We start from the raw sequence: 72,089 nt of genomic DNA, 5'->3' as shown, positions 1-72,089 counted from the left end.
GCGGCAGGCTGGATCTAGTTTCCTGACCAGGGATGGAACCCAGGCCCCCTGCTTTGGGAGTGAGTACAGAGTCTTAACCACTGGACCACCAGGGAAGTCCCTAGCACAGCTGTTTCTTTATCTTTTTTTTACTCTACGTAATGGCTGTAAGAAAGGTAATTTGAAAATAGTGTTAACCCAAGTAGATTCAAAAGGTGTGGCTTTTCCAAAAATGATACCTTCAGTATTGCAAAATATAATTCTTAGGGTTCAAAAAACTTACCTTATAGTTGAGGTTGGAATTTTAGTTTAATTCTTATACTTGTAAAGTACAAGTATTTCCTTGTTTCTCTCACTCTGAAGTCTTGCTATTGGCTTAATTTTTAACTTTATGATGCATATTTCCAGGTCTGCTGTAAACAGCTGAGCAAAAACTCAGGAAGGTAACAAATAGTTCATCTGTTTTACAGACATGAACCCTGGCAGAGGGAAAGAGGAAAAAGGGCTCTCAGCTGGATTCTTCTGCAGGCTTTTACTGTCCTTGAGGCATTTTCCCTGCCCAAATATGAAGGAAAATTGTTTTCCAGTCTTAAGTTGAATGCCAAAATTATTCTTGGAATTGCTCCCTTAATCTGTCAGTTTCTCTTTTTCCCATGGAGGTGTGATCAGAGTGGCCAAATCTTCCCAGTCAGAATCTGAGTTAGAACTTGATTGTCCCCACAGACAACTGGTTTGGAAAAACTCCCTGCAAGGTGATTTCAATTAGTGACCAGAAATATCAGAGAGCTGGTACTAGGATCTGAAGTTCTAACCTTACATGTGACTTCAGTCTTTCTACAGAGCTAGTGGCTAACAGAGATACAAAGGAATTAATCACCTCCAGGGATTTCTTAGGAAAGTAAAGACTGAGGAATCAAATTCCAAAGCTCCTTAGTGTTGGTCTCTAGCCCATTTCCCAAGTTCTTCATTTTCATTCTTTTTCCCACTCTGCTCTAGTCAAGAGTGTGGGCTTTGGTGGTGGATACACCTCAGCTCACATCCAAGCTTTGTCCTTTGCTGGCTTGGGACCACAGGTGAGCTAGTTAGCCTCCCAGAGACCAAGGGTCCTCACCGATAAAACTGGGATCACACTACCTTCCTTGCAGTGTTGATGTGAGGATTAAAGGAAGTCAAGTGTATGGGCACAGTGCCTAGCTCAGTCCTGAAAAATTAGCCTCAGTAAATGTTAGTTTTTTCCTATCATCACCTTTCTACCCCTCTCACCAATGGATTAAAACTCATTCTTCTGGAGCTCATAGTCTTAACCAGTATTAAATTATTAGAAAAGAAACATTATTGGGAACTCCACTTTGCTGTACAGTAGAAACTAACACAACATTGTAAAACAACTATATCCTAATAATAAAAAAAAAAAAAGAAAGAAAAGAAAAACATTATGGTAAGACAATCTGAGTGAAAACTCCAGGCTTTATCTGGGCCTAACTTAGAATTTAGAAATTTTTTAGATATCCATTCTTTTCTAGGTGGTAAGTTTCAAACCCTCAGAAATGCATTTTGCAGTATTGACAGCCACACTGTTAGAAAATCCACACCTTTGGGGACAACTCTGGCAGGTTTTGTAATCAAGTCAAACTGTAGTTTATATGTAAACATTTCACAATCTTGTAAAGCAATTTAGATACAAATGGAATTTTTACAAAAATCAAATTCAAGTTTCTCTTTTCTTTCCTCTCCCCAGAGAATATAGAAGGCAGATCTTAAGAATAGGGAATGGTTTTATCATAGATGGAGACTTTGGAAATTCTCTGAAATAAATGGTTTCCAGATTTTATAAACACAAATATACAGTAGTGAATGATTTTACTCTGAACTCTTTATTTATAGATATCTAACAGAGACCAACTTATTTAACCACAGTGGCAAAGATCAGCTAGCTGTTTACCAAACCCTCTTCCTTCTCCACCTAGATACACACCTGAACTATATTTCCAAACGTCCCTTGCTCTTAGGTATGCCAAGTGGTATGTGGTCAAAAGTGATATGTAGCACCTCCAGGCCTGGCCCATTAAAACTTCCATGTGTTATCCTCTATGCCCTTGAACCCTCCCAGGTGATGGGAAGGGAGATGACTCCCAGGGCAACCTTGAGAACCACATTTTGGAATGTGGAAGGAGCCACATATGGAAGGAGACTGAGTCCCTGAATCGATACTTGGAGGAAAACTGCCCAACCAGGAACATCTGCATTAGACTATTTTGTGAGTGAGAAATAAGTTCTTTGTGTCAAGCTACTGAGATTTTGGGAGGTTTATCTCTTATAGCAGCTAGTATTACCAATACAGTCTGAAACACAAAATACCATCTCAAAGTCCTCAAATGTCTTTATACCAGTCCCTTTTTTATGTAGTGTTGAGCTAGGGACCAACATTAAGGAGCTTTGGAATTTGATTCCTTCCATCTCTCCTTTCCTGCCTCCCTCCCTCCTTCCCATCCCACCCTCCCTTCCTTCCTCCCTTCCCTAGTACTAATTGAGCAACTAGTACATTCCTTCCAGGCACTATTCTAGGCACTGGGGATTTGGGTGAACAAAGCAGATAAACCTTTGCCCTTGAGAAGCTCACATTATAATGGGTGAAACAGGCAATAAATAAGTAAGTAATATGGTTTCAAGTGTTGAAAATTGCTTAGAAGAAAACTAAGAAAGAATTAAAATAAAAAAAAAAAGTGAGAGTGACAAGGAAGATCTTTTAGACAAGGTGGTTAGGAAAGGGCTTTCTGAGGAGGTAGCATTTGACCAGAGACCTAAATAATACAAAGAAACCAGTCATACAAAGATCTAAAAGGACAAAGAACTGAATCATTTCTGTAAAAGCAGTGATCTGTAGGAGAAAAACAAACATAATAATACAAAAGGAAAAACTGAAATGACATAACTTAGTCAAAGATGAGTCAAAGAGAGGTGAAACTCAAACTCCAGATTTATGTATTCCTAACCTAACTTTGCCTTAGGCCAAGAAACTTAGCAGTGTCAGTAAACTCTTTCATTCTTGGCTGACTAGTTCCATATCTCCCAGTCTTCAATATGATGTTTGTCCATGTATTCAGGCAACTCAAAAAATACAGTAATATGTCAGGCTCCATCCTTAGATATTTATAAACACTGGGAACTCCAGCAGGTTATTTAACTTCTCCAGTTCTTAATTCCCTCTTCTTTTAAAATGGAAAGAGTCCTAGTAACTAAGTTACTTCATAGGTTTGTTCTGATGTTAGATGAGGTTGTACACATAAAATGCTAGCACAACATAGGTACTAAAGAAATGTTTTTATTAATTTTAACTTAACCTGCTGCATGTCTATCAAATACTTGAGTCCATATTCTTAAAGCACCGAGATATTTCTGCTTTCTTTAGGGTCATACTCCAATTCAATCCTGATCTGAAGGGAAAGGATAGTCTTCCCCAGAGCCTTTGTCAGTGGAGGCAGCCAACAGTTGGCTCTGCAGGAGCCAAATTAAAAAAAAAAAAGACAAATAGCCAGAAGAATACAAAAAAAAAGTGTCAAACTCAATAAATTTTTACAGAATGGACACACGCATGTAGCCAACTTGTTGTGAAAAAACAGAACATTGCTAGCATTTCAGAAACCCTCTATGCTCTATGCAGGAACCTTTATCTTAGGGATGCTTATTCACAAGCAGCTGATCTGAGATACCCATCTGGCTGTCTGAGGCAAGATCACCACCAGCCACTGTCTTATACAACCCCATTGGGCACCATTCATATAGAATTGTGAGTTGTAATCTGTAGGTTGGGAAATCAATTTGTGGATCATGGCTGGCATCTTTTAAAATGTTATTGAAGTATAACCTAAAAGCAGAAAAGTGAACACATCAAAAAGTGTCGAATTCCATGAACCCCAATATTCATTGCAGCACTATTTACAATAGCCAGGTCATGGAAGCAACCTAAATGCCCATCGACAGACGAATGGATAAAGAAGTTGTGGTACGTATATACAATGGAATATTACTCAACCATAAAAAGGAATGAAATTGGGTAATTTGTAGAGATTGGATGGATCTAGAGACTGTCATACAGAGTGAAGTAAGTCAGAAAGAGAAAAACAGATATCATATATTAACATATGTGGAACCTAGAAAAATGGTACAGATGAACTGGTTTGCAGGGCAGAAATAGAGACACAGATGTAGAGAATAAATGTATGGACACCAAGGGTGGAAAGTGGTGGTGGGGGGGTGGTGGTGTGATGAATTGGGAGATTGGGATTGACATGTATACACTGATGTGTATAAAATGGATAACTAGGGCTTCCCTGGTGGCGCAGTGGTTGAGAGTCCGCCTGCCGATGCAGGGGACACGGGTTCATGCCCGAGTCTGGGAGGATCCCTCATGCCGCGTAGTGGCTGGGCCTGTGAGCCATGGCCGCTGAGCCTGCGCGTCCAGAGCCTGTGCTCTGCGACGGGAGAGGCCACAAGAGTGAGAGGCCCGCGTAATGCAAAAAACAAACAAACAAACAAAACAAAAAATGGATAACTAATAAGAACCTGCTGTATAAAAAAATAAAATAAAATTCAAAAATTCAAAAACAAATCTTATGATAAACCGTAATGGAAAAGAATATGAAAAAGAATATATTTATGTGTATAACTGAATCACTGCTCTACAGCAGAAATTAACACATTATAAGTCAACTATACTTCAATAAAAAAAAAAAAAAGACAAATAGCCAGAAGAATACAAAACCAAGAAAGTGTCAAACTCAATAAATTTTTATAGAATGGACACACCCGTGTAGCCAACTGGACGTGAAAAAACAGAACATTGCTAGTATTTCAGAAACCCTCTTCACATGCCCTGCCAGTCACTGCCTCCCTCCAAAGCTAACCACTGGGCTGATTTCTAGCACTAAACATATGTTTTGTCTTCTTGGAATTTCATATAAATAAAACCTTATGGTATATATTCTCTTTATTTGGCTACTTTTACTCAGCATTGTATTTGTGAAACTCATCCATGTTGTTGTGTGTATCAGTAGTTCTCATTGCCATAGAGTAGTCCATTATAAGAAAATACTGCAAGTATCTGTTCTATTAATGAACATTTGCGTTGTTTTCAGTTTGGGACCATTACAGATAGTGGTGTAAAAGAAGGACCATCTTATCATGTTTGCAGATTCTATGAATCAGGAATTTGGAAAGGGCACTCTGAGGATGGCTTATCTCTGCTCCAGTGAGGTCTGGGGCCTCGGCTGTAAAGGCTCAATGGTTGGGGGTGAGTTGACGGTGGCACCAGCACACATCTGGCACCTGGGCTAAGAGGACTCTAAGACTGAGTACTGTCAACTGGGTCACCTATGTGTGGACTCTCCTCGTAGTTTGGCTTCCACACAGCATGGTGGCCTCAGAGCAGCTGGACTTCTTACACGATGGCTCAGAATTCCAAGCATGACCGTACCCAGGAACAAGGAGGAAGCTGTGGCTTTTTCTAATGTAGGGGAGGAAAAACTGTTTTGCCTTTACCCACCTTAGGTTCATTGGCTGGAACCCTGTAAATTAGGCTAACAAAAAACAGATTAAGAGAGAAAAACAAAAGTTTATTATCACGTGCACATACACATGAGAACACTCCGTGAAGAGCAACTTAAAGGGCAGTTGGAACTTGGGTTATATAGCGTCTTAACAAAAGAACAATAAATTTTTAGAGAAGTGACAAGAGAAATGAAAAGGACTTCAGGTTTTTAGGACAGCAAATTGTGGGAACATAAATATATGGGGGAACTAATGGGAGATAAGGGCTGGACTGATAGGTCTACCATTGTCTCTGGTGATTATTAACTTCTGTTCTTCCTGGTAGAGAGGAGAGAGAGGACATCATTACAAATTTATGTCCTGGGCTTCCCTGGTGACACAGTGGTTAAGAATCAGCCTGCTAATGCAGGGGACACGGGTTCGAGCCCTGGTCCAGGAAGATCCCACATGCCACAGAGCAACTAAGCCTGTGCACCACAACTACTGAGCCTGTGCTCTAGAGCCCGCAAGCCACAGCTACTGAAGCCCGCACACCTAGAGCCCATGCTCTGCAGCAAGAGAAGCCACCACAATGAGAAGCCCACGCACCACAACTAGAGAAAGCCCGTGCGCAGCAACAAAGACCCAATTCAGCCAAAAATAAATAAATTTATAAAATAGACAAAAACAAAAACAAATTTGTGTCCTATGAAAGTAAAAGGCAGAGAGCTTTTCTTATATTTGCTTTTTTCTCAATTACTTTCAGCTCAAAGAATCCTAACGTCCAGTGGCACATTGTTAGGTGGCATATTCTTCTACCCTCCATTCACTTAACTTTACAAGTCACATGGTATCACCTATACACCACTCTATTGTTCCAGATGAGTCACAAGCCTGCCTAGGTTCAAAGGGAGGAGGCAGAGACCCTACCTCTCCTAGGGAAGAGTCTCCAGGTCACATATAGGAATGCATATGCAACAGGAGAGATTTTTACAGCTGTCTTTGGAAAATAAGATCTGCCTCAGCTGCTATGAGCATTCTGGGATATTTTTCGTAACCATATGTACATTTCTGTTGGGTATGTACCTTGGAGCTTAATTGCTGAGTCAAAGTGTATATGTATACTAAGCTTTAGTAGATAATGCTAGTTGTTTTTGGCTTGTGCCAATTTATACTCCCATAATGTATGAAAATTCCAGTTGCTCCATCTTTGCTAACAATTGGCATTGTTTTTGGTTTTTTTAAATAAATTTATTTACTTATTTTTATTTTTGGCTGCATTGGGTCTTTGTTACTGTGTGCGGGCTTTCTCTAGTTGCGGAGAGCAGGGGCTACTCTTTGTTGTGGCACGCGGGCTTCAGCAGTTGTGGCATGTGGGCTCAGTAGTTGTGTCTCGCGGGCTCTGGAGCGCAGGCTCAGTAGTTGTGGTGCACAGGCTTAGTTGCTCCGCAGCGTGTGGGATCTTCTCGGACCAGGGCTAGAACCCGTGTCCCCTGCATTGGCAGATGGATTCTCAACCACTGCGCCACCAGGGAAGCCCAATTAGCATTGTTTTTCTCAGTTTAGCCATTTGGTTGGGTATACAGTGGTATTTTGCATTGTGGTTTAAATTTGCATTTCTCTGATAACTAATGAAGTTGAGGTACTTTTCATATGTTTATTGGCTATTTGAATATCTTCTTTTGCGAAATGCCTGTTCAGAGGTCCAGTATGTTTTTTAATAGAATAGAATAGAAAATATCAGAATATATCACACATAGCAAGAGTAGATATATTTTCCTGAAACATAGTTTTAGTTTCATATATTGTAGTAGATGCTGTAGTGTTCTCCCCAGATTTTTCCATCTGTGATTAAACACACACTCCCCAGTTCCCAGGAATGTTGCCTGCTGCTGACTAACTGCTTAGAATTGCGTCCTTCCCCAGAAATTTCCCTTGGTCTGAGGAAGCTGAGTTACCCAGGGTTAAGGTCCCTCCCCAAGAAAAGCCCACACCCAATGACTGGTCAATTTGGGAGGTAGGTACAGAGGTCCAGCCTTCCTAGATGTATTCTGGCTTGCCTGGGGATTTTGAAACTGAAAGTCCTGTGTCCTGGGAGACCTCCCAATACTGGACAAACTAGAATGGGTGGTCACCCTACTCTTGCCACAATTTGGGACACCACTGACAAGCCAACTTCAGAACTCTGTGTAATCAGCTGAAGCTTCACTTAGGTTGCAGGAGCATCACAGTTCAATTTCTCCCTCTGCCCGATCCTGTGTCCCTTGTTCTTTCACAGGTACTGCTTCTAGAGCACTCCCCAATAAACAAGCTGCATGCAATTCTCGATCCAGAATCTGCTTCCCAGGGAACCCAAAGTACTATATACATGTAGTGTTTCCTAATGATAAAATGCCTTTTCTTGCTGGCTCAAAAAGGTAATGGAAGCCACTGATAGAGTAGATATTACTGTTTTGCCCACCCAGTACTCCTCTCTTCTCTTCCTTTTTTGACAGCATCCTGCTTCTTTGGGGGAAGTAGTACACCTCTCACTCAAGTCGGGTTCTTGTAGGCACATCCAATTTAAGTACCCCCATCCTCTGCCAACTCTCAACCACCATCACAGGAGTGGGTCTGTGACTTCATCCAGGCCAATCAGAATCCCTTCCCAGAATTTTTCTATTCAGCATTAGAGAAAAAGTCCTTTCCTGGGTCAGCCTCCGCACCACAATACTGAACCAGAGGCTGTATAGACCACATAAAGAGAGAAGAGCAGGAGGAACACGGAGAAAGGGATTCCTGTGACATTACAGTTTGGTTCCAAGGCAGCCCTGAGACACATTTGCACCTCTACCCTTCCCTGACTCTCCTCCACTTTGGCTTGTGCCATTTGCAGCCAAAAGCATCCTGATTAGTGCACAGGCTTTCAAGAAGGGCAGACTGTGATAATTCATCGGGCAAATAATCAATAGCTGTGCTGCTGCTTCTATCTAATGTTTTTTCTGTCTTCTATTTATCTGTCTTCCTTATTTTGTCTTCTTTTCTCTACTTAAATCAAACCCCTCCTTCAAGATTTGTTTGAATGCCCCCTGCCCAATGAAGTCAAACTTTCCTGACACTCCCAATTTACATGAATGCAGCCCACAAACATTATTGAGCTCTTGCTACTCTTCTACCTTAAGCACCGTCGTGCTAGCACTGAGGCCCAAAGACAGACCAGAGCATAGCTCAGGCCTCCAGGTGCTTTAGTATCATAGTGGGGGAAGCTGACTCATAAACAGATAGTTACCATATGAGGTGGCAAGTGCAATGACAGTTATTAGAGAGCCCCTAGGAAGGGAAGTACATGGCAGCTAGCCTCCAGGATGGTCCCCAATGATCCCTGCCTCCTCTTATTCATACTCTGTGTAGTCCTCTCCCACACTGTATCAGGGTTTATCTCTATAACCAATAGAATACCATGGAAGTAATTGTGCGTGACTTCCAAGGCTAGGTCAAAAGTTGACAAACGTTTTTGTAAAAGGTAGTAAATGTAGTAAATATTTTAAGCTTTACAAGCTATAGGGTTTCTATTGTAACTACTCACCTCTGTCACTTTAACGTGAAAGCAACCAATAAGTAAATGATGACTGCAGCTGTGATCTAATAAAACTTTATTTCCAAAAATGTAGCAGGGTGGCTTTATCCATCACTTGTAGTTTGCCAACTCCTGGTCTAGGTCATAAAACACATTGCAGCTTTTGACTTGCTCTCTTGGATCACTTGCTCTGGGGGAAGTCAATTGCCATGTCATAAGGACCTTTGAGTAGGTCAGGAACCAGTGCATCTGCCAACAGCCAGTACCAAGTGGGCCACTCATATGAGTGGGCCATCTTCTAAGTGGATCCTCCAGCTCCATCAAGCCTTCAGATGAGGTTACAGCCCCAGCTGACATTTGACCACAACTTCATGAGACACCCCAAGCCAGAAGCACCCAGGTAGAGCTCTACCAAATTCCTGAAATTGTCTGAGCTAGTTTGTATTTATTGTTGTTTTAAGGCACCAAGTTTTGACTTCGTGCAGAAATACCAAAGATTTGTCCTCCTACTGACTCCTGAGATAACTGTTAAGAAACAGTAGGCTGGGCTTCCCTGGTGGCGCAGTGGTTAAGCATCTGCCTGCCAATGCAGGGGACATGGGTTCGAGCCCTGGTCTGGGAAGATCCCACATGCTGCCGAGCAAATAAACCCGTGCGCCACAATTACTGAACCTGAGCTCTAGAGCCCGCGAGCCACAACTACTGAGCCGGTGTGCCTAGAGCCCATGCTCCGCAACAAAGAGAAGCCACTGCAATGAGAAGCCTGCGCACCACACAAAGAGTATCCCCCGCTTGCCGCAACTAGAGAAAGCCCATGCTCAGCAACGAAGACCCAATGCAGCCAAAAAATAAGAATAATTTTATTAAAAAGAAAAAAAAAAAGAAACAGTAGGCTGTTGGCACAACATTGTAAATCAACTATACTTCAATGAAAAGAAAAGAAAAGGAACAGGCTGGCTGTAGCCTTTAGTTAAGTCTTTTATTTGAATTACAAATACATAAATACACACTCATGGTAAAAGATTCAAATAATACAGAAGTACAGAGACCAAACAAGTAAAGCCTTCTGTATCAACTCCCAACTGTGAATGAAGAATTTCACCTGTCATATCAGTAAACAAAGGATGTTGGGGCCATCAAGCCATCAGCCACTTCAGCCATCCCCCCCTGTGGACCCTGAGGGAATTCAGGATGGAGAAAAGCAGGATCTAGGCCCTAGATAGCTAAGGTTCATATCAAAGGAATGATTTCAGTGAGCCCAGACTCTTGCACCCTCCCATACACAGAAAAGCACCATATTCATTAACTTGAGTTGTCAGGTTTTCTTTAATTAACAGTAATCTTTTGATGTTCCAACTACCTGGGGTTTTTTGTTTGGTTGGTCGGTTGGGTTTTGTTTTTTTGCAGAAACTCCTATATATCCTGGCTCCTCCCTTACCTCTTCAGAACAGTCCCTCTGAGCTATCTGACAGGCTGTCTCCTGGCCTTAAGTCCTCAGCAAGTTTACCGAATAAAACATAATTCTCAACTTTTTGGTTGCGCATTTTTTTCATTTGACACTACCCTCCTCAGCCCCACATCCACTGCCCTTAGAGGAGGTATTGGCATTTTTGTGTATAATCTTTCAGCCTGTTTTCTGTAGCATGGCTGCCTAATGGCTTATTCCCTTCTTATTTCCTCAGCACCTTGTGCATTTCTCAAGAGTTTATTTCATTCTATTTTGTCTTAATGATTTGTTGTTTTCTTCAGGGACAGCTTCATGGTTGTGTGACCAGTGCAATCACATGGGGCCCCGCAATTAGAAGAGCCTAAGCTTGATTTTATGCTCTGTTGTCACTAATTTGAAATTCTTAAAAATATTGTAACAAGGGGCCGCATATTTTCCTTTCGTATGTGCCTGGTTTTCAGATTTATCTTCCCCAAGATTACAAAGACAGGGGCCCAGGGCAGCAATATTGTCATGGACATCTTTGAATTCCTCACAGCACCTTGAGAATACCCACAGTAAATATTTGTTAATATGAAGGGAAATTTTCTTATCTCGGAAGGGCTTTTTTTTTTTTTTTGCTTTTTGTTTTGTTTTGTGCAGCCATACACAGATATCTTTAATGATGATCAACAAGCACAGAATAATCCAAAGTTCTTATTATTGTGGTGGAGTCCCATTTTCTCTCTGATTTTTGCATGCTACTCTGAACTTCATTTGTTCCAGGCAAAGAACAAAGAAGAATGCTGTTCTCTGTTTCTCATTTAGAGAGATCTATAAACACATTCTCAAGAAGAAAGAACTTCAGCCCCTTGCAGCCTATAAGTTCCATGTTTCCACAATATCTGTACTCAAAGAAGGATTGTGAGTCAGGCATAATGAAGTTCATGTTTGCAGGCAAGCAGACAGCAGGAACGAGTGAATATGTAATGGAGCTTAGAACTAAGATATTCAAATTTTTTCATCTGTCCATACATCAGTCAGTGATTCTTCCGGTCATTTCACGTGTTGGATGTTCCTTGAATGTCAGTCATTGGGAAGATTTACCATAATTTCCTGAAAAAAATAAAAGTTAGATTTCAGGTTGTTCTGGTTAACTTTTTAGAATAGCTTATATAAAATCAAACTCTCTACTTTTCCAAATTTATATTTGGAGATCATTCAGGTCTTTCTCTAATCCATGTCCCCTACATGCGAAAATAATATTTTTCTCCAATTTTTATTACTTAAATATTTTATGCTTTTGAGAGTGTATTTTTTTTTTGGCTGCATTGGGTCTTCATTGCTGCACTTGGGCTTTCTCTAGCTGCGGCGAGCAGGGGCTACTCTTCATTGTGGTGCATGGGCTTTACATTGTGGTGGCTTCTCTTGTTGAGGAGCACAGGTTCTACGTGTGCAGACTTCAGTAGTTGCAGCACGCAGGCTCAGTAGTTGCAGCATGCAGGCCTTAGAGCACGTAGGCTTCAGTAGTTCTGGCGGGGAGGCTCAGTAGTTGTGGCGCACGGGCTTAGTTGCTCCGAGGCATGTGGGATCTTCCTGGACCAGGTATCGAATCTGTGTCCCCTGCATTGGCAGGCAGATTCTTAACCACCATGCCATCAGGCAAGTCCCAAGAGTATATCTTCTATATTATTTTATTTATTTCTTTGGCCACACAGCATGGCCTGCAGGATCTTAGTTCCATGGCCAGGGATTGAACCCATGCCCCTGCAGTGGAAACGCAGAGTCCTAACCACTGGACGGCAGGGAATTCCCCTATTTTATTTTATTTATTTATTTTATTATTATTTTTTTTAATACATTCTTTATTGGAGTATAACTGCTTCACAATACCGTGTTAGTTTCTGTTGCACAACAAAGTGAATCAGCCATATGCATACACATGTCTCCATATCCCCTCCCTATCCCACCCCTCTAGGTCATCACAGAGCACCAAGCACCCTGTGCTATGCTGTTTCCCACCAGACAACTATTTTACATTCAGTAATGTACATATGTCGATGCTATTCTCACGTCGCCCTCCCACCCCATGTCTTCAAGTCCATTCTCTATGTCTACCTCTTTATTCCTGTCCTGCAACTAGGTTCATCAGTACCTTATTTTTTTTTTAGCTTCCATATATATGTGGTAGCATACAGTATTTGTTTTTCTCTTTCTGACTTACTTCACTCTGTATGACAGACTCTAGGTCCATCCACCTCACTACAAATAACTCAACTTTGTTTCTTTTTATGGCTGAGTAATATTCCATTGTATATATGTGCCACATCTTCTTTATCCATTCATCTGCCAGTGGACATTTAGGTTGCTTCCATGTCCTGGCTATTGTAAATAGAGCTGCAATGAACATTTTGGTACATGACTCTTTTTGAATTATGGTTTTCTCAGGGTATGTGCCCAGTAGTGGGATTGCTGTGTCACATGGTAGTACTATTTTTAGTTTTTTAAGGAACCTCCATACTGTTTTCCATAGTGTTGTATCAATTTACATTCCCACCAACAATGTAGGAGGGTTCGCTTTTCACCACACCCTCTCTAGCATTTATTGCTTCTAGCTTTTTTGATAATGACAATTCTGACCAGTGTGAGGTGATATCTCATTGTAGTTTTTTTTTTTAATTAATTAATTTATTTTTTATTTTTAGTTTTTTTGTGGTACACGGGCCTCTCACTGTTATGGCCTCTCTCGTTGCAGAGCACAGGCTCAGCGGCCATGGCTCACAGGGCCAGCCACTCTGCAGCATGTGGGATCTTCTCAGACTGGGACATGAACCCATGTCCCCTGCATCGGCAGGCGGACTCTCAACCACTGCGCCACCAGGGAAGCCCCTCATTGGAGTTTTGATTTGAATTTCTCTAATAATTAGTGATGTTGAGCATCTTTTCATGTGCCTCTTGGCCATGTGTATGTCTTCCTTTGTGAAATGTCTATTTAGGTCTTCCACCCATTTTTTAACTGGATTGTTTGTTTTTTTTATATTGAGCTCCATTAGCTGTTTGTATATTTTGGAGATTAATCCTTTGTCTGTTGTTTCATTTGCAAATATTTTCTCCCATTCTGAGGGTTGTCTTTTTGTCTTGTTTATGGTTTCCATTGCTGTGCAAAAGCTTTTAAGTTTAATTAAGTCCCATTTGTTTATTTTTGTTTTTATTTCCAGTTACTCAAGGTCAAAAAAGATCTTGCTGTGGTTTATGTCAAAGAGTGTTTTTCCTATAAAAGTTTTATAGTGTTTCATCTTACATTTAAGTCTTTAATCCATTTGGAGTTTATTTTTGTGTATGGTGTTAGGGAGTGTTCTAATTTCCTTCTTTTACATGTAGCTGTCCAGTTTTCCCAGAACCACTTATGGAAGAGGGTGTCTTTTCTCTATTGTATGTTCCTGCCTCCTTTGTCATAAATTAGGTGCCCATATATGTGTGGTTTATCTCTGGGCATTCTAACCCATACCATTGATCTACATTTCTGTTTTTGTGCCAGTAACATACTGTCTTGATTACTGTAGCTTTGTGGTATAGTTTGAAGTTGGGGAGCCTGATTCCTCCAGCTCCGTTTTTCTTTCTCAAGATTGCTTTGGCTATTCGGGGTCTTTTGTGTTTCCATACGAATTGTAAGATTTTTTTCTTCTAATTCTGTGAAGATTGTCATTGGTAGTTTGATAGGGCTTGCACTGAATCTGTAGGTTGCTTTGGGTAGTATAGTCATTTTCACAATATTGATTCCTCCAGTCCAAGAACATGGTATATTTCTCCATCTGTTTATGTCATCTTTGATTTCTTTCATCAGTGTTTTATAGTTTTCTGAGTAAAAGTCTTTCGCCTCCTTAGGCAGGTTTATTCCTGGGTATTTTAGTCTTTGTGTTGCAGTGGTAAATGGGAGTGTTTCCTTAATTTCTGTTTCTGAATTTTCATTGTTAGTGTATAGGAATGCCAGAGATTTCTGTGCATTAATTTTGTATCCTGCAACCTTACCAAATTCATTGATTAGTTCTAGTAGTTTTCTGGTGGCATCTTTAGGATTTTCTATGTACAGTATCATGTCATTGGCAAATAGTGACAGTTTTACTTCTTCTTTCCCAATTTCTATTCCTTTTATTTCTTTTTCTTCTCTGACTGCTGTGGCTAGGACTTCCCAAACTATGCTGAATAAGAGTGGCGAGAGTGGACATACTTGTCTTGTTCCTGATCCTAGTGTAAATGCTTTCACTTTTTCACCACTGAGTATGATGCTTGCTGTGGGTTTGTCATATATGGCCTTTATTATGTTGAGGTAGTTTCCCTCTGTGCCCATTTTCTGGAGAGTTTTTCTCATAAATCGGTGTTGAATTTTGTCAAAAGCTTTTTCTGCATCTATTGAGATGATCACATGGTTTTTATTCCTTAATTTGTTAATGTGGTGTATCACATTGATTAATTTGCATATATTGAAGAATCCTTGCATCCCTGAGATAAATCCCACTTGATCATGGTGTATGATCCTTTTAATGTGCTGTTGGATTCTGTTTGCTAGTATTTTGTTGAGGATTTTTGCATCTATGTTCATCAGTGATATTGGTCTATAATTTTCTTTTTTTGTGATATCATTTTCTGGTTTTGGTATCAGGGTGATGGTGGCCTCGTAGAATGAATTTGAGATTGTTTCTCCCTCAGCAATTTTTTGGAAGAGTTTGAGAAGGATTGGTGTTAGCTCTTCTCTAAATGTTTGATAGAATTCGCCTGTGAAACCATCTGGTCCTGGACTTTTGTTTGTTGGAAAATTTTTAATTATGGTTTCAATTTCAGTGCTTTTGGTTGGTCTGTTTATATTTTCTAATTCTTCCTGGTTCAGTCTTGAAAAATCATACCTTTCCAAGAATTTGTCTATTTCTTTGTGGTGGTCCATTTTATTGGCATATAGTTGTTTGTAATAGTCTCTTATAATCCTCTGTATTTCGGCAGTGTCAGTTGTGATTTCTCCTTTTTAATTTCTAATTTTATTGATTTGAGTCCTCTTCCTTTTTTTCTTGATGAGTCTGGCTAAGGGTCTATCAATTTTGTTTATCTTCTCAAATAACTAGCTTTTAGTTTTATTGATCTTTGCTGTTCTTTTCTGCATTTCTATTTCATTTATTTCTGCTCTGATCTTTATGATTTCTTTCCTTCTACTGACTTTGGGTTTTCTTTGTTCTTCTTTTTCTCCTTGTTTTAAGTGTAGCGTTAGATTGTTTATTTGAGATTTTTCTTGTTTCTTGAAGTGAGATTGAATTCCTATAAACTTCCCTCTTAGAACTGCTTTTGCCTCATCCCATAGGTTTTCGATCGTCTGTGTTTTCATTGTCATTTGTTTCTATGTATTTTTTAATTTCTTCTTTGATATCTTCAGTGAACTCTTGGTTATTTAGTAGTGCACTCTTTAGCCTCCATTTATTTGTGATTTTTACAGGTTTTTTTTTCTGTAATTGATTTCAAATCTCATAGCTTTGTGGTCAGAAAAAATGCTTGATATGATTTCAATTTTCTTAAATTTTCCAAGGCTTGATTTGTGACCCAAGATGTGATCTATTCTGAAGAATGTTCCATGTGCACTTGAGAAGAAAGTGTATTCTGCCACTTTTGGGTGGGATGTTCTATAAATATCAATTAGATCTATCTGCTCTATTGTGTAATTTAAAGCTTGTGTTTCTTTATTTTCTGTTTGGATGATCTGTCCATTGGTGTAAGTGGGGTGTTAAAGTCCCCTGCCATTATTGTGTTACTGTCGATTTTTCCTTTCATGGTTGTTAACATTTGCCTTATGTATTGAGGTGCTCCTGTGTTGGGTGCATAAACATTTATAATTGTTATATCTTCTTCTTGGATTGATCCTTTGATCATTATGTAGTGTCCCTCCTTATCTCTTGTAACAGTCTTTATTTTAAAGTTTATTTTATCTGATATGAGTATTGCTACTCCAGCTTTCTTTTGCTTTCCCTTTGCATGGAATATCTTTTTCCATCCCTTCACTTTCAGTCTATATGTGTCCCTAGGTCTGAAGTGGGTCTCTTGTAGACAGCATATATATGGGTCTTGTTTTTGTATCCATTCAGCCAGTCTGTGTCTTTTGGTTGGGGTATTTAATCCATTTACATTCAAGGTTATTATTGATACGTATGTTCCTATTACCATTTTCTTTTTTAAAAAAAAACAAATTTATTTATTTATTTTTGGTGGTGTTTGGTCTTCGTTGTTGAGTCTTCATTGCTGCACATGGGCTTTCTCTAGTTGTGGTGAGTGGGGGTTTCTCTTTGTTGTGGTGCACGGGCTTCTCATTGCTGTAGCTTCTCTTGTTTTGGAGCTCAGGCTCCAGGCATGTGGGCTTCAGTAGTTGTGGCACATGGGCTCAGTAGTTGTGGCTCACAGGCTTAGTTGCTCTGTGCCATGTGGGATTTTCCCAGACCAGGGCTTGAACCTGTGTCCCGTGCATTGGCAGGCAGATTCTTAACCACTGTGCCACCAGGGATGTCCCCATTTTCTTAATTGTTTTGGGTTTGTTTTTGTGTGTCTTTTTCTTCTCTTGTATTTCCCACTTAGAGAAGTTTCTTTAGCATTTGTTGTAAAGCTTGTTTGGTGGTGCTGCATTCCCTTTGCTTCTTTTTGTCTGAAAAGCTTTTGACTTCTCCACCAAATCTGAATGAAATCCTTGCTGGTTAGAGTAATCTTGGTTGCAGGTTTTTCTCTTTCATCACTTTAAGTATATCCTGCCACTCCCTTCTGGCCTGCAGAGTTTCCACTGACAAATCAGCTGATAACCTTATGGAGATTCCTTTGTATGTTATTTTTTGTTTTTCCCTTGCAGCTTTTAATATTTTTTCTTTGAATGTAATTTTTGTTAGTTTGATTAATATGTGTCTTGGTGTATTTTTCCTAGGGTTTATCCTATTTGGGACTCTCTGTGCTTCCTGAACTTGGGTGACTATTTCCATTCCCATGTTAGGGAAGTTTTCCCCTATAATCTCTTTGAATATTTTCTCAGACCCTTTCTTTTTCTCTTCTTCTTCTGGGACCCCTATAATTCGAATGTTGGTGTGTTTATTGTTGTCCCAGAGGTCTCTGAGGTCGTCTTCAATTCTTTTCATTCTTTATTCTTTATTCCGCTCCTTGGCAATTATTTCCACCATTTTGTCCTCCAGCTCACTTATTCGTTCTTCTGTCTCAGTTATTCTGTTATTGATTCCTTCTAGTGTATTTTTCGTTTTGGTTACTGTGTTGTTCATCTCTGTTTGTTTGTACTTTAGTTCTTCTAGATCTTTGTTAAACATTTCTTGTATTTTCTCCATCCGTGCTTCCATTCTATTTCCGAGATTCTGGATCATCCTTACTCTGAATTCTTTTTCAGGTAGATTGCCTATTTCCTCTTCATTTATTTGGTTTTGTAGGTTTTTACCTTGCTCCTTCATCTGTGATCTATTTTTTTGCTGTCTCATTTTTTGTTTTTTTATGAGCAGGATTGTGTTCCTGTCTTACTGGTTGTTTGGCCTGAGGCTTCCAACACTGGAGTTTTAGGCTGTTGGGTAGAGCTGGGTCTTGGTGCTGAGATCAGGAAATCTGTGACACCTCACTCCAATGAATATTTTCTGGGGTCTGAGGTTCTCTGTTAGTCCAGTGGTTTGGACTCAGAGCTCCCATCTCAGGAGTTTCCACCCAACCCCGGGCTCACAAATCAAGATCCCGCAGGCCGCACGGGGTGGCAAAAAAACAAACAAACAAAAACAATAACAAAGTAAAAAATAAAATTATACTAGGAAACTAACAGATATGTTAGAAATAATGTAAAAATAAAAATGAATCAACAACTGGAAGGTACATCAGTACCAGAATAGTAAAAAAGAGGAGGAGGGAAAATAAAAAACAAAACGGGGGGGGACTTGGCTGTGGAGAGCGGGGCCTAAGCATGGGCGAGGTTTGGACAGTGGGCAGGGCCAGTGCTCAGGACCCACAGGGCTGGAAAAGGCTCTGGGGCTCTGCAGGGTGGGGCTTAGGCTCAAGGATCAGACGGGGCCCAGGCGTGCCTCCACCCCAGGTCTCAGAGGGCAGGGGACCTCACCTGGTAGCCCAGCAGGTTTCCTGGGCTCGAGTGGGTGGGACAAATTCCCTCCTCTCCTCTCCTGCTCCTCTGGCCTGGGGTCTGGGAGGGCCCCTCCCACTTGCCTCTCCAGATCTCCCCAGCCTCCCTCCTATGCCTCCAGGACCAATGTTCGGGGGGAAGGGGAAGGGGGAGCCTTGGAGGGCAGGGTACTGGCCTGGGAGCTCAGCAGGCTCCCCACGCCCAGGTGGGCGGGGCAATCGCCCTCCACTCCTCTCCTGCTCCTCCCTGAGGGCCCCTCCCACCTGCCTCTCCTGATCTCCCCCGGCCTCCCTCCTATGCCCCCAAGGACCCACGCAGTCTGGAGGGGGCTTGGAGGGCAGGGGATCGGCCTGGGAGCTCTGTAGGCTCCCTGGGCCCCTAGAGGGTGGGGCAATTGCCCTCCGCTCCTCCCCGAGGGTCCCTCCAGCCTGCCTCTCCTGATCTCCCCAGCCTCCCTCTTATGCTCCCAGGGCCGACGCAGCCTGGATGGGGCTTTGGATGGGGGGTACCGGCTTGAGAGCTCAGCAGGCTCCCCAGCCCGAGTGAGCCAGGTGATCGCCTGCTGCTCCTTTCCTGCTCTTCCCGGAGAGTCCCTCCCACCTGCCTCTCCTGATCTCCTCCACCTCAGGAGCGCCAATCCTGTCTGGCCTCCACTTCTCCTCCCCGCTCTGTCTCCCTACATCCTACCGGTTCACTCTGGGGTTCCTCCTATCTTCTTGGGGGTCAGAGTCCCACACTAGCGTCCGGCAGGCGCCCTAGTTGTGGGGAGAGCTAACTCTGCATCTCTGCACACCGCTATCTTGACTCCTCCTTTATTTTTTTAATTTATTATTTTTTTGGCTGCGTTGGGTTTTTGTTGCTGTGCACGGGTTTTCTCTAGTTGCGGCAGAGTGGGGGTTACACTTACTTGTGGTGCACGGGCTTCTCGTTGCAGTGGCTGCTCTTGTTGAGGAGGACAGGCTCTAGGTGTGGGCTTCAGTAGTTGTGGCTCATGGGCTCTAGCGCATAGGCTCAGTAGTTGTGGTGCAGGGGCTTAGTTGCTCCACGGCATGTGGTATCTTCCCAGACCAGGGATCGAACCTGTGTCCCCTGCATTGGCAGGTGGATTCTTAACCACTGTGCCACCAGGGAAGCCCCTCCCCTATGTTATTTATTTTTATTTATATTTATTTATATATTTTTGCGGTACGTGGGCCTTTCACCGCTGTGGCCTCTCCCGTTGCGGAGCACAGGCTCCGGACGCGCAGGCTCAGTGGCCATGGCTCACGGGTCCAGCCGCTCCGCAGCATGCGGGATCCTCCCGGACCAGGGCACGAGCCCGTGTCCCCTGCATCGGCAGGTGGACTCTCAACCACTGCGCCACCAGGGAAGCCCCCCTATGTTATTTTAAAATGGAGTAATCCACAAGTTCAGAAAAGTAAAATAATAAAAATTTAAATAAAGTAGTTATATCTTAACTTTTTTAAAATTAATTTTTATTAATTTTTATTGGAGTATAGTTGCTTTACAGTGTTGTGTATACCTTAACATTTAAAGTGAATTTTTTGTTATTCATTCAATCATTAATTTAACAAATATCTATGAAGTTCCTACTATTTGCCAGGCAGTGTTTCAGACCTGGGGAGCAGCCGACAAGTTCTCTGCTTGCATTATGGTGAGAGAACATGACAGTCAAGAGAAATAGGGAGAGGATGGATAAGCAACATAATAGAATGTTTCATTTTAGCTAGTGATATGTAGTATGAAGAAAAAATACAAATTTGGATATTTATTGATTTGAAAAGATCTTTAGAGTACAGTTGACCCTTGAACAACACAGGTTTAAACAACACGTGTCCACTTATGTGTGGATTTTTCAGTGAACATGTACTACAGTACTGCCCAATTCGTGGTTAGTTGACTCTATGGATATGGAAACGTAGAGACAGAGAGCTGCCTTTAAGTTATGCACGGATTTTGACTGCACAGAGGGTCGGCATCACTAACCTGAGAATTGTTCAAGGATCAACTGTATACTATTAAATGAAAAATGGGAGTTGCAAAATAATGAGGTATAGGGATCTCAGTTTTAGGCATATGTAGGTGTCCTACCAGAAGAAGTTGAGAAGTATATACACTAATATATAAGTATATAAGATACTGGAAAAAAAAAAGAGAGACCGTTTGGATTAGGGATCTATTTCCCAATATTAGGAACAAAGAAAATAGGAGGAGCTGAGTTCTCTGGGACCTTCAAAACATCTATCAGATTTTATGGCCACCTAGGGAGAAATTTTTCCTAATGGTCTGGAGCCATACTGACAAAAATAATTGACAGGGTGATAATTAATTTAAGATCTCTTGTTTGCATTAATGTGTTCCCCTGCCCACTTCTATGGTCAATTTTTTTTTTTTTTTTTAGCAGTGCTGTGCAGCTTGTGGGATCTTAGTTCTCCCACCAGGGATTGAACCCGTGCCCCTGCAGTGGAAGCACAGAGCCCTAGCCACTGGACCACCAGGGAATTCCCTACGGTCAAATTTTCATATTACCTGAAGAAATGCTTTGCAGGTAGTAGGTGCTTCATAGCTATTTGCTGCAAATTGGCAGGAAGGAATGTATGAACTTACTATGGAATGAAAAACAGATGTCACTATTTTGGAAATGTAATCAAACAGCTTTTGAGGTACCAGGAAGGAGCATATTTGCAAATCAGGAAATACTCAACCCCAGGAAGCGTGTGCTAGTATGCTTTTGGTCAAAACATCTTCATAGAAAGCCCCGGGTCACATTTTTACTTTGGTGACTATTAAAATTTTTAATCTGTCCAGGGAATTTATTTCCAAAATGACATTCTGAGTGACCGCTTCCATTCACAGCAAGCTGGGTTTCGTGATAATTGCCTTTGATGTCTGTTCTGTGGCCTTCCTCCTTCTCCTAAACCGTGTAGCTGTCAATTACGGTGGGATGCTGCGCATAACAATGGAGACTATTGCCTCAGTAAAGGCAGTATCCATGGTGCCAGAGGCTGCAAAGGGAACTTCCAAGGGTTTGCTTACACTGAAATATATGATTTTCCTTTCTAAAACCTATGCCCATCGTCACATGGTTTTGGGTAGCAGTTTCATCTCAACTCTTCACAAGCTGTGGGCAAAGTGATTCTTAATATTGCAAGGCTGCATATGGAGAATTCAGAGGGCAGGTAGAGAAAAAAGATCATCCCTAGGGTGTTAACAGTGCTCCAGGGGCTGTTTTTCATAAACCATTTCCGCCTTCCACAACCAGCAACTTTCTTGAAGGATTAAGATGTTTTACCACTGCCAGAGAAAGGAACTAACATTTACTGAGTAATGATTATGGGCTGTTGGCTGTATGGATCAGTTTTAATTCTACCTTATTTAAGAGGTATTATCAATCCACTTTACAAATGAGAAAAATGAGGCTCCTTTAGGGTGTATACCCAGATTTCTTGACTCTAAAAATCATGTTCATTCTACTTACAAGGAGCTTTGAGAGAGTAGGGGATGGGAGTCAAGATTACTGGGTTGTTTGGGGCAGTATGCTCAGTAAATGGCACCAGGACAGTGCTTCACAAGGATGAGCATAAAGTAGTCTAATCCAACATATTAGTTTAATTATATTGGAATAAAACACTCACCTTGAATGCATTCTGATTTGGGGGAAATAACTGAAATTTTAAGACAATTGAAAGTGCCTCTTTATGAATTTTTAAACAGTTTAATAGGTGTCCTGATTCCCAGCCCGTCACACCTCTACAATTAGTCAAGGATCAAGGACTCCTTTTTCAGATCCTAATGCTCCAGGTTTCCACTCTTGGCCATTTCCCAGTAAGATAAAGGAAGATGCCAGTCATACTGGGATAAAGTTGTACTTTGGGCTCCCGCTGACTTCCATAATTCATCACTTTTCAAATATGCCCATGTTAGTGTAAGCTATGCTCATCATCATGAACTTCTCAATGTCTTTCTGAGCCTACCACTAACATTATTTAAAATTGACAAAATGTTTCCTAGACATGAAATTAAAATGTACTCACAGGTTTCCCTGGTGGCACAGTGGTTAAGAATGCACCTGCCAATGCAGGGGACATGGGTTCGAGCCCTGGTCCGGGAAGATCCCACATGCTGTGGAGCAGCTAAGCCCGTGCACCACAACTACAGAGTTTGCACTCTAGAGTTGTGATCCGCAACTACTGAGCCCCTGTGCCACAATTACTGAAGCCTGTGCACCTAGAGCCTGTGCTCTGCAACAAGAGAAGCCACCGCAATGAGAAGCCCTCGCACTGCAACGAAGGGTAGCCCCTGCTTGCTGCAAATAGAGAAAGCCTGCGCACAGCAACAGAAGACCCAATTTAGCCAATAAATAAATAAATAAATAAAATCTATAAAAAAAGAAAAAAAAATGTACTTGCAAACCTGACAAATAGAGTTGCAGGTAGAAGTGGATACAAAGAATTCCTTGAAACCCAGAACTTCATAGAAAGGAAATTTAAAAGTTTTCAAACTCTTGGGACTTCCCTGGCCGTCCAGTGGTTAAGACTCCCGCATTTCCACTGCAGGGGGCGTGGGTTCAATCCCTGGTCGGGGAACTAAGATCCCCATACTGCACGGCCAAAAAACCAAAACCAAACAAACAAAATTATCAAACTCTTGATTGTGTGGAATAGGACAAGAACAAATTGTCATAGAGAATGCTAGGTTGTCTACAAGCAGTGAAAGATGAGTTCTTTAGAAATAGAAAACGTTTTTAAAAGTAGATACCATTGATTCTGGAAGGAAAAAAAGAAGATATGGCAAGAGAAGCCATTTCAAATCTTCTACTTGAATCGTGTTCTTGGAGATGACTTTTTCCCAGGGCTGAGTCTAAAATAAAGAATGTGTCTTTTCCATTGTCATTATTTAAGTCCTACTTATCAATATGAAAGTCCAGCTCTCTGAAAAAAGTTGAATACTTTAAAAGGAGCTTCAGCTCTTTAGCAAGTCAGTGGTATGAGTATATCACATGTCACAAATTCTGTTTTGAACTTAAAATGTGATTTTGAAAAAATCTGATTTTGGAAAACATTTCAATGGTAGATTTAGTTTTAATTTGCCCTGCTTTAAGAGATTTTGCACAGAAAAATTCTCCTGAAGTTTTCCTAAGTTCCTTTTACCTCTTTTATAACAGTGCCTCTTAAATTTTAATGTGCATGGACAGCTTGTCAAAATGCAATTTCTGATTCAGTAGGTGTGGGTTGAGTTTCAGATTTCACATTTTTAACAAGCTCTCAGGTGATAACAGTGTTGCTGGCCCATGAAATACATTCTGTGTGAGACTTTAGATCACAGAATTCTTAAAACTTGGTGGGACCAGTTCTCAAAAGCAGGGACTAAATGGAAGACTTTTCATAAGGGGACATTTAAGAATGAAGAGAATATGAATAGAAACTATCTTAAACCAGGACTCAGTGAGGGCTTTACTGTGGAGAAACAATGATAGGTTTTAAACAAGGAGGAACTTGGTTAGATTGGTTTACTATCACTCCTTTCTTGTTAAGTAGGAGTCTATGTTAACAACACACAAGCCCCCACTGGGGAAAGTAGCCAGAAAACTGCAAAAAGGCCCTAGCAAAGTTTTTCTTTCTCCCTCCCTCACGGCAGTTATATGCAAGTTGAGAAATTTCATCAAGCATAGGATAATAAACTTTGCTCAAGATACATATGATCTCAAAGTTACAAACTCCCAGGGCTTTACAGTTTTGTAAAATACAAGAAAAATTATTTAAGGAAGCTTTCTGGATTCCATAACAAACTGCAACATCTTTTCTCTGATTCTTTTTAAGCCTTGATATCTTTGCAGTATATTCTCATAGGGTCATCATGAGCAAAACCATATAGTCCTTGGGAATTCCCTGGTTGTCCAGTGGTTAGGACTCTGTGCTTCCACTTCAGGGGTCACAGGTTTGATCCCAGTTCAGAAAACTAAGATCCTGCAAGCCCAATGCCTGCTTTCATCATGACACTTAATACCTTGTGTTTATAAATCTCTTTATATAAATCTCCCTACTTAAACTGTCTCCTTGGAAAGATAATAATAAAGGTAACCTTTATTCATCACTTACTATGTGAAGGCATATTCTAAATACTTTTTATCATTACAACAGGCTAATGAAGTAGATGCTGTTATCCACGCCCACTTATAGATGAAGAAACTGAGACAGAGTTGTAGTAATTGCCAAAGTCATTGAGCTAGTTAGTGAAAGGGCTGAGATTTGAGCCCAGGCAGTCAGGGTCTAGAACCCACATTCCACTTCAGTAGAAGCTTCCTCAAGTATTGCTCTCAAGAATTCTATAACATAGCACAGTGTGGTGTGTACCAGGCATCTAATCTTGTTGGATTTCACTTTGGTGAGATCATCAGGATCCTGCTAGGAACGTAATTAATGTTTGTAGAGTCTAAATCTCTTCCAGAAGTCTCAGGTACATCTGTAGTATAAGTTTTCTACTTGTACTGTCTCCACATCTTCAGCTTCCATTTACCCTTTAACCCATTCAAATCCAGCCAGGCATCTGTCCTCATCATTCCACACTAAGCGACCTTTTTAAAGTCCTGGCTGTCTTCCATGTTGCCATATTTAATACATGCATTCTACTCCTTATCTGACACAGCCTCTCAGCAGCATTTGACCCAGCCCTCTATTTTCTCTGACACTAGACTGTTTTGTTCTCTGATGTCTCTGTTCCCTCTCCAGTCTCCTTTGCTACCTCTTCATCCTCTGTGGGTCTCTAAGTATTGGAGTTCAAATTTGATATTGTATCACGTCAACTACTCTGTGTCAGTCTTTATTCCTTCTCTCATTCTTTTCCCCACTCCTTCATCCCTCTCTGTTTATCCTCATGACTGTAAATACCTTATTTAAAAAAAACATATTAGTTTTATTTATTTATTTTTGGCTGCGTTGGGTCTTTGTTGCTGTGCGCAGGCTTTCTCTAGTTGCGGTGAGCGGGGCTACTCTTCATTGAGGTGCGCAGGCTTCCGTTGCAGTGGCTTCTCTTGTCACAGAGCATGGGCTCTAGGCGCCCGGGTTTCAGGAGTTGTGGCTTCTGGGCTCTGGAACACAGGCTCAGTAGTTGTGGTGCATGGGCTTAGTTGTTCCACAGCATGTGGGATCTCCCTAGAGCAGAGCTCCAACCCGTGTCCCCTGCATTGGCAGGTGGATTCTTAACCATCTGCGCCACCACGGAAACCCTGTAAATACCTTCTTGATGATGCAAATGACTCTCAAACTTACATTGTCAGCTCAGGCCTCTTCCCTGAACTCTAAGCTTAGAACTTCCTTCACATCTCCACTGGCGTGTTTCATGGGCATCTTAAACCTCGCATGTTCAAAACTAAACCTGATTGTATAGTATAAGCAGAAAAAATAAGCACCATAAGCTGTGGAGACTGGGCAAATCTTGTGCCAAAGAAAAGTTCTTTTCTCACATGACATTGACTACAAAGAGGAAACCAAGGGGTAAGGAAAATGATGTTTATTAGCTACTTGCCCAAATTTAAAATATGACTCCCAGAGGTGTGTGTGTGTGTGTGTGTGTGTGTGAGAGAGAGAGAGAGAGAGAGAGAGAGAGGGAGAGAGAGAGAGATTTGTTTAACTTATCAGCAAGGGAACTGGCAGACAATAAAGCTGTTTCAAAGACCATTTGAAGAATACAGATTTGTAAAGTCAGCCAGGAAAGACATGCTAAATAAATTTGCTAGATGAGAGACACAACTAGTTAATGTCCTACAGGGCACTAAAATTGTAGCCATTTGGAGGTATTGTTTCAGCTGGAGAGGAATCGTTTGCCCCTCTATCAGGCAAAAGTCTTCACATTAACATGTAATTTCCCAGAGCCTGGGCCTAATCAAAATGAAATAGCATGACAAAAATTGGCCATTTCCCTAGAGAATTAAATCATCCTTGGGTGGGCCTGTTAAGATAGACCTTAAGTGTGACATTGGAATGATACACAACCTTCTTTTTGCCTTATTTCCATGTTTTGGATAATTTTTCTTAACAAGTATCAGAATCTTTACACACTTTTTTCTTTCTTTTTTTTTTTTTTTTGCGGTACGCGGGCCGCTCACTGTTGTGGCCTCTCCCGTCGCGGAGCACAGGCTCCGGACGCGCAGGCTCAGTGGCCATGGCTCACGGGCCCAGCCGCTCCGCGGCATGTGGGATCTTCCCGGACCGGGGCACGAACCCGTGTCCCCTGCATCGGCAGGCGGACTCTCAACCACTGCGCCACCAGGGAAGCCCAACACACACTTTTTTCTTGAGCACACAGTTTATAATAAGTGGACAGAACTGGGATTTTTATTCCAAAGCTCATATTTCTTCTACCATATACCATTGACACATACCTTTTATTTAGGTTGCTTTATTTATCTTATGACAGGAGGTCCTGGTAAGGAATGCGGAACTAACAAGGAGAATTTGGGAAAGGTCAAAAGGAGACAGGAGACGCCAGTCCATATGTCCTACCAACCTCCCAGAACCCTTCTGGCTGGAATCCATCTTGGCTGAGCGATATGCGCGCCACCAAGAAGGATCCTGAGTCAGAGTGATTGGCCAGAGACAACCGGGAAACTAACCCCAATACCATAAAACCCAAGACTGCGAGCCACGTGGCAGAGCAGTTCTCCTAGCTTCCCTTACCCTGCTGCTCTCCGCCCAGGTGCCCCTTCCCGATAAAGTCTCTTGCTTCGTCAGCACATGTGTCTCCTCGGACAATTCATTTCTGAGTATTAAACAATAACCCACTCCTGGGCCCTAGAAGGGGTCCCCCTTCCTGCAACAAAACGACAAAAATAATACAATTTAGTAATGAGTTCGATGAACTGTATTCAAGGGAAAACCATCCCTGGATTGGGGAGTACACTGCCTCACAGACAGTGGAGCACTTTTCCCAAGGAATTTTGGGCTACAGTGAGTTTTACAGAGCGTAGAAGAGGCAACAGGAAACAAAGCAAGATTGCCTAGGAGGTCAGCGATTTCTTTATAAGTCTAGAGGGTCCTATTTTCCAGGGCAAGGTGAGCTAGCTAAAGCTCAGCTAGAGGACTGTGATCTCTGTGTGTTAGGTTTCCTTGAGAGTGTGGCGTTTCCTGGAAGTGCAGGCTGACTCAGGTTTAGATTTGTGACCTGGGCCGGGCTGCTGGGGCGGCCTCCATTTTCTGGGTCCCCATACATGAATTATCTTTATCCATACTTTCTATACAGGGGATATTGTGAGAACAAAGTGAGTCTGTGTTGGTCCCACATTCCCTAATCACTGAACGTCATTTCTTCTTAACTGTTCCTTGACGTTGAGTAATCAATGTCACCACAGCTGTCTGCATAAACCACCAAGAGTGACCACATAGTTGTCTCTCTTTGAGTTATATTACATGTTAAAAATAAACTTGAAGAAGTTCCGGGTTTGTTTTAAGCTGGGGACTGTTACTCATTTAATAGCTTCCGAATATAGAAAGCAAAGATAACAGTTTATATTCACTAAAACAATTATATGGAAGGTGAGTGAGTGGTGAGGTAATTCGATTGACTTTCAGTCTGAAACCTCTGGATCTTGGAGGGTGGTGGTTGACAGTTAAAGGAATTAGCTTTAGCTTTCAGTTTCTTTTCCGAAGAGGCTGGTGTGGCAGGCCTTCCTTAGGATTGTGATCAAGGAACTCTTCAAATAGCACCCTCTATTTTATCTTCTACCCTGTCTTTCTGTACCCTGTAGATTCCTTGGTACCCACAAAACATTCAGTTAGTCATCTCCTTACTTTCTCTCCTTTTACAAATTATTTTTTCATCCCAATCTTAGATTGGTGAGGGAAGATTCAAAAGAGTAAAACCTGACACACTGTAAGTACCGAAAAATTGTTAAGTGAATGAAGCAATTTATAAGCAAATTTGAACCCTATAATTTGAATATAACATTATAAGCTGCATAATATAGAAATGCATATTGTTGAAAGTACCCTCTCATAAGCCCATTTCACAAAATAATCCTGGTTAATATTTTTACCACTAGTTTTACTAAAAACACTGAACTGAGCATTCTTATTTATCTCCTTGCACCGTAGGAGGTTATGTTGGGTGAAAAGGTTTCTCGCTCTGTGTGTGTGTGTGTGTGTTTATTCTGGTAGTGCCAACTTATTCGCCAAAAAGTTGTAACAATTTTGACTTCCCTAAACAAAGTGTTGTAAAATGTTCCATGATGAATTTATTTTACTTGAAAAATTCTTATTTTCTAAATTATAAAAGTACACACAACCTTTAGGAAGAGTTGAATAATTTGGGAGCATAGAAAGTAGAAAATTAAAGTATTTCCCACCCTCTATCCAATTTTTGAAATTATTTTACAGTGAGATGACAATATGGTCAAGTCAATTATAGTTTTTTTTTCTTCTTTTTCCTCCAGCACATGTAAACAACTTATGTCACTCCTAAGGAATTCTGGGAAAGAGCAGCCTAGACCTCTGAGGTCTCAGGCACTCTTGCATTTTGAAAAGCAAAACCCTACCTTACATCCTACCAATCATCTTCAAATGCACCCACATCAAATATATATAATACAAAAGAGTAATAATTTAACATTTTTTCTCTGAAAATTACTTGACTATAAGTAACTTATTTATCAGCTATGATTTTTCAATAATTATTCAGCATACTCAGGGTTTCTTGGAAAGTAAGAAAATCTAGCCTATAAATTTTTTAAAAGATATAATGACATTTAATAAATGCTAAATTTATGCATTAAGTTGACATAATGTATTTATAGTCTTTTCATTCAACCATTGTCAATTTGTCTTAGAATTCATTTTTCAAAGCTTGGAGCATAAACCTTTGTAGCGTTGGCTGATCTGGCTTAGAATTGAAGAGAAATTTATTCTCTCACAGTTCTTGAGGCTGGAAGTCCAAAACCAAGGTGTCAGCAGAGCCATGCTGCCTCTGAATGGCCTCTAGGGGAGGATCCATTCCACGCCTCTCCTAAATTCTGGTGGTTGCCAGCTTCCTTGGCTTGTGGCCACATCACTCCAATTTCTGCTTCAGTCTTCACATTGCCTTCTCTGTTTTCCCCTCTGTGTGTGCTTTATAGAGACACCTGTCATTGGATTTAGGACACAACCAGATAATCCAGAATGATCTCCTCATTTCAAGATCCTTCATTTAAGTACATCTGCAAAGGCCTTAAGACAGCACTATGCAAGGCATGTGTGGCTGGAGCCCAGTGAGTGAGGGTAAGAAAAGGAAGAGATATAGTAAGAGACGTTAGGGGGAGAGTAGGAGGAGGAGATGCAAAAATGAGAATACTAGTTGTTAAATGACATAATTGTCTCTTGAAATCAAAGTATGGATGATATATGTTATTAGCTATTAAGTGACTTTGAGAGTATGGACTTAATGTCAGGAGAGATAATCTTCACATCTATTCTGAGCCAAAAAAACCAAGTGAACTTATGCTTGTCCTAAACCTGGATGATGAACCTCTATCTGCCAGATTCAGTATCTCAATGCTCTGTGGACTGTGTTAGGTAAACAGTGCCAGTTTTCCCCCCTTTGTTTTCCTCTTTTCTAGGTTACATGCAGACTGGCTTCTTATGGAAACAGTCTATCTTCTGATAGAATCTATCTATCTTCCACAACACAGGAATTTAGATTTCATTTTTGTCCAAATCAGTATACTGAATTCGGATAAGGTTTCATGGTGTGACAACCACAGCTGTGATTGGATTGTAGTGGTCTGGTTTTGTTTTCCAAAGAGACTTCATCACTGCTTATTTAAGACTTCCTTGGAGCAAGCCAAGCCCATGCTTAAAATGGTATCTGTTCTAGACTGATGCCATGCACTTTATCTTCAGTCCTGATTTGCTCCAACCCCAGGTGCTTTGCCATTCTGGTTTACTTGAGTTTCCTGCATCCCTTCTCCTGCCTCTTCATCTTTCAGCAGAGGACCAGGCTCCCCTCCTCTCGGATGACACATTAAGAATGACCTTAAGGGGACTTCCCTGGTGGCACAGTGGTTAAGAATCCGCCTGCCAGTGCAGGGGACATGGGTTCGAGCCCTGGTCTGGGAAGATCCCACATGCCTCAGAGCAATGAAGCCCGCGCGCCACAACTACTGAGCCTGTGCTCTAAAGCCTGCGAGCCACAACTACTGAAGCCTGCGAGCCACAACTACTGAAGCCCGTGCGCCTAGAGCCCATGCGCCGCAACAAGAGAAGCCACCGCAATGAGAAGCCCGTGCACTGCAGCGAAGAGTAGCCCCCGCTTGCCGCAACTAGAGAAAGCCCGTGCACAGCAACAAAGACCCAATGCAGCCAAAAAATAAATGTAAAAAATAAAAATAAATAAATTTATTTAAAAAAAAAGACCTTAAGGTAACGGATCTCTAGACTTTGGAGTTTTTGCTTATAAACTGCCCATGAGTTGCTTACTTTCCTGAAATAAATACTCCTCCGAAGCTTTGCCTAGCTAGAAGCCATTTCTCCTCCAAACTCTAAAAACTCTTACTGTTTGTGCTTTTACTAAAGCAGGGTATGTTTTATTTCCCAAACTAGATCGTAAGTTTGGTGAAGGTCAAAACCTATTTTATACTTCTTTACTTGCCCTCCACCCCCATACCACTTTTCACCTTAAACAGAGAAGATGCTTGATAAATATCTGTTGAATAAAGCAGCTTTAAGGATAAGAAGTGACTTTATAGTATAAATTAGTAGAGACTCTATCAGGAGGAAAATCAACATCCTTGGATACAATATTTTGTGAAAAGATTTGGAACACTTACCAAAATAATGCAAATAACTAAAACACCCCAATAAATCAAGTCTCCATTGTTTATAGTTACATTTTTTCAAGTTAGGTTTATTGAGGTATAATTTGCATTTAGCAAAATTTACCCTTTTAAGTTGTTCATGTCTATGAATTTTGAGTAATTTTTACAGTTAGGTATCCATTACTACAGCCAAGATATAGATCATTTACATCACCCCCCCAAATTGCCTTGTGCCCTTTTATAGTCAATCCATTTCCCTCACCACCAGCTCCTGGCAATTACTAATCTCATTTGTATCTCTAGAACCTTTCCCAGAATGCTGTATAAATGAAATCATAAGGTAAGTAGCCTTTTGTATCTGGCTTCTTTCACTTAGCATAATGCTTTTGAGATTCATCTGTGTAGTTGCCTCTATTAATAGCTAGCTCCCTTTTATTGATATTTAAAGGGTCAGTAATACCCACTCACTGTGGCATATAAAAATTACTTTTAGCAGAAGGCATTTGAGTTCCTGAAATTACTTATCTTCCTAAAAACAGAACTAACATGAACTCAAATCCCCTCCACTAGAGGCCATCCCTGGGATCCACCAGGGATGATTGACTCTTATCAAGAGCTGTGAGAAGTCTCCACACCACATGTAAACAGACATTGTCACAAAACTATCCTATCTCCCATCTGTTCTCCTGAGGCCCATTTATCTTTCCAGAAATTCATTTGTTTTCCCATGAGTTCCCTTTCTCCCTCCCTTTCCCTTATTGAGAACTCATTTGTTTCCCCATAATTGTCTTTCTCTCCCTCCCCTTCCCCTATTAAGATGGTATATAAGCCCCAAATTCTAACTACCCCTTCAGTCACCCTTTTCTCTGCACCCTCTACTACCTTAACAAAAATACGGTGATTGAATGTTATCTTTTGCTAATCTGTCTTTTATCAGTTGAATTTGAAAGATCCCAATCACTAAAGAGAGTACAGGAAAAGTTGTAATTCCCTGAGACTTTATTCCATTGTGTGAGTGTATTAAAGTTGTTTTATCCATTCACCAGTTGGACTTTTGGGCTGTTCCCAGTTTTTGGACACTTCCCTACCAGGTCTTTGCATAGCATGAAATTTCAGTTCTGTTCTGAAATGGGATATCTAGATTATATGCTATATATCTCTATAGGAAACTTCAAGATTGTTTTCCAAAATGGTTGTATTGCAGGAAAGAAAGTGGGGCAAGAGAGGATGGTCATGTTACAGGTTGCAGGCGAGTCCCTGGGATGGCCAACAAGTGTGGGTTCTTGGCTTTGTGCAGGAAAGAATTCAAGAGCAAGCCATAGTAAAGAGAAAGAAGGTTATTCAGGGAGATACATACCCCACAGACAGAGTGTCGGCCATCTCAGAAGGGGAGAGCGGCTCCAGGGTATGAGGTTGTCAGTTTTTATAGGAGTGTAATCTCATAGGCTAGGTAATCTCATAGGCTAATGAGTGGGAGGGGTTTCCAGCTATTTGGGGGAAGGGGTGGGGATTTCCAGGAATTGGGCCACCGCCCACGTTATGACCTTTTCTAGTAGGCCTTGGAACCGTCATAGTGCCTGTGGTTGTGTCATTTAGCATGCTGATGTGTTACAGTGAGCATATACTGAGGCTCAAGGTCTAGTGGAAGTCGACTTGTCTGCCATCTTGGACCTAGCTGGTTCTAACCAGTTTCTGTCGTGTCCTCAGGGTATGTCATTCTTTTAAAGGTTGTGCCCTGTCCCCTTCCTGTCTCATTTGTAACAGTTTGCATTGTCATCATTAATATATGAAGTTCCAGTTGCTTAGCATCCTCGTCAGCACTTTATATTGCCCGCTGTTTTACTTTCAGCCATTCTGGAAGGTTAAGTGATAATTTGAAGACAAATAAGGAAAACATACAGGTTCACTCATCAAAGAAACATTTATTGATAAAACCAGTTAACTTTGGCTGGGTTGCTACACTTTGTCAGACGTTTGATTTTCTTGACTGTCAGGAATAAGATCATGTGGAGAACGTATAACACATTTCTTTATCTCAAGGTCCTCATGGTCATGTCAGAAAGACATGGGAAAGAAAGTATGTGCACAAGTACATTTCCCATGGCACTTTGGGAGCACAGACTAGAAGCATTTTGCCTGTTTCTCAATGGAAGAGAAAGGCTGAGAGAAGTTTTTTGAGTCAAGTATTTTGAGTCAAGTCCCCTTTCCCCTAAACTGATGATGAGCTTTGTACATTAAAATGTCAATCCTGGGTCTTCAGTATTTTAAAAGCAATAGAAGACAATAAGGCCTCTCCTAGCCAGAAGATAATTAATTTTAACATAAAAATATACTTAAAAGTTAAGAAAATGTGGTCTGAAGAGACTTCTTACCTCAAATACCCTGTCTGTACAGCCATTGAACAAAGTAGCTCAACAGGCCCAGAGGAGTTTTCAGAAAGGAGTGCTGCTGGGGTCAGGAAAGAACAGAGGAACAGAGGAGTTTGCATAGCATGAAATTTCAGTTCTGTTCTGAAATGGGATATCTAGATTATATGCTATATATCTCTATAGGAAACTTCAAGATTGTTTTCCAAAATGGTTGTATTGCAGGAAAGAAAGTGGGGCAACATAACAGAGGAGTTTGAGAGAGGTAGAAAGATCAGCAGACTGGTTGGAAATCTGTGTCCCTGGATCCGAGTTCCAGCGGTGCTCTAACTAGTTGTGCAAACTTGGACAAGCCAAATGCTTGCAGGCCTGTTTCTTTTCATCTGCAAAACAACTTGGACCTCTAAGGCCTCTTTCAGTTGTGACATTTTCTGGTCTGCTTACCATATGGAGGAAGAATCCTAGGAAGAAGGATAATAGGGAAGGCAAGAGCAAATAGATGGAATGCAGGGGAGGGGCAGGGCTGTGCAGGGAGAGGGTTATGGCTTGTATTTAAACAGGGGCAAATGGAGGGACCCTTGAGGCCCAAACGGACTCTTAAATTTCACCAAGGAAAATCCAAGGAAAGACTGGTGTGTGGAACTAGGAGTGTGCTAGCAGTACAATATGCAGAAAAGCAGGAAGGGAGATTTTCGACAGGAAGGCAGCGCACAGGGACCGGTGATCTGAGAGCATTTACTTGTCCATTCAACAAATAGCTATTGAAAAGGAAATATTTTAAGGGCCATTCAAAGAGGCAGGCCAGCATTTAGCATGAGGGAAGTCTGTGATGGGTATTGAGCTGGGGGTACCAATGGGGATATGAAGGGCCCCATTTTGAGAGACTGTGACACCAAGCTAGGATCCTGTAAACTTAACGAACACTTGTTGAGTAACTACCATGTTACAGGCACTGGAGATAAAGACTAATTTCTCTGCCCTTCTGCACCTTGGTTCTAGTAAGGAAAGATAAACAATAAAATGGTAAGTAAAATAAATAAATTAAATACATGGCATGTTTGTTAGTGATAAATGCTAATAAGAAAAACAAAGCAGGGAAGGACAGTAGGATTGGGTGTAAAGGGAATGGGGCTGTAATTCTAAAGAGTGCGACCACTGAGAAGATAACATCGGACCCAGGAGGGGAGGGAGTGAGCGGGATGGACAGAGAGGTACTGGATAGTCTTTCAGAAAAAGAACAGCAAGTTGGGAGAGTAGCCAGGGTTCAACAAGGCCAGTGAGGTGAAGGGAAGAGGAACGAGGGGAGAGTAGTTCAAAATGTGGTCTGGGCTCCATGAGGAGGCAGGAAGGATCCCGGCTCATTCTGGAGCTCCCTTGCTCACCTCCTTCCCGTCCCTCAGCATTTAGGGAACACCTCTGTGGCTCAAGCTGCAGATACTGTCATGGATAAGACACTGTGTTCCAGTTACCAGAACCAGAACAGAAGGTCGGGGCCCAATTGGCAGCGAGGGGAGATGAAGCTGCCATCAACAGCACTAGATCAGGCCGTAAATCCCTGTCTTCAGACACCATCATTCTTGAAGCCGGTGTGGCTCAAGACCTACTGGTGGGTCTCCCCACGGAGGGCAAAAGAAGCTACAGAGAAGAAACTAGGGTATATTGAACTAAAAAATATATATATAATTTTTCTAGAAAACACCTGCAGGAGATTCAAAATTTAACAGAATAAAAAGCACCTCAGATTTCTAAGCTGCTGAGAATTTTAGACATCACTAGTGCAACCTCTTCATTTTTTGGACAAAACTCAAGAGATGTTATTTCTTTTTTTTTTTTTAAATTTTATAGAAGTATAGGTGATTTACAATGTTGTGTTTAATTTCTGCTGTACAGCAAAGTGACTCATTTATACGTATACTCTTTTTCATATTCTTTTCCATTATGATTTATCACAGGATATTGAATATAGTTGCCTGTGCTATACAGTAGGACCTTGTCATTTATCCATTCTAAGAGAAGTGATTTCTCAAAGCAACAGAGGAAAGGAGAAACAGTTCTCTAGCCTACATGGCCAGTACAGTGTCTAATTTATCACCATTTTTTAAACTTCACCAAAAGTTTCAGAATAAGGTTGTAGAGAGCACAAAGCAATATTCTCAATTATGTTGTAAGTTCACTGTGACCTAAATGAGAAATAGAAATTGTACTGACTTAGAGGACAAAAATTTCAGAGCCAGAGTTCAATCCCTATATGATCAGTTATATCAGGAGGAGATTCCTGGAGGGACAAGCATTGACAGGTACTATTGGAAATGTAGGGAAAATGGGAGAAAGGCACCATACATAAGTCCCTAACAGACCAAAGCCAGCTCTGGCTGGTGACAGCAAGAATAGACCTGAAACCCAACAACATCAGGATGCAGATGTTGTACCCTTATTTTTAAATAGCACTAACTTTATGTAATATGTAACATTTAAAGCAGATTGTTGTAATTCAGTGTAACATTAACATAAGTTCAGTCAAGATAAGCTTTTTTCTAAAGGAAAAAATGAAACATGGTAAGGAATAAAAAGTACATGGAAGCTCAAAAACAATATTAAACCGAACTTGTGAAATAAGTCTCTAGAGAAAAATATTACTAAGAGCATATGATAATTAATTTTTTTTGTGTGTGTGTGGTACGCGAGCCTCTCACTGTTGTGGCCTCTCCCGTTGCGGAGCACAGGCTCCGGACGCGCAGGCTCAGCGGCCATAGCTCACGGGCCGAGCCGCCCCGCGGCATGTGGGGTCTTCCCGGACCGGGGCACGAACCCGTGTCCCCTGCATCGGCAGGCGGACTCTCAACCACTGCGCCACCAGGGAAGCCCTAAATTTTTTTAAATGATGAATTAAATATATGGGAAAAAATCCATATTCTCAAAATAAGAAAACCAGAATTCATTGACATTTTAAAGTCTTTATTTTGCAGAAGATCTTAAATTTTGCTTGAAGCAAAGTAAAATACAACCTCTTGAAAAACAATTAAGAATTCAAGTTTATAACACTAGTTTCCCCCAAGGAGAGTTCCTATTGATTTGTAACCTGGCCTTGAATTTGACCTGTGGCCTTCATGTAAGGATAATTTGGGTCACTCTGAATATGCCATCTCTTGAACAAGGGCCTCTACTAATTTTAAATGAATGCAGCTGCCGATTTGCCATTCATTTATTTGCATCACAATATGTGGGAATAAATTTGCAATTAATAAAACATTTCCAGTAACAGTCAGACTGAGGAAATGAAGAACATTTATCTAGTAAGTTTAAAAAGATGTTTCAAAAACAAAAGATGTTACATTTTTGCCTTTTTGGACATGAAAAAAGGAAAGAAAGTATATATCTTTGAGGTATTGATTGAGGCCAGAATTGTTCCCTGGGGTACAGCATCTAAAAAAGCCTTGCAACCTCAAATTAGATTTTAGTTTAAAAAAAAAAGAATACATTTTTAAAAAAAGAATAAATGTTGAAAATTTTGTACCAGTTCTACAAAAGTTTTTTTCTTCCTTTTTTCCCTCCTTCTTTCCTGTTTCCTTCCTTCCTCTCTTTCATTTTTCTTTCTCTTTTCTTTTTTCCTTCCTTTCTGCATTTCTTTTTCTCTTTGGTTCAATGAAAATGAATAGTTCTCAAGTTTGATTTATGGAGAGGGCTTGCATTTGATATTAAGAATCAAAACCTTTGGTAAACACATTGGGGCCTTCATACCATCTTGCATCTGACACTGCAAAATTAATAATATATTGTCTAGATTTAGGGAAGCAGTTCTACTGAGGAGTAGACCAGGGGAGTAAGGAGTTTGGAAGCTCTCGAAAAAGCTAGACAAATGAAGGAACTTGAAAAGAGAAGGAACTGGGGGAGCTCCAGAAAGAGTTAGGGAAGCCTCAGTGGATGGGTTTTGAGGCTTGCTGTTTTCACCGTGTGAAATATTCCTTCCTCTATTTTCCACCTGTTGAAATTCTAATTCTCCAGGACCAGACTGGATAATCACCTACGGTGAGAAGTTTCTAGATCCTCTTGGTTAGAAACTATGTTCCTACTCTGAAGCCTCCTAGTACTTGCTGCTACCTTTATAGCATATTACTATGTACCAGGTAACATGCATGGTTGCCCCACTTTATAAACGTGGAAGCAGGTTACTATGGGACACTTGCTCACGAAGCAGCCGCCATGTGTTTAACACCCTTTTTACCCTCTATAATCTGAGGGTAATTGCTACACTGAAATAGTGCTTCGAAGGTTCAGCAATGGCCTGCTATTTTCTGTGTCTAGGGACTTGTCCCCTCAGTCCTCATTCGTGAATTTTGGGTCCACGATCTTCCCGAAACATTTTCTTCTTACAACTCACTGATTGAGGTTTTTTTTCTTACATATATACATATATATGCCTTCCAAATTTTAAACAGTAAGAAAAAAACCTCAATCAGTTCATATATATATATAGTTTTTTTGTTTTTTTCTAAAGAAGCTTAAAACGAAGCTTAATTGGTTAAGGGTGGCTATGGATGGAGACTTGAAGAGATTCTGAAAGGTATTTTTGAGCGCTTTAGACTTGAAAGGGCGGGTGACAATCCTTCTAAAGAGAATGGTCAAAGTCTGTAGATTTTTCTTTTAACAGCGCCTTTCTCGTGCATACACTCCAGGGCTGGGGGATAACTTTTCTGTTGTTAGTTTATGAAGGAAATCAAGAATGGGAGCGGAGCGCTCTTCTCTTTAGACCTAAGGGTCAGAGTTGGGGGTCTGGGGAGATTACGGACCTCCACCTCTTGGCGCGCCCCCAGCACAGCCGGGGCCCAGGGCAACCTCCTTCGTCCAGGGGCGGGGCGCGCCAGGCGGCCACGCGCGGGGGCGGTGGAGGGGGCGTGTCCCGCGGGCGCGCGCGGGAGGCGGAGGGGGCGTGTCCCGGGAGTGGCGGCGGCGGCGGCGGCGCGGGCCGGGTGCGCGTTGCAGCCTTCTGTGCTGGAATGTGCGGCTCCCGAGAGCTCACGGCGCAGGAGCAGAGCAAGCGCCGCCGAGGTCCGGGGCCCCAGGCGGCGGCGGCGGCGGCGGCGGCCGGGACGGCAGGGCGAGAGCCGGAGGCCTGAACACTCTCTGCAGCCCCACTCCTGGGTCTTCGCGGGCCTCGACTGCCCCAGCGTCTAACTTTTCCGCCCTCTCCCTCCCCTCCCCCGAAACTCCAGCAACAAAGAAAAGTAGTCCGAGAAGGAGCGGCGACGCGGGTCGTCGCCCCTCCTCGCCCAGGAAGGACGGTAAGCGTGGCGCGGTCTGGGAGACGGTCGGGTGGGGGCGGCGGGCCGGCCGGGCGGTCGTGGCGGCGGTGGCCGCGGGAGGGGGAGGGCGCGGAAGGACGCGGAGCGAGGCGCTGTCCAGGGCTGATTTGCAGATACTGTGGCTCCGGCGGTGGCGGCCGCGTCGGGCGGGGACTGGCGGCTGAACGGGATCGGGTTACACCGTCGCGGTCCGGGGGCTGGGCCGGGGGCGTTGGTGGGGAGCGGCGCGGCGCCGGGACCCCCTCCCCAGTTGAGGCCGGGCCGCCGCCTCCGCGCGGGCCCGGGCGTCCCTGGGAGTCTTGTCCTGAGGCCAGGAGCGGAGCTGCTTGGGGCCCTAGTTCTGAAACTTCCTCTCGTGCTCCTGCTCCAGGTCCCGCCGCAGCTCCTTGCCTGCCGGCGGTCCTCCCGCCCCCTCCCTCTGCGGCCTCTCCCTTTCGCCGGAAGGCGCCGTTGAGTGCGGCCGGGAGGGTTGAGTCAGCCTGGGGCTCGGGTGGTTCTGCCAATGGGGCTGGACAGCGATTTCTGCGATCGGGTAGCCCCGCCGCCGGGGCCCTCTGCGTGGGGCCACCTATCCGCCGCCGTCGGCGGGGCCGGGGCGCGCGTCCCGCGGGTCGCCGTGGGGGAGTGAACCCGCAAACTTCCGGGGCGCGGGGGGCCCCCTCCGGCGCTCGGGGCCCGGCGCCTCGGGAGGGCGCTCGCGGCGGCTCCTCGGCCCCCTGCGGAGGGCGAGTCTGGGGCCGGCGAGCAGCCGGGACGGCGGCGACGCGGTAACTTTCCTCCCTCTTCCCGGACTCGGGCGCGCGGGCCAGGAGGGGGCAGCCTGGTCTGGGGAAGACTTGACCTGGCCCAGCGGCACCCCGAGTTTGCCCGTCTTGGAGTCTTTAGTGTTGGGGAGCCCGGGGAAAGGTTCAGGACGAGTGTGGCGGCAACTGGTGTGTCAGTGGTGCAGTGAGCGGGCCGAGCTGAGAGGAAGCGAGAGCTCCCGAGTTTGCAAAGAGCTGCTTTGTGTTTGGTACGTATTTTGAGAAAATGGCCGAATGCCTATTTGAGTTAGGAATGCCGCCGCCGAGGCAGGCGCTGGTGGCAGCAGCACGTAGGAATTCGCGTAGCACGTTGGGCTTTCGGACTGTGCTTGGACAGTCTTCCCGACCAACGTTAAAACCCCTTTGGGGATGGTAGTTAGAGTTTGGGAAGAATTAGAAATTACCGAGTAGTCTGGGCTGTTATGTTAAACCCTTGGACAGCGTTTGCTTTGTGTGATGGCATTTGATTCCAACTGTTGTTGGTACCTGTGACTCAACCGGTTTGTGTTTATGCACTTGGGTGAGACAGGATTACTTTTTGTATTTTGGGTTTAACATTTTTTTTAGCCTTTGCCACCTATTTTGCAGGAGAACACCTAATTTGTGAATAACACCTTTTAGATTGGAAAGTAAAGTGTGAAGACGGTTTATAAAAAGACCAACAAGTTTTCAAGGTGATCTTGTAATGGCTCCGGTAGGCAAGTGAGCCAAGTCAAGCGCAGTGCAAGAAAGTTGCTGATTGCGGAGATGACTTGATCGGCTATTTTATATGGGGATTTGAAAGTTTCTTTACTTTGATTTGTGATCTCTTAAGTACACCAAACTTCTCTTTTCACAGGAGAAAAGGTCCGTAATTTTTTTTTACTTTTTAACAGGTCGTCATCACAAAAAAAAAAAAAAAAAAGAGAAAGGGAAGAAACTAAGTGGTACTTTTATAATATAGTTGATCCTTGAACAATACATGATTGAACTCTGCGGGTCTACTTATACGTGGCTGTTTTTCAAGAAATATATTGTAATTTTTTGGAGATTTGCAATATTTTGAAAAAATTAACAGATGAACCATGTAGCCTATTAATATAAAAAAATAGGAAATAGATGTTATTAATATGTAAAATATATGTAGATACTAGTCTCTTATCATTTGCTGCCATAAAATAACAAAAATCTAATAAAAGGTTAAAATTTATCAAGACTTAACGCACACAAACTCATAACCAACCACACATGAGTGCCATTCACAGAAATGCAAACATAAAGATTCATTATTAAATCATAATTGCTTAAAATTAACTGTAGTACATACTGTACTAATGTAGTAATTTTGTGGCCACCTCTTGTTAATTTTGGTGAGCTCAAGTGTTGCAAGTATCTGCTTAAAATGCCAGGTGAGGTAATCATCTCCATGTGAGCAGTCTCTCCAGTAAATTGTGTGGCAGTAAAAAGTCACCACTCACGGTTCTCGCATATTTTTCATCCTGTTCAGTGCAATACCAGAAACCTTGAATAACATCATGGACCCCATAGTGCCACTTGTGATGCTGGAAGTGCTCCCCAGAAGCAGAGTAGAGTCAAGACCTTACAAGAAAAAGTTGAATTGTTTGATGTGTACTGGGGTAGATTGATATCCGCACTTGAGGTTGCCCGCCATTTCAAGATAAATGAATTGACCCTAAGGACCAATGGTTAAAAAAGAAAAAAAAGGAAATTTGTGAGGTCATCACTGCATCTACGCCAGCAGGCCTGAAAACCTTGCATGTTTTGGGAAATACCTTTTTATCTCAAATTAAAAATTTAGTTTTTACGTTGGTGCAGGATTGCTATAAGTAAGGCATACCTATGGACTCTAAATATGATTTGAGAAAAAGCAAAGTCATTATATGATGACTTAAAGCAAAAGGAAGGTAAAAGATCTAAAGCTGGAGAATTTTATGCCAGCAAAGGTTGTTTTGATAATTTTAGGAAGAGATTTAGCTTAAAACATGTCAAGATAACAGAAGCAGTGTCTGCCAATCAAGACGCAGCAGACAAGTTCCCAATCCACTGGTGGATCAGTGCATGGGGCCCAAGTTCGATCCCTGGTCAGGGAACTAGATCCCACATGAATGCCGCAACTAAGAGTTTGTATGCCACAACTAAGGAGCTGGAGAGCTGAAACTAAGACCTGGTGCAACCAAACAAATATTAAAAGAAAGTCGTTGATCACAACATTGTAAATCAACTATACTTCAGTTAAAAAAAAACAAACCTGTTCAGGCTGCTATTCTTTTTCCTCAATGACTTTTTTTAAATTGAAGTATAGTTGATTTACAATGTTGTATTAATTTCTGCTGTACAGCAAAGTGATTGTTATACATATATATAAATTCCTTTTTTTAATATTCTTTTTTATGGTTTATCGTAGGATATTGAATGTAGTTCTTTGTGCTATACAGTAGGACTTTGTTTATCCATTCTATATATAATAGCTTACATCTGCTAACCCCAACTTCCTACTCTATCCCTCTCCCAACCCCCCCTCCCCCTTGGCAACCACAAGTCTCAAGGTTTTTAGTGCAGACATAAGTGCCCTATAGTGGAAAAAATTGAGAGGACATTTATTAGGAAGAGGAATGAGCACCAGGATTTAAGACAGGAGGGGATAGGCTAACTCTTCTGTTTTGTGCAAATGCAGTGGGGTTTAGGATCAGGACTGCCCTTATAAAGCTGCTAACCCCCGAGCCTTGAGGGGAAAGGATAAACACCAGCCACCAGTCTTTTTTTTTAAATTTATTTATTTTATATATATTTTGACTGCGTTGGGTCTTCGTTGCTGCGTGTGGGCTATCTAGTTACAGTGAGTGGGGGCTACTCTTCGTTGCGGTGTGCGGGCTCTAGATCGCAGGCTCAGTAGTTGTGGCGCACGGGCTTAGTTGCTCTGCGGCATGTGGGATCTTCCCGGACCAGGGATTGAACCCGTGTCCCCTGTATTGGCAGGTGGATTCTTAACCACTGTGCCACCAGGGAAGTCCCCAGCTGCCAGTCTTTTGGTTGTACAACAAGAAGGCCTGGACAATGAGAACCCTTTTTCTGCATTGATTCCATTGATACTTTGTCTCTGAAGTCAGGAAATACATTGCCAGTAAGGGACTGCCTTTTAAAGTAGTTTTGATTTGGACAATACCCCTGGCCACCCAGAACCCCATGAGTTCAACATTAATGATGTTGAAGTGGTCTGCTTTCCCCCAGACAGAACTGTCTCTAATTCAGCCTCTAGATTAGGGAGTCTTTAAAGCTCATTACACGTGGTAGTCTATGGAAAGATTGGAAAGATTGTCAGTGCTGTGGAAGGGGAACCCTGATAGAACATCATGAAAGTCTGGAAGGATTACATGATTGAAGTTGGCTGTTGTTATAGGAAAAGCTGTGAAGACTATCAAGCCCCAAACAGTAAATTCCTGCTGGAGAAAACTGTGTCCAGCTGTTGTGCATGACTTACAGGATTTACAACAGAGCCAATCAAGGAAATCATGAGATTCTGGATATGGCAAAAAGAAAAAGAAAAAAGGTGGAGGGTGAAGGGTGTCAAGATAGGGACCTTGGAGAAATTCAAGAGCTAATAAACACATCAGAGGAATTAAGATGACTTGATGGAGATGAGTGCTTTGGAACCAGCGCCAGGTGATGAGGAATAAGATGCAGAAGAAGCAGTGTCAGAAACAAATTGACAATCTGACCGAAGGGTTCTGATTATTCAAGACTGTTTTTGACTCCTTTCACAGCATGGACCTTCTGTGATACAGGCACTAAAACTAAAGCAAAGCGTGGAAGGATTGGTACCACATGGAAACATTTTGGGAGAAATAAAAAAAGCAAAAAAGTCAGACAGAAAAATTAGGATGTATTTCCATCAAGTTACATGAGTGTGCCTGGCTCTCCTGCCTTACCCTTCATCTCCTTCACTTCTTCCACCCCTTAGACAGCAAGGCCAACCCCTCCTCTTCCTCCCCTCAACCTACTACTCAGTGTGAATGACAACTATTAGGATGAAGACCTTTGTGATGATCCACTTCCACTTAATGAATAGTAAATAATCGTCATACTGTACAGTTAATGAACTAATCTGTTGTGTGTTAGTGTCTTGTGAAAATCTAGTAACTTTATGGCAAGAACCCTGAGACGTTTATTGTGTCATCATCTTTATCGCCTACGGGTTCATTGTGTAGAACATGGTGTGCAAAACCTGTATTGACGTGGATAGCCTATCCTTACATTGGTATAAGGTGACTGATATTTAATATAAAATTAATTATGTGTTAGTTTTCCTACTGTTTTGTAACTTTGCTTTCAAAAATTATAGTACCAAACAGTATGCCTTTCTCTCTCCTACTTGGTCAAATTATGTATCAGCCTGTCATCTCAGGTAAGTGGCTTTTTAAAGAAAATGTGACACTTCCAATGCTGTATGATGAATATGACTGTAATACTATATGCCATAAATTTTAATAAAGATTCGTTTGCATGTACACTAGACTACCGGGATGCAATCGTGTTGATGGTATTAGGTTACCATAAAGCAATCATATTGCTGCTTCTTTGTTGTCAATGCATAAATGTTATACCTGTAAATAAGTATGAATTTCTTTTTCATATTTTCATTTTTGGTGTCTAGTGTTAGTAATGTTTAGCATCAACAGTATTTTGTATCGTATAAGACAAGATGGATGTCTTATACACATGTTGTACACAAACTTATGGTATCAATAAATACAGTACTTTAAATATATTTTCACTTATGATTTTCTTTTTTTTAGTGCTGAAAATTTTTAATATTTCTGTCATTTCACAAAACATCTTTTTTTTTTTTTTTCCAATTTATATTTTGGCCACGCTGCACAGCATGTGGGATCTCAGTTCCTCGAGCAGGGATTGAACCCACGCACCTCCGCACCCCACCATTGGAAGCGTGGAGTCCTAACCGCTGGACTGCCAGGGAAGTCCCCATTTCACAAAACATCTTTTGTTGACATACTACAAATGATACCATCCAATAATGTCCCAATACTTTCTTCCTGTGAAGATAGTTCATATATCTTTTTGACTTCTGTAATATGTGTTATTTCTGGGAGATTTTTCAGAGAAACTTTTGACCTTCTATCAGAGATATTAGGTCTTCTTGATTTATTTGTTTTTCTCCCTCTTCAGTATAAGCAGTTAGAATTGATGTGTCATTTGCCGAGGTACCAAATTTTTTCAAGGCCTCTGAAGTATTGTTATTTGGGGAAAGATTGAAAATAATTTCAGTAGATAGAGCTTTTGTCTTCATTTTTCCCAGTTTGTAGAGGTGAACTGCTTTGTTTGCTGCCACAAGTATCTGAAATGGATCGACAGTCATTGTAGGGTTTATTAACAAGCCATCAATGTCGCCTTCCATGGCCTTTATTCTCAAGCATTTTTTACATCATTAAATAACAGAAGGGTCACCCTGTGTTTGGTAAATAGGTCCAGCTGATGTGTTAACTGCATTTCATAGATAAGCAGGATTCAGCGGGCCCAGAACCCCAGGACTAGCTCCCTATTCTGCAGGCTACTTTGTCACAACTTCGGTGAGTCAACAGGCTTATCAGGATGATGTATCACTGCTAGGCTGTCAACCCTCAAAGGGAGAGACTGAGCTGATTATTGCCAGGCTGCATCCCAGGGCCAGGCCTCGGAAGGTGTTGGATAAATGAAGGTGTCAAGAATCACAGGCATCACCTGGAAAATCATGGTCATGGGTGCTGGGGTTGAGTCTCCTGTTCCCGCTCAGCCCAGCCCGGCCTGGCCCCTCTTTTGATTTTCTTTTTTTTTTTTTTTTTTTTTTTTTTTGCGGTATGTGGGCCTCTCACCATTGTGGCCCCTCGTGCAGCGGAGCTGTGCAGGCCCAGCGGCCATGGCTCACAGGCCCAGCCACTCCGGGGCACGAACCCGCGTCCCCTGCATCGGCAGGCGGACTCTCAACCACTGCGCCACCAGGGAAGCCCCTGATTTTCTTAATAACATTTTCTTTTCTCAGCTCACTTAATTGTAAGAATACAGTATGTAAGAATACAGTATATATAATACATGTAACATGCACAGTATGTGTTAATCTACTCTTTATGTTATCGGTAAACTTCTGGTCAACAGTAGGCTGTTGGTAGTTAAGTTTTTGTGGAGTCAAAAGTTATACTCAGGTTTAAGACTACACCAGGGAGTTAGTGCCCCTAGCCCCTTGTTCAAGGGTCAACTGTAGTTTATTCTTTTGGAGGTAGTTGAGTTCATATGAGATTTAATCCACTGGCCAATTATTCCAGGCTTCTGCTTTCCAGACTATACTTAATAAGTAAGTGCACAGTTGGCTTTTGAATTTTTCCCCTTTCTGATTCAGACCAGTAAGCTGTTGAAGCAGGAGATGGGAGGACAGCATGTTTGGAATTTATGTATGGAATTCATGTATGGAATATAAAATATAATTTTAATTAACACTAAAAATGAAGGTTACTTATATTTTTCTACCAGAGAAATTAAAAGTGCTTGAGGGAAGGCACACTAGTGGTAAACCTAGTTGATGGATGAGTTGTGTCAAACGCTTGATAGAATTTTTTGTAGGGGGTCATAGAAATATTTTTGATGACTGCAGTAAAGAGAATTTGGAATTACAAAAATATTGTAAAGGCTTATTTTCAGTAGTTAATGAGGCTGATTGAGTTTAAAGATTATATGGGAAAATGTATTTTTTTTAAGTTACGGAGAATTACAGTGATGTTATGGTTTTAGACCAGTAAAAGTTGTGTTTAAAGTGGTGCTTTCGTGTTATTTGTTTTGTTTTGAATGCAGAACACCGTTATGGCCACCCAGGTAATGGGGCAGTCTTCCGGAGGAGGAGGTCTGTTCACCGGCAGTGGCACCATGGGCATGGCCTTGCCTAACGACATGTATGACTTGCCTGATCTCTCCAGAGCTGAACTGGCTGCGCCTCAGCTCATCATGTTGGCAAATGTGGCCTTAACGGGGGAAGTAAACGGCGGCTGCTGTGATTACCTGGTTGGCGAAGAAAGACAGATGGCAGAATTGATGCCTGTTGGGGATAACAACTTTTCAGATAGTGATGGAGAAGGACTTGAGGAGTCTCCTGAGGTCAAAGGCGAGCCCAGTGCGCTGGAAAACATGGAACTGGAGAGTTTGGAACTCAGTGTTGTGCAACCGCGGCCTGTGTTTGAGGTGTCAGCTGCCTCAGAACCGTACAGCGCAAATAAAGATCTTCCTCGGGAAACACCTGTAGCAGAGGACAAATGCAAGAACTTGAAGACCAAGCCCTTTCGCTGTAAACCATGCCAGTATGAAGCAGAATCTGAAGAACAGTTTGTGCATCACATCCGAGTTCATAGTGCCAAGAAATTTTTTGTGGAGGAAAGTGCAGAGAAGCAAGCCAAAGCCAGGGAATGCGGCTCTTCCACTGGGGAAGAGGGAGATTTCTCCAAGGGCCCCATTCGCTGTGACCGCTGCGGCTACAATACCAATCGCTATGATCACTATACTGCTCACCTGAAACACCACACCCGAGCCGGGGACAATGAGCGAGTCTACAAGTGCATCATTTGCACGTACACCACAGTAAGCGAATATCACTGGAGGAAACACTTGAGAAACCATTTTCCAAGGAAAGTATACACATGTGGAAAATGCAACTATTTTTCAGACAGAAAAAACAATTATGTTCAGCATGTTCGAACTCATACAGGTAAGAGGACCTTTCTTGTTTATAAGTGTACACTACCCCCCAAATGAAACACTTTAAAAATGAAAACTTTCAAACATCTCAGAAGTAAAGAGGATGCCCCACTGCACCCATGGGTCCCCATCAGCTATACTGAAGAGTTATTAATATTCTGTCATATTTGGCAATTCAATTTTTTAAATAACAGCTTTATTGAGATGTACTCCAATGTAATGTAATGTAAGACATTTTTAGATGTAAGACATTTTTAGATGTAAGACATTTTTAGATTCTAAAAATGTAAGACATTTTTAGAATTAAAAGAAAATGGAAAGAACTGGAAAAATTTCAGTTTTGTATATTTCCAATTTTTTATGTATACTTTATGTATACTTTTTTTTTTTAAGTAGGATCTCTACTTTTTGCCATTTAATTTTTTTTTCTTACAGTGGTTTATTTTCACTTAATTACAGTCCAGGTGACTAATTTTAGTAGCTGTATTTTATATATTTCATCATTCATTACTTTTTCTCCACATTAAAGTTGATATTTCCACAATAAGGTTATGACTTACATAGCTAACATTGGTTGTACATATCTCATTTCACATTTTAGTGTTAGACTTATTTGGACTTAATACATTTTAAAAAAAAATTATTTATTTACCTTATTTTTGGCTGTGTTGGGTCTTAGTTGCAGCATGTGGGATCTTTCGTTGCCACGCGTGGGCTTCTCTCTAGTTGTGGTGCAGGGGTCCAGAGCACGTGGGCTCTGCATTTGTGGTACACGGGCTCATTAGTTGGTGGAGCTCAGGCTCAGTTGCCCAGTGGTATGTGGGATCTTAGTTCCCGGACCAGGGATCGAACCCATGTCCCCTGCATTGGAAGGTGGATTCTTAACCACTGGACCACCAGGTAAGTCCCTGTCTTAATACTTTTTAAAAGCTTTTCCCCCCAGTATTACCTAATTTGTGGTTTTTTAAAAGAAAAAAATTTCAAAACAGGTTGTTGGTGTATAAACAGAAGGATAGTATTTTGATTATGTAAATTCTGAGAGTATCAGTGGTATTAAATGCATGGTTCTGAAGTTGTATTTATGGAAAAATTCAGCTAGTGCTGAAGAGCAGAGATAAGAAATGATCATCAACAGGAATCGCTTGTTTCTTATTTCTCACTTAGGTAGCCTGCTTTTCAAGTTCACTTAGTGGGTCTCTTATGTTCCTGTATTGAGGGCTCAGTGTTAGGTGCTTTCTTCTACTCTCTGCTAATCTTCAGAACAATTTACTAAGGAAAACAGGGTAAGTGTTTACTGAAAGCCTAAAGTGATGTGCTCAGGGTCACATACAACTAAGATTCAAAGTTCCAAATCTCATTTCTACAGGTAGTTATAATGGTAGGGGACTGAGGATTTTCATTTGAGTCTTCAGTCAAAAGATTTTTCAGTTTGTAGTCTCGATATTTAACCAGTTCACAAATTCTACTTTTTTTAAAATCAATTTTTATTGGAGTACACAAATTCTACTTTAAAAGATGACATTAAAAAAAAAAAGATGACAGTTTTGCCTATATGTATGACTGAAAAATTACTAGTGTTTCTAGGGTATTTATGCCTTTTTTGGTGAGTTGCACAGATAGAAGCAATCTATTTTGTTATGAAGAATTTTAAAGTAAATTGTCCTTAGTGGATTCTTCATGTTAATCTGTAAGGGTATTAAATTTTTCTTCCATTAACTTATTTATGTATTCACTGGCTGCATTGGGTCTTTGTTGCTGCACGTGGGCTTTCTCTAGTTGCGGTGAGTGGGGGCTACTCTGTGTTGCAGTGTGCAGGCTTCTCATTGCGATGGCTTCTCTTCTGGAGCACGGTCTCTAGGCACCTGGGCTTCACTAGTTGCAGCATGTGGGCTCAGTAGTTGTGGCATGCAGGCTCTAGGGTACATGGGCTTCAGTAGTTGTGGCATGTGGGCTGTAGAGTGCAGGCTCAGTAATTGTGGCACAGGGGCGTAGTTAGTTGCTCTGCGGCACGTGAGATCTTCCCAGACCAGGGATAGAACCCATGTCCCCTGCATTGGCAGGCGGATTCTTAACCACTGTGCCACCAGGGAAGTCCGTATGTATCTTCCTTACAGAAATACATTCAACATTTTTTAAGCTGTTTTAAAATTATTCTAGGTCAAAGTAGGCATTTTGTTGCTATAATGTATTTACAGCTAATCTATAGCTACTGGCTAATAACAGCTGAATAGTTACTAGGAACACATTTCACAGTCATCAACACATTCTGTTTGTTTACTTATTTATGGTTGTATTGGTTCTTTGTTGCTGCTCGCTATCTTTCTCTAGTTGCAATGAATGGGGGCTACTCTTCATTGCGGTGCGCAGGCTTCTCATTGCAGTGGCTTCTCTTATTGTGGAGCACGGGCTCTAGGCGCACGAGCTTCAGTAGCTGTGGCTTGCGGGCTCTAGAGCACAGGCTCAGTAGTTGTGGTGCATGGGCTTCGTTGCTTCACGGCATGTGGAATCTTCCCGGACCAGGGCTTGAACCCATGTCCCCTGCGTTGGCAGGCGGATTCTTAACCACTGCGCCACCAGGGAAGTCCCATCATCAACACATTCTCTTTTTTCTTTCTTTTTTTTTTTGTACTCGTCTTTTCCTTATCCCATTTTTTTAGACACATCTATTACTGTAACTTATAGTGTAGACAAAATAATGACTGATGGTTATTGAGGGCTTTTATGTGCCAGGCACCACGTCAAATGCTCTGGATATATTATCTTGATTTAAATTCTCACAATTCTAGGAAGTGAAGGTACTATTACTTTTACAGATGAGGAAGCTTGCCTGAGGTCATAATTATTACCTTGTGGTTAAAGAATATATGAAAACAAATTAGCAAGCTGGTTTTTTGATATGTTTTGTGGTTGACAACGTGTTTCCAAAAAATACACGTTTCCTGCCTTTGAGTCTTAAATTCTTTATTAAATCACTGGCCTCTCATCTTCAGTTGCTCTCAGTCCCTGTGGCCTTATGATTATAATTTAACACTGAGCTGACTATTTTATAAAAGTTCTATCTACCACTTGAAATTTTTAGCTTACAAGAACAGCTTCCCCACTCAAAAATTATTGCTTTAAGCTAACAATTTCAAATGGTAGATTTATCATTTATAAGGATCAAAAAAATTACCTGGGCTTCCCTGGTGGCGCAGTGGTTGGGAGTCCGCCTGCCGATGCAGGGGACACGGGTTTGCGCCCCGGTCCAGGAAGATCCCACATGCCGAGGAGCAGCTAGGCCCGTGAGCCATGGCCGCTGAGCCTGCGCGTCCGGAGCCTGTGCTCCGCAACAGGAGAGGCCACAATAGTGAGAGGCCCGCGTACCGCAAAAAAAAAAAAAAAAAGTTACCTAAGTCATAGCATCAGAAAATTTGGGTAGTTTTTTTTTTTAATTTTATTGAAGTATTGTTGATTTACAATGTTGTGGATTTTTTTTAAAAGGATAATTCTAATTTTATACCTGATCTAAGATACTTTTTCAGTTCTTAATATTTAATGTAATAACATGTAGCATTACTGTGAAAATTAAAAGGGCTGTGAGAATTCAGAAAGCTAATGGTATTTTTTGTCAGCAAAGCTAAAATAATGTAGTTAGTTGTATTCTGAATAATCTTTCTAATACATGATAAAAATCGATCATTTTGCCAGGAACAGGAAAAAAGAAATCCTTGTTAAAAAGTGCTCAATACTGAATGATGTGTATGCATTATTTTATCATATTTGAACACTAATCATTATATTTTTGTAGGAGAACGTCCATATAAATGTGAACTTTGTCCTTACTCAAGTTCTCAGAAGACTCATTTAACCAGACATATGCGTACTCATTCAGGTTGGTAAGAAATGGGAACGTTTCTATCATCTTTGGTAAACTACCATTATAAGAAAGTTCTTCTAGACTTGGAACTGGTTCCTTATTTATAGTTCATTTATGATATAATTTTGAAATTAGAGTTAAAAATTTGTGGTCTACTAGTGTGGAGCTGTATTTAAATGTAGATTCCTAACCAGGGAGTCTGTAGGTGGAATGTCCAAAACTAAATGTAAATGTATGTGTGTACTTTTTCTGGGAGGAGTGTCCTTAATTTTCATCAGACCTTCATCAAGTTCCATGATGTAATAAAAGTTGAACTGCTATCATAGACCAAGGCTGGTTTATCCTTTTTGAGCAACCTCTGCCTTCTTATACTCCTTCCCGACTCTCCCTCTGCATCCCCAACAGAGTATAACACCAAGTTTCATAGTGTGTGGTTGCCAGGTTCCAGGGGTTCCTTATTAGCTACCTGCTCAGGTCCTGAAATTTGGCTTTATTCTCTTGACAATTGATAGGGCATCTGAGGACTGATTTATAAAAGCCAAACTTTAAAGAATGATAAATAATCCAGGATCCCATTTTATTCACCTATAATAGATAAAATGCAGGGCTATAACAAGTGGGAGATTTATATCCCCTCTAGTGACTGAAATTATCATGATCACCACCAGAATTGGTTCCCATTATCAAAATATGTAGGTAAATGGCAAAGTTAAAAAGTCGAAATATGTAGGTAGATGGCAAAGTTAAAAAGCATAGTGGTCTGAATGGATAATTATTTCATTTTGGCCACACTGACCCTGGGTGAACAGTCACATCTGATCAGAGTACTCTCTTCCTAAATTTAGAATATATACCCCTGTGGGGGAGGTATGCTAAAATCTTGCTGTTTACCAAAGTGTATGTAGACCCAACTCCCTTAAGTTAACAATTACCAATTACCTTAGGTTAACAGTTTGTGCTGTCTAATTGGATAGCCACTAGCCACATGTGAAATGTGGCCGGTTTGAATTGAGATGTATAAAATAACACACCTGAATTTAAACAGTATGAAGAAAATTATGTAAAATATCTATTTTTTAATATTACACGTTGGCATGATACTGAATATATTAGGTTAAATAAGTAGTAAAGTTAACGTTACCTCTTTTTTACTTTTGTAATGTGACTGCTACACAATTTAAAGTTACCTGTGTTGCTTGCATTTTACTTCTATTGGGTATTGCTGTTTTAAGTCAGTGATTGAGTAAGACTTGATTATAGTATGAATTCTAATTTGAGCAACTGTGAGGGCTCACAGCATGCTTACTGGCTCAACTTGACCTTACATGCTTGTCAAGTTTTATACTTTGAATGTTCCTTCTCAATCTCCTAAACTATTGAGTCACTTAACCAGAAACCTGTTTTTAGTATTACTATTGGGTGCTTCCTGGTTTCATTTTCTGTGGGTAATATGGTTGCTTTATTGAGGGTAGGCCATCATATCCTACTGATACTTGTGCTCTAGCCCTTAAATAAAATATTTAAGAGCTTTTCATGAGTTGGATCATTTCCGTTTTCATAACTGTCTCATTGAGTAAGTTCTGTTATTGTCCCCATTTTACAAATGGGGAAACTAAGGCCTTGGAGAAATATGGCCATTTTTCCTCTGGAATGTCCCCTCTTCTGGATTTGTGTTAATTTGCTTTCTCACGGTATCATTTAGTTTTTCCTCTGTCCCTGTGCCTTCTATAACTTGTACACTGGAAATTAAATCTAGATGCTTGAATTGTAGATAATAATGTGTCTCACTTGAAGTCATATCTGGTTGACCTAATATTAGTGTCACTGGATCAGGATGACAACACACTTGTATTTTTTTCATTGAATCGATAATACTTTTGTCACTGTATAAATTTTTATCTATGGTGTTTTACACCAGACAATAATGATTGCCTTAATGATTTTGCATTGGTTACTGTTATCTTTTGTCTGCTATATTTTAAAGGTGATTTTTAGTAGTTGCTGTTATAGTACAGCAAGTATTTAAAAAGTGTCATAATAATGAGTAGCAGTTACTATTTATTGTATGCATGCTGGGTACTGAAAAATTGGAATTTGTTATCTATAATCTTAGTACCTCTAGAATACTTAAATCCCAGTTTATAGATTAGGACACTGGCTTAGAGAAGATAAGTGTTTTATCTAAGGTTAATTGTCATTCTTCCAATTTAGAAGAGCTCGAGTTTGGCCTCGACTCCCCCACCCTCATTTTCAGTCATCAGTAGTGTTTAAAGAATATTATGGCTCAGAAAATGGCTCAAGAAACTACAGCATAGCACAGAGTATGGAGAGAGCAGAGCCATTGTCTTTTATTGTATGCCAATAATTTGTGAGTCACAAACAGGAAACAAACATGGTTAGTTTGTTTTGTGTATAAGTGTGCTGAATTATTTCCAGCCGATCCTATGTTTTAGTACTTCTCTTAGAAGTTGCTGATAATAACACTTGCAAATTAAGTGAGGCTAAGTGTGGTCAAATTGGGTAGGTAGTCTTTCTGACTGGGTTGCATGGAGTGAATATCTTAGATGCTTTCTCTGTGGTCTTGAGTCTGATCTTTATAGGTCATCTTGGGCATTCACTTCCTTGTTCATGTGAATGTATTTTAGGGAAGAGAAGTGTATGCTCAGTCTCTTATTTCTGGAAGAGACTAGGCTCTGCTGAGTTGGTACATTTTAGCTAAAATGACAAATTGGTTTATAAAGCAAAACCACATTGGTTATTTCCTTGGAGCACTTCCATTAGGGTAGGTCTTCTGAGGCTAAAGTAAGAAGGGATCAGAGTATTGGTTTGGTGAAATATACAGACACACTAACCTAATCTGGTGTTATTCTGCGTTTTATTGGTGTTTGTAACTAATGGTTTTGAAGTATCCTCACTTGGGTAGTCTAGAGATCCTGACATAATCCACAGCTCTCCATTTCCTATTCTGAGTGGATATGCTGCCATTTCATCCTGGAGGAAATACATCCAGTTTATGATGTTTTTGTAGATATCACACTGGATAGTTCTCCCTTCCTGCCAGCATAGGAGTTCATTTTGATTATTTTCCCATTATGAGTATAATGGATGTTTGTTAAAGGAAACTAACAACTTGCCAAGTTCTACCTCCATCAACTACTCTTTAAGATGGAAAAATATTTTTTTTCAGCAAAAATTATTTTCCTTTCACCAAGTATTTGAAACATGTTATGGTTTGAGAGTCTTTTTGTGAATTTTAGAATAATTTAAAAAATAGTATTAAGGTTTAATTAATACACATGAAAATGCACACATCTTAGGTATACAGGTCAGTGACCTTATGTATGTTTTCTCTTGTTTGACTACCATCTAGGTGAAGACATGAAATGTTTTACCACCCTCAGAAAAGTTCCCTCCTTACCCTTTCTAGTCAATACTCCCATAGTCTCCCCTCAACTGATACTCTGACTTAAATGTAACATCCTTCTGTAAAATATTTTTGAGATTCATTCCATGCTGCATTATCAGAACTTTGTGTTTATTGCTGAGTAATATCCCCCTATTACTCTTTAATTAAAAGTTCCCTTGTTACTCTTTCTGGGCTCTTCTTGGTAAGAATGTGTAAAGCTTGTAAAACTCCCTTTTTGAATTTCCCTTATCTCTGTAAATTAATTTAGGAAGAATAAAATAGACATCTGACACATTTATAAAGATCAAAAACAGGTAAATATTACTGTTGGTTCAGGGCAAAAGAATTTTCATTCAGCTAGGTATTAATAAACTAAACTTGATGAATAGATCTTTCAATACAAGAAAGAGGTTAACGGCAACAAAGCAAAAATGTGGGTAGGGTGAATGAAGCAACTAAGTGATGCCACCACTGTTTAAAGAGAGTCCTACGAACTCCCATTCCCTGACCATTTCACAGATGGAGGTTTGCACCTTGCTTGATGCTGGTTGTGTAAATACCCTCATTCATTAGGACTTAAAAATGACCATTTTCATTTAAATTATTTTATGAGCACAAATACTTTCCTAAAGAGATCAGCTCCATTCATCAGCTCTTTGTTTACTGAGAGGTAGGGTTTATATGGTAAGGCAGGATAAACACGTGAAATCTTCCTTTTTGTTTACCCATTCTAAAACTTACCAGCCATTCCAAAAGTGGTGCATTACAGGTAATGTGTATTGACTGCTTGGCTATCTATCCTTTGCTAAGAGCTCTATGTGGATTAGATTATTTACAGCTCACAACACTTAAGAATATTTTACAGATGAGGAAATTGAGCCTTACAGAGTTTTCAGTACCTTGCTCAAGACTTCACAGTAATTTGCAGAGCCCATATTTGATCCCCCCAGGTATTCTTACTGTAGAACAAATTCTTAACTGTTATGTCACATATCTTTTCCCCATTCTGTGTCTGTATATGTTAAGTAAATGTTTGTCTCCTTTGAAGTCATTCAATGGAGAGGACAAGATAGGGCCAGGTGTAGACTAATGCAGCATGTTGTTAGAAACCTCCATTTATGAATCTGTTAGTGGACTAATGTGGAGAAGAGTTGTCCAGTTAGCTACGTTTACAATCTGACATACGCAGATAAGTTTTTGTTTTTGTGATCAAGTATTCTATCATCAGACATTTTTTAATCATGTAAAGCTTGCCATCTATATGGTTTTACTTCATGTCTGAGTAGTTTTGCTTTATGAAAAAAATTAAATAAGATTTGATGTGAATTTGAGAATGTTTGAGAGATGAATTTTCATAAATGTCAATTTCCATTTTTCTGCTATGCATTCCATTGGACCAGTGGGGTATGGATACCATTTGGTAATATTTGCTAGAGTGTGATCTAGATGGGTATGTATTCAGGTAGAATGAGTTAATCTTAATGCCTTTTAATTTGGGGGTTGGGGGTGGGCTTCTGGTCTTGTATGTACCTGTGATTATGACTTTTTGTGCTTATTTTATATACCATATATATTTGTATGCCCCTTTTCGTTTACTTAGTTTCTTTGCCCATTCTTTAGAAGAAGGTGAGAGAAAATCAAGAAAAGATTTCTGACTTGTTTTATTTTTGCTGTGGAATAGCAACTCTGGCAGTGGAAAAGTTTGCTGAGTGAAACTTGACTCAGCTCTTGCCACGATGGACAAAAGGGTTAAATTTAAAGAAAAAGCCTTTTGTTCCCTGAGGCCAAGAATTGTTTTAAAACTTTCACATGGAAGGTCTGGGAGTGTAGCCTATAGTGTTTTTGAAGTCTCAAGGTTTATCTGAAATGTATGGGAATTTTATGTTCTACTCCATTATACATTTGCTTTAACTAAACATGAAAACTTTAAAATTACCTTCTTTTTTAGTGCCCTTGTCCCAAAATTAACATCAAGAGCGCAAGTCACTTTGCCAGTAATTGTTGTGTACTTCTTTTTTTTTTTTTTTTTTTGTGGCCACGCCACTCAGCATGCAGGATCTTCCCTGACCAGGGATCGAACCCATGCCCCCTGCATTGGGAGTGCGGAGTCTTAACCACTGGAATGGTAGGGAAGTCCTGTTGTGTACTTCTTGATGAATCTGTATTTGATGAACTTTTTAGAAGATGATGATTAACTGAGATGATTATTCCTCCATTTGATATGAGAATCTATGTCAAGGGATAGAGAAAAGATATACAAATAAATATGGTAAATATGAGTTGCATGATAAAGTCTTCAAGAAATAGTTTCTGTCAGTTTTTTTTGTTTTTTGTTTTTCAATATATATCCAATTCCTTTTAAGTATGCTTGAGTAAATCTTGAATTCATTTCTTAATGTATGCCTTCTGCAACGTCTCTTGCTTACCTTCAGGTGAGAAGCCATTTAAGTGTGACCAGTGCAGTTACGTGGCCTCTAATCAACATGAAGTAACCCGTCACGCAAGACAGGTTCACAATGGGCCTAAACCTCTTAACTGCCCACACTGTGACTACAAAACAGCAGATAGAAGTAACTTCAAAAAACACGTGGAGCTACATGTTAATCCACGGCAGTTCAACTGCCCTGTATGCGACTACGCAGCTTCCAAGAAGTGTAATCTGCAGTATCATTTCAAGTCTAAGCATCCTACTTGTCCTAATAAGACCATGGATGTCTCAAAAGTGAAGCTAAAGAAAACCAAAAAGCGAGAGGCTGACTTGCCTGATAACAAAATCACCAATGAGAAAACAGAAACAGAGCAGACAAAAATGAAGGGGGATGTGACTGGGAAGAAAAACGAGAGGTCTGTAAAAGTGGAGAAAAAAGATAATGTTTCAAAAGAGAAAAAGCCTTGTAGTAATGCCTCAAGCCAAGTGACTACCAGAACTCGCAAATCGGCACTGGAAGCTAAAGAGATGGATGTGCACCCAGGAAATAATGCAGAAAAAAGCTGTAAAAGCAAGAAAAGCAAAAGGAAGACAGAAGCTGAAGCCCGTTCCTTACAAGAACCTGTGAATGATGAGGAACCTGTGACAAAAAAGAAAAAGAAGGCAGAAAGCAAATCCAGAAATAGTCAGGAAGTGCCGAAGGGTGACAGCAAAGTAGAGGAGAATAAAAAGCAAAGTATTTGCATGAAAAACAGTGGAAAGAAGAAAACTCTGAGAAGTAAATCATGTAAAAAAAGCGGCAAGCCTGCTCAGAGGAGGGCCACTCAGATAGAGCCTCCTCCTCCCATGGAGTCTGCTGAGGGGGGGCCTGTTCAGACGGAGCCTCCTCCCGCTGCCCCCCCATCTCCTCCCCCTCCCCTTGCCCCCGAGCGGCATGCTGAGGTCGAGGTTGTTCAGGCGGAGCCGCCGCCTCCTCCTCCCCTTCCCCCCCCCATCTCCTCCTCCACCTCTTCCCCCCGGGGGGCATGCTGAGGTCGAGGTTGTTCAGAAGGGGCCTGTTCATGCGGAGCCTCCTCCTCCCGTGGAGCCGATCCCCAAAAGGTCTCCTCACAAAGATAATGGCAAGGAAAAGTCCAACATGCAGAGTGAAATGGCGCAGAAGGAGCAAGTCCTTATTGAAGTTGGCTTAGTGCCTGTTAAAGACAGGCAGCTTCTAAAGGAAAGTGCCGGTGCACAGGATCTCTTACCACCATTACCACCTCTGCCAAAGGAAGACTTAAAAGAGGAAGAGTCAGAAGACCAAAAATTAGTCCCTGCAGGCGAAGGACATAAAGAAGCTCCTCTTCAAAAAGTGGAAGCAGAAGAGGCAGATAAGAGTCTAGCTGGTCTTGCTGCTGTTACCAAGGCATCTGCCAGTATTTCATCCTCTGAACAAAACTTGACTATGCCAGAGGGTGAAACTTCAGATGGTAAACGTCAGGCTGACGCTATGCTTTGTGAAATGAAGATGGATGCTGATGAGAAGAAAACAGAGAATCCCCCCGGCAGAGACTCGGTGGTTGAAGAACCAGCTTCACCGCCACTTCTTCCTCTACCGCTAGAAAAATGTGAAGCAGTGTCCACAGCTACTGTGGCATCACCTCCTGTCACCGTGGCAGTAAATGAGTCTCAGGAAATGGATGAAGACGAAGGCATCCACAGTCATGATGGAAGTGACCTAAGTGACAACATGTCAGAGGACAGTGATGACTCTGGATTGAATGGGGCTCGGCCAGTTCCACAAGAGACTAGTAGAAAAAATGGAAAGGAAGCCTTGGCAGTCAAAGTGGCCGAGGGAGATTTTGTTTGTATCTTCTGTGATCGTTCTTTTAGAAAGGAAAAAGATTACAGCAAACACCTCAATCGCCATTTGGTTAATGTATACTTCCTTGAAGAGGCAGCTCAAGGGCAGGAGTAAATAAACTTTGGGCAAGGCTTCAGTTCTTAGTTTGTAAGGTCTGTGACATTTTGTATTCATTTGTAGTAGTAGACAGCCTTTTGTTTTTAAAAAATTGCTTTAATTAGTATCCAGTCTTGATTTTTAAGTGGCATTCTTTTCTTTAGGAATCCGTGTACCTAATGATGTACAAATTTTAGCAAATCCAAGGGAGTTAGTGTAATAAACCAGCTAAATCTATTAGCTTTTGCTTTTAATTGAACCAAGAGGGCCAAGGTGGTATTAGAGCATTCTATCGATTTGTTCAACTATAACTATTGAGTTTTTTCCCCATGTCTACTCCTGTTTCACTTTAGTTTATTCTTAGTTCCTTGTTTAGCTCTGTAAAAATTGGCATACTTAAATAGCAACTTACTTGAAGAATTTGCCTGCTTTATATAAAGTTAGCACTTTAAAATTGTTTTAGAGATGAAAAGAGACATTTAAATTGAAGAGAAGGTCTGCCAACAATGGACAGTATATCAGCCCAGATATTTACTTCCTGAGTTTTGATCAATACGTATTTCTTATTTGTGTATATGTTAATCGTCATAAAAACATTGATTTTGGTGTGTTTTTTTATTTCGGTGCTTTAATAGCTTAAGATGTTGCACATTTTTTGTTTTTTTTTTTAATCTATGCAGTTACATTTTTTTCTAGAACTAGCATTTTTGTTGAACAGTAACACTTTATACATATATTTGCATTTTATTTTTTCCTCTTTGGAGGGATGCTTTTAATCTTGTTTGCAAAAGGGCAGTTTTCTTTTTTCCTTTGCTGCAATTGTCGTTTTTGCAGAATATTAGTGTGTGCAAATTTCTGAGCAAATGAAACATGCAGGTTAAATTCATTGATTTTGATATTCATATCTATGCCAGAATCTGCATTTCATATAAGTTATTTATTTTAAATACGTATAATGAATTCATAGCTCTCAGTTTGAACTTTACAATAAATAAGCCACTAGGTCTATACTGAATGGATTTTTTTTTTTTTCTGAATGGATTTTTATCTCAAATACCAACCATAAGTAAACTTTTGGCCTGTCTTAGTACATCTACTTCCTAAATGTACAGTGTTAAATCGTATCTTAGAGGGAAACCTCTTTCATAGATGGTTGGTGTTTTTATGTCTACTCCGCTGAATAAAGAACTGTAATTTTTATTTGGAAACTGCAAATCTGGAATTAGGAGGCATAATTTACTCCTTCAAGTTATACAGAATATCAGTTTGTGAGATTCCAAAGCCATAGCGATTTTACAGAAAACCTATGATGAGAAAGGTAGTATGAGTGCTGGTAGACCAGCTGCTACTTCCTGTGAATACAGTGAAAAAGGCTGGTGAAAGTTAAATTCAGTCCAGATTTAAAAAATCACACTTTCTCAGGGATCTCCACCAACTAGTGGGTGTCCTAGCTGTTCCTGTGACTGCCTTTTTCTACAGGTGAGGACTCAAATGAGCTGAAGCTATTCTCGTGTTCCTGTGGGGCACTTTGTATGGAAGAGTATGTACTTCCAAACTTTGTTGGTAGGTTCTTTGGCCAGTCACCAAAGAATATGAAAGAATCCAGTAAAGGATTTTTCTTGTTGACAGCAGTTATTCATTGTAGTCCAATAAAGTATGATCCCCATAGGGAACCCTGAACAATTCCAGTTCTCCCATGTTCTATTCTGAAATAACCACTTTATATTTCATTGATTTTCTTTTGTCTGATGACCTCTGAAGCAGGTTTCAGAGTTTGGCAATGCAACAGGAAAGATTAGGAAAAGTATTGAAGTATGGGTGGAAAACTTGTTAAAATTCTGAGAGTGAAGTCCAAGTTAAAAGACATTTGAACTTGGAATTGACTGGGAGGCCAAAGATTTAAAGAAGCAGAAGATTCTCTCAAGACATGAGGAGTAAGTTGTGTTACTGGTGTGTGTTTTGTGTGCACGTTGGGGATTTGTAAATGATGTTGAATTCTAAGCTCCGACAATCATTGTCAATGGAAGATTAAGCTGCAAATATTTATGTTTTAAAACTTAAATTATAAGGCTAGTTAAATCTTTCTAACAACTATTTTTTAATATTCATGGGTACATTTTATATAAGTTACCTTTTACAGTATACATGAAAAGATTCATGTTAAGTACAAATTACAGATTGGGAATCAGTTTTGGGAAGAGGTTTTGTGGATTCTTTTGATACTTCAAAAGAAAAAAATCTGACTTCTGGGGAATTGGACTAATTTTCCTATCTAGATTTTAAGACTAGAATGCCAAAAACAAAAATGTGAAGGAAATTAAAACTCCTTATTATGAAAGTGATCTGTGAAAACATTGTTACTGGAAATTGAATGAACTTGAGGCCTTTCTTCCAGAAAACAAGGACTTGATTGTCAGGCCTATATTAGGTTCTGAACCTTAATGCCATGTATTTGTTCTTATTAAAAATTGTTTCAATGAAAAGTGCATTAGTAATAAGAACTTCTGGTCTAGTTGGGAGTTCTTCCATTTGAAAAATGTGATATTTGCATGGAACTGTTTGAATCTTTTTATTTTCTCAGTATACCCTCCACTGAATAGGATTGAAGCTAGAATTTTCCCTTTTGATAAAGGAATGAAAAGTGAACATGTTATTTGTAGATTGATGTTTAGTACTAGAGCAAAAGTTGAAATATTAGAATATAAGCCTAATCCTTGGTAGTCTTATAAAAATATATCTTTTAACTATCTTCTGAACCTATATTCACATTGGTTTTCAAGGTATTTTAAGTTATATTTTCTTCCTCTTTTCAGAGCTGCTTCTGTGGGGCTGCCTTTTTTTCTTTTTTAAAGTTAAATTGAGGTGTCATTCACAAAGGGCTGCATTTTTTGTTAAGGTTTCTTATGACTATGGCTGGGTGTTTTACTCTGGTCTCCCAAGAAGGGCCATTTTATCTTTGTCATGACTTTAGATTCCCTCTAGAGTCACTTCTAAAGTCATGTGGTCTTTAACTTTGGGAACTATTTCTCATCTGAGTGCTAATTCAGATTTAAGCTTGAGTCATCGCCTATCACCCCATGAATGTTGACAGTGGAAGGAATACCTTTCCTGTAGTTTCAGTTCTAGACTGAAAACCTGGGGGAAGAAACTTCATTTTCTTTTTTGCACAAATCAGAAAAACAGCTACTGTGCAGTTTCCTTGTTGACCTCAGCAGATGAACTGGACTGGTAGTGTTAATTCAGATTTAAGAAATTATCTGAATCTTGATTTGAGTAAACTTGTGATCTGCATGCAATATTAACTAGATTGGATTGCTTTTATATTTTTACACGTACACATAGGCTCTCCCTACCCTCATCAACATCCATTAGTTATCGAACTTTGTGAACTGGCATTGAAACATTACAACAATGTTTTGTTGCACCAATTTTATAAACTTTTACAGTGCAATACGTGTTATTTTTCAGAGACAAACCAAAGTTTAATTTCTCAAGGTTCATGCTGTTTGCTTTAGCAGCATTTGATGGTGGATCTTTTATATACATTTGTAATAGATGGAAAAATAAACCAGATTGCAAATGCTTTTTCTTTCTTTTTTAAAGCAAACCATGTACCAAGTTTTTTGGTCCAAATTGTGTAGGATAAGTTAAATTGCATTCTAATAACCAATATGAGTGTATTTCTGTAAGTATAGTTATGTTGAAATAAAGTTTTAAAAAGCATTTTATGCCTTTGTTTATTATTGGTACATCAAGTATCAAGGAAGTCAATTTATTTGGCTGGAATTGCAAGTGTATTAATTTTCAAAATCTTTTACCCCAGATAACCCATGGTAGGTAGAAAGGTTGTGGCAGATGTTTTTGTTTGAGTTAACAATCCCAGTGGGTAGTAGTCTAAAGCCCATCTTTCTATAATTTGCTTTTTGGGAGGCAGAGCTGAAGGTTGGGAAAAAACAACCTGCAGACAGTTTATAGGAGATTTTACGTAGTAATTCCTTCCCAACTACAGGTCCCTTTAACAGTTTTAATGTACACGTCCGTTCTCAGTTGCAGGCCTGGTATTAGTAAATTTTGACTCATAATTGGAAAAAGATGCACTGAAGAGAAAATAAAATGAGTTTACATTGAATGTTCACTGAAAGCCCGGGCACTATTTTAAGGATTTTACTGTATTCAGTGGAAGTCTGAGAAGAATATGAAACCCATGAAAAAGTGATAAGCCACATTCTAGTAAGGTTCTCTTTCCTTTGTTAGTTCACATAAACAGTGGTGCTGTATGTTGAAGGCTTAGGTGTTTTTGTGGACTTTAGGGAAAAGGGAAAGTGATGCAAAGCATCAAAACACCTGGATTGCATCCTGTCCTGATGCAGCAAGTGACCTGGAAGCTGTCAGGAAAGGATAGATATTTCTTGTTGAACCGATGAGTGTGATTCACTCTCTTGCCCCTGTTGCTTCCGCCTCTTGCAAGAGTCCTTATCATGAACAAAGCAAAATGAGTTTCCAAGCATTTGTTTTATTGGCATGGTAGAATCAGTGATGAGGAGCTGTAAGTTTCTGCCTAATGCAAGGATATATGGGAAATTTATCATGAATATATAAATGTTACTGATGTGTGACTTGGTTTGTTATTTTAAGGAATGAAAGAATTGTTATTAGTGTGCTTCTCCAGTCCCTTGCTACTCCTTTCTCAGAGGCTCACCCTGTTATGATTTTTATATGTATCATCCGTTTACACTTAACTTTTGGCCATCCTTTCTTTGTATTCTGCCCATGGTCTCAGTCAGGGCTTAACACTAGTTTGTAGGTAGAGTTAACGGTACAGTAGTATGATCTCTAGGGTACGTTACAGCTCTCATCCTCAGCTCCATAAAGGCAGGTTGGTGAAGCTGCTAAAGCAACGTGCTAATGTTTGGTAATCAGGGAAGGTTTGTGGTACGAAATTGCCTTTTTAAAGGATTTCGATGTTTGCTGTATGAGGTGCTCTGTGGCCCTTGCAATTAGAGCTGGGTTCACAATGGGCCTCTCTTCCTTACTACTATAACTGGGCAAATCATTTTTAACTTTATTAAACCTCTTTCTTCATCCAGAAAATGGGGGCATATGGTACTTCTGTCCATAGAGTGGCTTTGAGTGTTAAATGCTTATTGAGCATTTAGCCTAGTGCTTGGCATGTAGTTTTAATATTAAGACATTTTCCACTAGATAACAGAGTAAGTAAGTATCCTTAAATATATAGTGTGCTTCCTGTATTTGACATTATTAAATTGTATAATCCACCTGCTTGTCTTCATGTCTTGCAAAATAGTGGATTTTTAATGTTATATGTGGGCTTTTGTGTCCACTACTTTACTCAACTATATTGTAATCTCCATTAACAGTCAGAATGCTTTTGTGTTCACTGCTTTCCTCAAGCACCTAAAACAGTATCTGGCCCGTGGAAAGGCAAATAGTTTTTAATTGCCCAGGCCAAGAATAATTATGTGCGTGGTGTCTTGGTGTGTGTGTGTTTCCTTGATTTCAACTAATAATACAATGGTAGTGGTAATTTTAAGATTTTGATAATGCAGAAATCTCTGTTCATTAGAGTAGGATTTTTTTTCTGGGTGCATTAACAAGTCAAGGAGAGTTGACCTGAGTAGCAGGAAATAGTAAGTTTTGAGAAAGAGACTTAGTGAAGAAACTTTATTTTGGGACTTCCCTGGTGGTCCAGTGGTTAAGACTCTGTGCTCCCAATGCAGGGGGCTCAGATTTGATCCCTGGTCAGGGCACTAGATCCCACATGCTGCAATGAAGATCCCGTGTGCTGCAGCTAAGACCCAGCGCAGCCAGATAAATAAGTTAAAAAAAGAAACTTTATTTTGAGAAAGGTTCAGACTTACAGATATGTTACAGAAATGGTACCCTGAATTCTTGTGTACCTCTTATTATTTTTTAAATTTTTAATTTAATTTTATTTATTTGGTAGTGCCAGGTCTTAGTTGCAGCATGTGTGCTCCTTAGTTGCGGCTCGCCGGCTCCTTAGTTGTGGCATGCGAACTCTTAGTTGCAGCATGCATGTGGGATCTAGTTCCCTGACCAGGGATCGAACCCGGGCCTCCTGCATTGGGAGCTCGGAGTCTTAACCACTGCATCACCAAGGAAGTCCCTTGTGTACCCCTTATTGTGATCCACTACTCACATTTGCTTTCTATTATCTACGAATTATGTGGTGGACCCCCAGAAATTAAGTTGCAAGCATACCTGTTCATCTCTGAATACTTCAGTTTATCTCTTAAGGATTAGGGCATTCTCTTATAATGGTGAAATTCAGGACTTTAAAGATGGGTGTAGTCTTTAATACACAGTCTATATTCAGAGTGTGCCAAATGTCTTAATATTAACCTTCAACAATCTCCCTGTTCCTAATCCCTCATCGCATTTAGTTGTCACATCTCTTCAGTTTCCTTGAATTTGGAACAACTCTATGCTTTTGTCCTTTACAACATTAAGAGTTTGAAGAGCGTATGCCAGCTGTTTAAAGAATGTTCCTTAATTTGGGTTATTCTAATTGTTTTCCTCATGCTTCAGTTCAGGTTACGCATCTTCGCAGGAATAGTTAAGTACTGGTGCATTACATCAGAAGGCATATGATGCCATTATTGGTTGTGTTAACTTTTATTATTTGGTTAAGGTGTTGTCCACCACATTTCTCAACCGGAAAGTTTTTTTTTCCATTTATAATTAATATTCTGTAGGATGATATAGTGAAACGATCTTATTCTTCAACACAGCCATTGATTTTAGCATCTACTGATTTTTGTTTAAGTCAATTATATATCTTCTATGGTAACTGGTATTCTCTATCAAAAACAGCTTTCTCTTTTCCCCATAGGCCTAGGTTCTTGTTTCATGTGCTGAGTTATTCACTTTACCCCAGTTCGGGGGAGGGGGGCGGGGTGCCCTTTTAAGCTAAACGAGACTATTACGGTTTGAGTATCACACTGAACGACTGAAACTCAGAAATACTACATTTCTCTGTGCTTAAGTCATAACAGTCAATAAAAGTTATGAAAGCTTGATGGAATGCCTTAAGGGATAAACTGCAAGTAGAAATTTGCCAGTGGTAGAGATTCTACCACCAGAAGGCAATTTTAGAGTATGATGTTTTAATTCTTTTATTGATTTTAAAATACCACACCTTTCATTTCTTTTTTGGTGTGCTCTAATTCCTAAAAGACATAATGCAAGTACAACTACATACTCAAAATTCAAGCAAGTTAAAATTCATCCCGACTAGCTCTCTTCCTACTAATTCTCTTACTCTCATTTGTTTCTCCTCTAGAATTAACTACTGTTAATGATCTGCTGTTAACTCTTAACCTCCATATGTGTATGCATATTGAAGTGCTTGATTTCTATGCTTTTTACATAATTCAGGTTATTGATATTCTGCAGTGAGTAGAATTTGAGGATCTTTGTCCTAGTTAAGGACCTTCCTTATTCTTTACAACTGTTGCATAATATTTCATAGTATCATGGTTTAATCACTGATTATAGTGAAAATTGACCATCTGGAAGTATTTTGAGAGTGGACACCAAATGGAGTGAGTGGTTCAGGGGATCCAAAGGATCTTACAACCTTACAAGTTATGTTTTTTGTTTGTTTTTTGTGGTACGCGGGCCTCTCACTGTTGTGGCCTCTTCTGCTGCGGAGCCTGTGCTCCGGACGCGCAGGCTCAGCAGCCATGGCTCACGGGGCCCAGCCGTTCCGCGGCATGTGGGATCTTCCCGGACCGGGGCATGAACCTGTGTCCCCTGCATCAGCAGGCAGACTCTCAACCACTGCGCCACCAGGGAAGCCCACAAGTTATGTTTATGCTTATGTTCTTAAAGTAGAACAACTTTTAGATTTGCTAATAGTAATCAAGTCTTGTACCCTATTTCAAGGTGGTTTTTTGGTTTTTTTTTTTAAATACAGAAGATGGATGTTTAATTTAGTGTTGCTTAAAGTAACAGAATGATGAGTAACATTTTCATTTAACGTTCACCATTGATGTGATAGGGGAATGGCACCTTGGTACTCAGCTAATTTTACTGGGGGGAAATGACTTCTCCATATGATGGTATATTAAGGAATTGCAAGTTAATAAGACAGAGGTCCCTGCTTGAGCACGAGCTACAATGGTAGCTGTTATTTTGCCATGTCTAGTGGACCAGTATGGGGATCCCGGCAGGAGTTTTATCTGCATGGCAGGACAAAGATTTTTTTTTTCTTTTTTTCCCTTTCAATTCGTTTAAGACCAAAGATTTTTCTGATGAGATACAGCACATCTTACAGATACTGAGAATAAGGTAGGCAAGTTTGCCTAGTAGCAAGCATGAGGCCTTGCAGTTAACAGTAGCAGAGGTAGCTGTAGTGATTGCAGTACCCAGGGACCAGAGAGAGGCAAGGGCAGGAATCTGCACTAGTGTGTCAGAAGTGCTGAGATAGCCTCTTTGGTAGGGACACTAATGAACATGATTTTTCTGTAGGTTAGTAGCAGCAGCAGTGGAGTGGTGAGACTCGCATGTTCTGCTCTGTGTCCTGTGTGCACAAGTACGAATTTCCACTGAAGGGAGCTGTTGTTGGGGAGGAAGGAAATGGCTGACTTCACGTAAGAGCAGGCTGGCCTTATTCACGACCCACGGGAGCCAACCCTGGGGACACCGGAAATAATTGGGAAACATTTTGCACAGAACTGGAGAGCCCACATTAGCATCTAGGAGTAGTCCTTTTCTAAGTACCAGGCACTCTTCTAAGCACATCCCATTAACTCTGAATCCTCTCAACATCCCTAAAAAGTAGATTGTTATTCCCACTTTGCTCCCTACAGACAAGCCAATTGCCTGAAGTCACACAAGTAGGAAGTGGCAGGTCTGTGTTACACTGCTTTTCTGATTAAGTGAAGAATTTTATGTGGGGAAATGAGGAGTGGTGGTGAAAAGGATTTCAGCCTGATCTGAATGTTCTCAATTTATGATAATGTATTAATTATATTAACATGATATAGAGGTCACTCTTTAAGCAGCCTTCTCTCTATCATAACATCTAACCAGTTTATATTTACTGACGATCATGAGTAGTTTACTAGCAGCAGTGAGATGAACTTCACCTTTTTGAAATGAAAGTGAAGTAGGGTAATACACTTGTTCCCTGATTCTACTTATGCCCGGTTCTGAGATAGTATAAGCTGGCATTTTTAGGTAAGCGACTATATTAGGTGGGTAGTTATTTTTTAAAAAATAATTAGTATTTTAAAAATTTTTTATTGGAGTGTAGTTGATTTCCAATGTTGTGCTAGTTTCTGTTGTAGAGCAAAGTGAATCAATTATACATATTTCCACTGTTTTAGATTCTTTTCCCATATATGTCATTACAGAGTATTGAGTAGAGTTCCCTGTGCTATACAGTAGGTCCTTATTAGTTACCTATTTTATATAGTGTGTATATGTCAATCCCAATCTCACAATTTATCCCTTCCCCTCTTCCCTTTCCCCTTGGTAACCATAAGTTTTTCTACTGTGTGACTCTTTCTGTTTTGTAAATAAGTTCATTTGTATCATTTTTCAAGATTCCACATATAAGCAATGTCATATGATATTTATCTTTCTCTGTCTGACTTACTTTACTTACTATGATAATCTCTAGGTCCATCCTTGTTGCTGCCAATGGCATTGTTTCATTCTTTTTTATGGCTGGGTAATAATTCCATTGTATATATATATACCACATCTTCTTTATCCATTCCTCTGTCGATGGACACTTAGGTTGCTTCCATGTCTTGGCTGTTGTAAATAGTGCTGCTGTGAACATTGGGGTGCATGTACCTTTTCGAATTAGAGTTTTCTCTGGGTATATGCCCAGCAGTGGTATTGCTGGATCATACGGTAGTTCTATATTTAGTTTTTTTTTTTTTTTTAAAGGAACCTCCACACTGTCCTCCATAGCGGCTGTACCAATTTACATTCCCACCAACAGTGTAGGAGGGTTCCCTTTTCTCCACACCCTCTCCAGCATTTAATGTTTGTAGTTTTTAAAAACATTAATTATTAATTATTTTTGGCTGTGTTGGGTCTTTGTTGCTGCGTGTGGGTTTTTCTCTAGCTGCGGTGAGTGGGGGTTACTCTTTGTGGTGACGAGCTTCTCATTGCGGTAGCTTCTCTTGTTGCAGAGCATGGGCTCTAGGCGCGTGGGTGCTTCAGTGGTTGTGGCTCGCAGGCTCTAGAACGCAGGCTCCTGTAGTTGTGCACAGGCTTAGTTGCTCCATGGCATGTGGGATCTTCCTGGACAGGGCTTAAACCCATGTGCCCTGCATTGGCAGGCGGATTCTTAACCAGTGTGCCACCAGGGAAGTCCCGTTTGTGGAGTTTTCAACGATGGCCATTCTGACCGGTGTGAGGTGATACTTCATTGTAGTTTTGATTTGTGGGTAACTATTTGAAAACAGAAGAACATATAATTTAAAGAGAAGAGCGGCATTTATTTTGAAATGTCCTTGGTTCTTGGGCCCTGTGAGCCTGCTATATTGTAGGCCCAGATATTTGTCCCATTTGATCCATTTATTAGAATATCACTTGAGTTGCAGGCACCTGGCATCAGGTGCCTGTCTCCTGGTCTCTCAGAATCCATAGGGAGTGGTGGAGACATACAGCAACAAATGTCTCCACGTGGGTTTCTGTCTCGTTTGGCGTCAGAGATGGAGAAATGCTGGTAGGTGGCCAATGCTGAGAGCAGGATTCTGAAATCACTTTCAACCCCATGTCACTCTACTCCTCTCCCTGGTTGTAGAGCCAGGAAAAGAAAGGAAGAGTTTCTAGGGCCTCAGGATCCTAAGCTTGGATTCTGCCTAAAACCTCCTTTCTCCTTCTTGGAGAGTAATAGGGTACTACTTTGAAATACTAAGTTCCTTCATTTCTGTGTCCTCATTACCTCCCCTAACAGAGACTATGCAGATAGCTGACTTCCTGATTTAGCTTTCTGATAGTGTAAGTGCTCCATGAGGGTGGGTCAGGATGGGAGTAGAGATTGCCTAGGTTTGCACCTGAACATATTTGTTTTTTCACTTTAAATTTATGAAAGTAATACATGCACAGTTAAAACACTATTCCTAAAAGATTCATGATGAAATTAAAATCCCACAGCCTTGTGTTCCTTCCTTTCCTCAGTCATGAGCTGTTCTATGTATCTGACTCCTGAGGTAAATTTAAGTCAGCATCAAATTTCTTATTTGATAAATTTACAGTGGATTCTCTTCACATAGGTCAGAATATATAGCATGTTATACTGCATTTTCCTTAAGGGGATGAACATGCTGAAACCTTGTAATGGATGAAAGTGGCTACAGATTCTTTGCAGCCCTTCCTATCAACTTGAGTCTGTGCTGCCATTGCGACTTGCTTTGACCAGTAGAATGCAGAAGAGTGACATTGCGTGATCTCTGAGCTTCAGAGGCCTTGCAGCTTCTACTCTCATGCTGTTTCTGAACATGATGACCTTGTGAACAAGCCTGAACTGGCCTACTTTGGGACGATATTCTAGGTAGAGAGAGGGACCCATGGAAGAAGGCCCAGGTTTCCAAGTTATTACAGCCATCCCAGCTGAAGCTCCCGACATGGAGCGAGATCTGCAAATGCATATCCCCACAGAGTGGGAGAACCATTGAGCTGAGCCCAGATTAAACTGCCAAACTAAAGAGCAAATAGAAGCTTGTTTGAAGTCACTAAGTTTTGGGGTGGTTAGTTATTCAGCAACAGATGTGGGTAGAAACCTAATTATGCCTTCAGTCTAGTTAAAAAAGAAGCATTTCCTATTGACAAATGAGCAACTGTACCTAGAACTGATAGAAGCCAGGCTGAATGGGGGAGTTAGTGGGTAAGTGGGACTGTTAAGCATTGTTTTCTTTTGTTGAATAGTCTCATCCAAGTTCCCATGCTGTAAATTTTCAGTACATTTCTTGGAACTAACTTTACATAATAGCTTTTTCATCCAGTGAAAAAGACACTTTCCTTAGCAAGTGTTTCAGTAAAATATATCTCTATCTAGTATTTAAGGGAAAGAGGTCACCATATCTCTAATTTTTCTTCCAGTTGAATATTTAACCATAAAGTTTAAAGTGAACAGTGGAAAATGAGAAATCTCTTTAGGCTACATGTTAAATGTTGAGAAAACTGGAGATAATAGAAAGCTTTTAGTTGGGCAACTAAGATCCCCTTTTAGTGAAAATCAGTTAAGATGTGAAAAGGAACAGGAAACAGGATGAATGCTCAAGCAGAAAGGCAAGGCCATTTAAACAAGTTCAGAACCAAATTAATTTGGTTTTTGAAGCTATTTGATTTGCGAATAAATAGGGACTACTAGTTCTGTGTCACTTACAGGATCAGGACTTAATATATTTTTTTAACATTACATTAGTTTACTTAAAATACAACTACAGAAGTTTTAAAATTAATCATCTCCGTTTCTTTGATAAGAAACTTAATGAACTTCCTTTTTTCTCCTTTACCATCAATGGTTTTTCGTGGTTTTTTTTTTGGCAGGTTCTCATTAGTCATCAATTTTATACGCATCAGTGTATACATGTCAATCCCAATCGCCCAATTCAGCACACCACCATCCCTACACCCCCGCGGCTTTCCCCCTTTGGTGTCTATACGTTTGTTCTCTACATCTGGGTCTCAACTTCTGCCCTGCAAACCGGTTCATCTGTACCATTTTTCTAGGTTCCACATACATGCATTAATATACGATATTTGTTTTTCTCTTTCTGACTTACTTCACTCTGTATGACAGTCTCTACATCCATCCACGTCTCAAGAAATGACTCAATTTCATTC

At 40.6% G+C, this 72,089-nt stretch overlaps 2 protein-coding genes and 1 pseudogene across 2 annotated transcripts; 1 reads left to right on the top strand and 2 right to left on the bottom strand.

The window, feature by feature from the left end:
• Positions 1 to 38,530: 38,530 nt before the first annotated feature.
• Positions 38,531 to 41,402, bottom strand: LOC114902409 (translation initiation factor IF-2-like). The gene is made up of 2 exons (XM_029234705.1): positions 41,335 to 41,402; positions 38,531 to 39,953 (listed from the first exon to the last, which is right to left on the bottom strand). The coding sequence occupies exons 1-2, from the start codon at positions 41,400 to 41,402 to the stop codon at positions 38,531 to 38,533; spliced, it is 1,491 nt and encodes a 496-aa protein (XP_029090538.1).
• LOC114902761 (RE1-silencing transcription factor-like) lies at positions 38,799 to 62,954 on the top strand. The gene is given in 5 exon segments (XM_029235323.1): positions 38,799 to 39,053; positions 46,715 to 47,618; positions 51,396 to 51,479; positions 57,303 to 58,290; positions 58,292 to 62,954. Coding segments are annotated over 4 exon segments (2,931 nt in total). The 5' UTR covers positions 38,799 to 39,053; positions 46,715 to 46,723; the 3' UTR covers positions 59,256 to 62,954.
• LOC114902762 lies at positions 44,803 to 45,678 on the bottom strand (annotated as a pseudogene).
• Positions 62,955 to 72,089: the final 9,135 nt, after the last annotated feature.

Source organism: Monodon monoceros, unplaced genomic scaffold, assembly GCF_005190385.1.
Source record: "Monodon monoceros isolate NGI ecotype Baffin Bay Population unplaced genomic scaffold, NGI_Narwhal_1 Super_Scaffold_20, whole genome shotgun sequence".
NCBI lineage: Eukaryota > Metazoa > Chordata > Mammalia > Artiodactyla > Monodontidae > Monodon > Monodon monoceros.
Note: the sequence above shows the minus strand (reverse complement) of the source record. Positions and strands in the feature narration are given on the sequence as shown.

What these genes read in the sequence shown, in the direction of transcription:
- LOC114902409 (XM_029234705.1), bottom strand. Translation starts at nt 41,402, where the DNA reads ATGGGGTCCATGATGTTATTCAAGGTTTCTGGTATTGCACTGAACAGG. An exon ending in ATGAAAAATATGCGAGAACC is followed by an intron (nt 39,954 to 41,334) that starts GTGAGTGGTGAC and finishes CCAACACTAAAG; the next exon opens with ACTCCAAGACGGGCAAACTC.